Source organism: Coregonus lavaretus (assembly GCF_964263955.1).
Source record: "Coregonus lavaretus genome assembly, chromosome: 39".
Lineage (NCBI taxonomy): Eukaryota > Metazoa > Chordata > Actinopteri > Salmoniformes > Salmonidae > Coregonus > Coregonus lavaretus.
The window spans coordinates 15,048,910-15,120,998 of NC_140026.1; the positions used below are offsets into that span (position 1 = coordinate 15,048,910).

A 72,089-nucleotide genomic window follows, 5' to 3' on the forward strand; every position below is an offset into this window, starting at 1 on the left:
TTTCAAGTTGGATGCTGACGGGCAGATCAGAGGGATTCACGGTGAATGGCGAACAAAAAACTTTGAAGTCTTTCTCCAGTTCACCAAAAATCTGAAAGCGTTGCTCAAACTCCCTTAACAGTCCCGTTATTTTATCTTTGAACCGCTTCATGTCTGCCACATGTTGGGTCGCGCACACATTTTTCAGACAGGGGAAGTGAGCTGCATCACCACCGGCGAGTTGCGTCTCCCACAATGCCAGCTTCAACTTGAAAGAACGTATGCTGTCATAATACTGCGTGGCAACTTTGTTGCGCCCTTGCAGATGTTTGTTCAAGTTATTCAGGTGCTCTGTAACATCCACCATAAATGCAAGGTCCTGCATCCATTCTGCGGAATGAAATTCTAACACTGGTTTGCCATTTTCTTCCATGAACTGTTCAATTTCTTCTCGTAAATCAAAGAAACGCCTCAGCACAGCACCTCGGCTTAACCATCTTACCTCAGTGTGGTATGGCAGGCCATAGATGTGGTCTTTCTCTCTGAGAAGGCTGTCAAACTGACGGTGATTTAGGCTTCTGGATCGGATGAAATTAAACAGTTTGGATGACCACCTTCATGACGTTATCCATCTTTAATGACTTGCAACACAAAGCCTCCTGGTACAAAATACAGTGAAAAGTCCAAAAATCACGTCCTCCATTTGCAGATTGCACTTTCTCTCTGAACTTTGTCACAACGCCTGCTTTTTTCCCGATCATTGAGGGCGCACCATCTGTAGCCAGGCTGACAGCACGGGACCAGTCCACTCCGACCCTGTCCAGCGTGCCGACGAGTGCAGTGAAAATATCAGCTGCTGTCGTTGTATCTGTCATCGGCACCAACTCCACGAACTCCTCGGTGACGGTCAATGTGTCATCAACTCCGCGGATGAAACTGGCCAGTTGTGCAACATCTGTAATGTCCGTGCTTTCATCAATTGCAACCGAAAACGCAATAAATGACTTTACTTTTTGCTTGAACTGGCTGTCCAAATCCACTGAAAGATCGGAAATCCTGTCTGCAACTGTGTTTCTTGTCAGGCTGATATTTGCAAAAGCCTGGTGCTTTTCAGGGCACACAATCTCTGCTGCCTTCATCATGCATGTTTTTACAAATTCACCCTCACTAAATGGTTTTGAAGCCACGGAGATTTCATTAGCAATGAGGTAGCTAGCTTTCACTGCAGCGTCACTGATGTCTCGGCTGTGAGTAAACACAGACTGCTGTTTCTTCAGACCCACCAACAGTTCATTCACCTTCTCTCTTCTCCGCTGTCCTTGAAAGTTGTCATATTTGTCGGCATGAAGACTCACATAGTGGCGACGAAGGTTATATTCTTTCAGCACTGCAACATACAGCTTTCCCATTCAATTCCGTGAATAAATAGAAGGATGACAATTTTTCTTGGAACACTCTGCACTCTGCGTCCACTTTTCTCTTTTTTGACAGAGACATATTGGGGCAATGAGGGTGCCAAAGCACATAATGTTAAAAGTAGAAGCCGTAATAAATATCGCGGGCAAAACAAAGTAGCTCATCCGGACTGGCTGCACTTGCTTGACCTATTTGCTCTGCCCCGGTATAAACAGTTTGCTTGCTTAACACAATTGCTATTGCGCCATCCAGTGGACACAATTGGAACAGCAGTTTCTTTTATTGAAAAATTGCAGCTCATTTTTATACTTTACAAAATCATCTCGCGGGCCGGATTAAACCCGTTTGCGGGCCTGATCCGGCCCGCGGGCCGGACGTTTGACACCCCTGGTGTAAAGGTTGAGAGTTTCAGAGTTTCTCCATTTCAAACGTGTGGACTAACGTCTCACGTTTTCTGGTCTTTCTGGTCTAACCATGCTTGGTCTTCCTTTGGTAATGGAGTTGTAGTTTTAAACCGTTTTGTAACGTTTAGCTTAGGCTTCACGGCTGCTGGTCTTGTAGAGTGTCAACCATTTTAAGCCGTGGGCTTCCTGGTCTGGTAGAAATTCAACCATTTCAACGTTTAGCTCACACGTCACGTCTGCTGGTCTAATGTTAAAATATTTTTCAAGGCTTTTTATGCACTCGTGGTAAAAGGGGCGTTTCATCATGTTTGTGCTCATCTGGGCGTGGCCACTGACTGAGGACAAATCAATATGGAAAACAATTATCTCATCTAGAATGCTAAAATCACATTGTTATCGTCACAAACGTATTATAATACTTAATAATTTGTTTTATACAACAATTAGATGTAAACCTCATAACTGGGATGTGTACACCCCCAGAGATACAGTTATGGTGTTCCACCATCTTTAATGACATCACAACATAGTAACGAATTTGACATGATTGTTCTTTAAGTCCGTACCGACCATTTCCCACATTCTTTTATGTAGGAATATTGTTTCTTTATCCGATTTTGGCGGGAAGACTTACTTTGTTAACAAAAAGGTCATTTCTCCCAATACTTCATGGCAAGGAAGAGAAAGTCTGCACGGTATTTACAACCGGTCATAAAACTGGCCCCCAGGAAAGGGGGTGTTCAAACCTTTGCCTAGCCGGCATGTTTGATCCTCAACCCATGAGGGCAAGTCATGACAGTGCAGTCGCAAAAAACATCAAGCACTATGATGAAACTGGCTCTCATGAGGACCGCCACAGGAATGGAAGACCCAGAGTTACCTCTGCTGCAGAGGATAAGTTCATTAGAGTTACCAGCCTCAGAAATTACAGGCCAAATAAATGGCAATCAACATCAACTGTTCAGAGGAGACTGTGTGAATCAGTCCTTCATGGTCGAATTGCTGCAAAGAAACCACTACTAAACGACACCAATAAGAAGAAGAGAGTTGCTTGGGCCAAGAAACACGAGCAATGGACATTAGACCGGTGGAAATGTGTCCTTTGGTCTGCAGTCCAAATTGGAGATTTTTAGTTCCAACCGCTGTGTCTTTGTGAGACGACATGTGGGTGAACGGATGATCTCTGCATGTGTATTTCCCACTGTAAAGCATGGAGGAGGAGGTGTTATTGTGTGGGGGTGCTTTGCTGGTGTCAGGATGTCAGTGTGATGCGGTAGGACGAAGTCAGGCGCAGGACACAGAGCTAATCGAAAACGTACTTTACTCATAGGTAACGTAAAATAACATAACCTCCACGCAGGGAGGAAACAAACCCGCTCACCAGACGGCAACCAAACATGAACAAACACGCACAACATACAGTGGGAGCCAGAGGGTTAAATAGGGAAGTGATCAATACTAATGGGAACCCGGTGTGAACAATTAAGACAAGACAAGTAGAACACAGAAACATAGATCGGTGGCAGCTAGTACTCCGGTGACGACGAACGCCGAAGCCTGCCCGAACAAGGAGGAGAAGCAGCCTCGGCTGAATCCGTGACAGCTGGTGACACTGTCTGTGATTTATTTAGAATTCACGGCACACTTAACCAGCATGGCTACCACAGCATTCTGCAGCGATACACCATCCCATCTGGTTTGGGCTTAATGGGACTGTCATTTGTTTTTCAACAGGACAATGACCCAACACACCTCCAGGCTGTGTAAGGGCTATTTGACCAAGAAGAAGAGTGATGGAGTGCTGCATCAGATGACCTGGCCTCCACAATCCCCCGACCTCAACCAAATTCAGATGGTTTGGGATGAGTTGGACCGCAGAGTAAAGGAAAAGCAGCCAACAAGTGTTCAGCATGTGTGGGAACTCCTTCAAGACTGTTGGAAAAGCATTCCAGGTGAAGCTGGTTGAGAGAATGCCAAGAGTGTGCAAAGCTGTCATATTGGCAGAAGGTGGCTATTTGAAGAATCTAAAATATAAAATATATTTTTATTTGTTTAACACTTTTTTGGTTACTACGGGATTCCATGTGTTATTTCATAGTTTGATGTCGTCACTATTATTCTACAATGTAGAAAATAGTAAAAATAAAGAAAAACCCTTGAATGAGTAGGTGTTCTAAAACTTTTGACCGGTAGTGTAAATACAGTGGGGAAAACAAGTATTTAATACACTGTCGTTTTTTTGCAGGTTTTCCTACTTACAAAGCATGTATAGGTACACTTCAACTGTGAGAGACGGAATCTAAAACAAAAATCCAGAAAATCACATTGTATGATTTTTAAGTAATGAATTTGCATTTTATTGCATGACATACATATTTGATCACCTACCAACCAGTAAGAATTCCGGCTCTCACAGACCTGTTAGTTTTTCTTTAAGAAGCCCTCCTGTTCTCCACTCATTACCTGTATTAACTGCACCTGTTTGAACTCGTTACCTGTATAAAAGACACCTGTCCACACACTCAATCAAACAGACTCCAACCTCTCCACAATGGCCAAGACCAGAGAGCAGTGTAAGGACATCAGGGATAAAATTGTAGACCTGCACAAGGCTGGGATGGGCTACAGGACAATAGGCAAGCAGCTTGGTGAGAAGGCAACAACTGTTGGCGTAATTATTAGAAAATGGAAGAAGTTCAAGATGACGGTCAATCACCCTCGGTCTGGGGCTCCATGCAAGATCTCACCTCGTGGGGCTTCAATGATCATGAGGAAGGTGAGGGATCAGCCCAGAACTACACGGCAGGACCTGGTCAATGACCTGAAGAGAGATGGGACCACAGTCTCAAAGAAAACCATTAGTAACACACTACGCCGTCATGGATTAAAATCCTGCAGCGCACGCAAGGTCCCCCTGCTCAAGCCAGCGCATGACCAGGCCCGTCTGAAGTTTGCCAATGACCATCTGGATGATCCAGAGGAGAATGGGAGAAGGTCATGTGGTCTGACGAGACAAAAATAGAGCTTTTTGGTCTAAACTCCACTCGCCGTGTTTGGAGGAAAAAGAAGGATGAGTACAACCCCAAGAACACCATCCCAACCGTGAAGCATGGAGGTGGAAACATCATTCTTTGGGGATGCTTTTCTGCAAAGGGGACAGGACGACTGCACCGTATTGAGGGGAGGATGGATGGGGCCATGTATCGCGAGATCTTGGCCAACAACCTCCTTCCTTCAGTAAGAGCATTGAAGATGGGTCGTGGCTGGGTCTTCCAGCATGACAACGACCCAAAACACACAGCCAGGGCAACTAAGGAGTGGCTCCGTAAGAAGCATCTCAAAGTCCTGGAGTGGCCTAGCCAGTCTCCAGACCTGAACCCAATAGAAAATCTTTGGAGGGAGCTGAAAGTCCGTATTACCCAGTGACAGCCCCGAAACCTGAAGGATCTGGAGAAGGTCTGTATGGAGGAGTGGGCCAAAATCCCTGCTGCAGTGTGTGCAAACCTGGTCAAGACCTACAGGAAACGTATGAGCTCTGTAATTGCAAACAAAGGTTTCTGTACCAAATATTAAGTTGTGCTTTTTTGATGTATCAAACATTTAAAATGTCTGCTTCCAAAGAGTATGAGAGTTTCTCAGAAAGGCCATTTCATAATTATAATTCCCCATAATTTAAGAAGAACAAGGGAAGGAGACAGAAGGGTCTGTGAAAAATGTATCAAGACCAATACCAAGAAGCTAACGAACTGTGCTGTTATGACTTGTTATAAGGTGTTAGAAAATGTTTATAATTTGTTACAATGTTATAAAATGGTGTTAGGGTATAATGGTTAGGGTGTAGGGGTTAGGGTGTAGTGGTTTGGGCTAAGGAGTGTATAATTGTCTATGAGACCTGACTGTGTGTTGTATCTCTCCTGTCCAGCAGCCAACACATTTCCGTATGTGAAGAAGCGTGGGGAGGTGTTGGGGGAGAAGCAGGTAGAGCTGAAGCCTGTGGACGGGGCCATCGACGAGATGCAGGCGCGCACCGCCGAGCTGACCAAACTCTGCTCCTCCCAGGAGGTGGACATTATCCAGCTGCAGCTCAAATTGCAGGGCTGTGTCTCTGTACAGGTAGACTTTACTGTAGTTACCTCACTTTGTGCATGCAGCTAACACCACAGACTAACATCAGACCTTAACACAGTGGTATTCAAACTTTGCCAGCGGGGACCTCATTTCTTCCACCAGAATTTCTGGGGAAACATTTTTTTCACAATAATTTCTCTTGACTCCACTCAAAATCTAATGACACAACCTTAAAGGAGCTGTTTGTTTTTTACAACCAAATGTCAATTTTTTATGACGTTATAGAAGGGTCCAGATACCTTTTGTGTGATTTTTGTATAATTTTTTTACTTGCCTCAAACAGCAAATCACTTCCTCATCCTCGTTGTGTAGTATGGGGGCCCTGAAAAAAACATGAACAACGGCTCCAAAAACCCCCAAATAGGTCCTTTTAGAAATGGCAAAGCTCTCAGTATAGTGATGCAGATCTATAGATGTTGTACACATGAAATTTGGTCATTCCGAACTTTATCCACAATGTTATATTCCATTTTGTTGCGACTCAAGCGATACCTCTCCATCCATTCTACAGGTAACTGCCAAAATAATGGAAACACTTGAGTAAATGATGGATACAAAGTATATTGAAAGCATGGGGTGCTTTCACACAGGAAGTTCCAGACACTTGTAGAATCTATGCCAAGGCACATTGAAGCTGTTCTGGCAGCTCGTGGTGGCCCAATGCCCTCTTAAGACACTTTATGTTGGTGTTTCCTTTATTTTGGCAGTTACCTATAGCAGCAGGTGACACCGAGAATAGAACAGCTGGATAGGAGAAATGTCTCTAGTCACGCAAAAGTGAATATAACATTCCAGATAAAGCATACAGCATGCTAGTGTTTGTTTGTTACCCAACTACGCTAATCCAGGGCTGCCCAACCATGCTACTGGAGAGATACCATCCGGTAGGTTTTCACTCCAACCCTAATCTAACACACTTGATTCTAATAATTTGCTGGTTGGTTGATAAGATGAATCCGGTTAGTAACAACTGGGGTTGGATTGAAAACCTACAGGAGGGTAGCTCTCTCCAGGAACAGGGTTGGGCAGCCTTGTTATAGTCTCTGAACTAAGGCATCAGGGTTCGCCTGGCATCAAAGTGCCTACATGCAGGATGCAACATGCCTAGATTAACCATTATGGCTTAATCAATTATGTTATTTCTGTGCTGCGTGTTGATAAAGATTTCATTGGCTGTGGGTAGGCAGCATAAGAGTTCCCATGCCCTAACTGAGGGTGACGCTGAATGCCTAAGATATTACTTTTAAAGATTGTTACTCATGCCCTTGTCTTGTGTGCCGCAGGTCAATGCAGGTCCTATGGCATATGCCAGAGCCTTTCTGGACAACTCCAAAACCAGAAAGTCAGGTATGTGTAGATTCAGCTCTGGGCATAGTTACCCACCATACCAAATATCATCTACACCCGAAAGTTCAAACTCAAGTTGTGGAGCAAATAATGAAATATTTTTTTTGTGTGTCATCGCCTTGTTGGATAACCGTTAATTTAAAATTTGATGTCTTATGACACCTGCTGAGTACCATCCTTTGTACCCATGTAGCTTGGATGTGTGTGTGTGCTTTCGTGGGTGTCTGTGTGTCCTGTCTATGCAGGAGGTTTGTGGAGGCCTGCAGCATGGCACTGAACATAAATGAGCGTCTGATCAAGGAGGACCAGTTTGAGTACCATGAGGGCCTGAAGGGCAACTTCAAAGACATGGTTAAGGAGCTGTCAGACATCATCCATGAACAGGTGACATGGGAGAGGTGGGGGGGCTCCCCTTAATTAATCATAGCCGCTGTATACACAGTCAGCCTTACAAATGCACACAAGATGACAAGACAAAATTATTTGTTTTTGGCTCTAGCTCTCACACTTCTGACCACACTCTCTCTAGAGGACTCACGTCTGTGCTTCTCCTCCTACTCTCATCCTCCTCTCCCTCTCTTTCTTTCGACCAAACACCTCAGAAAAGCCATTGTTCAAACCAGATTCTCTGCAAGGCCTGGACTTGATCTTATGATATCATACTCAGTGTCCAGCTAATGAAATTCCAGCTTTCTGCAAGGCCTGGACTTGATCTTATGATATCATACTCAGTGTCCAGCTAATGAAATTCCAGCTTGGTCATGAGCGCTCTCTCTCTCTCTCTCTCTCTCTCTCTCTCTCTCTCTCTCTCTCTCTCTCTCTCTCTCTCTCTCTCTCTCTCTCTCTCTCTCTCTCTCTCTCTCTCTCTCTCTCTCTCTCTCTCTCTCTCTCTCTCTCTCTCTCTCTCTCTCTCTCTCTCTCTCTCTCTCTCTCTCTCTCTCTCTCTCTCTCTCTCTCTCAAAACACACACTCTATCATCATAGGTGCACTCTTAGAAACTAAAAGGGTTCTTCGGCTGTCCCCATAGGAGAACCCTTTGAATAACCCTTTTTGGTTCCAGGTAGAACCCTTTTGGTTCCAGGTAGAACTCTTTACAGTTCCATGTAGATAATGTATAACCCCTTTCCACAGAGGGTTCTATATTGGAACACAAAACGGTTCTACCTGGAACCAAAAAGGGTTCTCCTATGGGGACAGCCGAAGAGCCCTTTTGGAACCCTTTTTTCTATGAGTGTATGGTATGAACTTTGGTCAAGGTTTCAGACTGGCCTGTCTATGTGTTTATGGCTGCAAAGAGTGGGAACCAGTCATGCAGAAAGCTGCTCTAGTGTTCCTAGTTCATTCCATATCACATCTGTAAACATCCAACTGGGCACACTCCCTTCAGGGTTTATCTTATGTGACTGTTTGGCATGATAGGGACATGTACTAACAAGCCTACACTCATTCAATCTAAGGACTGGTATTCAGAAACAGGCCTAATGTAGGGGCAGAAGGGGTAGTTGACCTGAATCGAACACTTGTATGTTTTGTGTACTGTAGCAGTAAAAAGGGTAGTAGGTTTAATGTGGAGTGGTAGTTTACCTAACTTTGGGTTGGTTTGTGTAATCTTAAAAGCTGACAGAAGTTGCATTCTGACTGTAAAAATCCACCTCGTTGTGACAGGGTTGCTAGAGTGTTAGCCGGTGTTGCAACCAACTGGTTCTATGAAAGGCAGTTTCCACATTGAGGTTAATCTGCCCTGAATCAAGAAGCAACAGATCTTCACATATGCATGCACACACATACTCACACATACACACTCATGCACACACACAAATGTACACATGTATACACACTCATACATGCACACTAACCCACACACACACACACTACCCTGCCCTATTCTAAGCAACAGTATGTGTAATAATCACTCCTCCTTGTGCAAAACCTGTCAAACATTCCTAATATGTGCCACATCTACTGTTTTTACTACTCTGTTTTCCTATTCTGTTTTTATTACTCTGTTTTTACTCTGCAGTCCGTAATTCAAACAACAACAAAACGACCACCCCTTATTTAGCTATACAGCTGAGGGATGGGGCTGGGGAAAATGTAGGCTAATCCCTCTTAAATAGACAAGGACTGACAGTCTATGGCATCCACATGAAAGTTATAACCCTATTTTGAAGCTTTACATTGTTAAAATAACCTTATATTTTGGCTTATGATGGGGTACTAAGCTCAGGAGGCATTTGTAGATTATATTTGTGAACGATCATTGGCTGCCGTATATATCATTAATTAAAAAGTCCAACAATGGATGTACAAATCAGACTGTAACTTTAAGCAGAGTAAATAATGGTGCTCTTTGACCAAGGTCGATTGGTATGTACTGAATCTATTGTTCTCTCACAATAGCTTTATCTTTCTCCTGACTGTTGGCAGCACATTAAAATAGTTCTTCTGTTTTTACTTTTACTTTCCTTTTCTGTCTATAACACTAACTTTTCCCTTTCTACTGTCTATGCTGTCCCTTGCTGCGCCTTAGATTTAAGGAGTGCCAGGTAATTAGATGCCCTCTGTGGGGTAATGTTGCATATTCATTTCTACATGGTTGATGAAAAACCAACCGGTTTTCATTTCCTTGCCCTCCCATTAATGACCGTCAGTGGGTTAATACACTGTTTGTGGCAACAGTGTGTCTGTCTGGGTGCCCGCATCAGACCTGGGATCAAATACTGCTAGCACTCCAGGCAGGCTAAAACAGGTTTTTAGAATTTGCTGCAAATGTATTTAAAAAAACAACAGAAATACCTTATTTACATAAGTATTCAGACCCTTTGCTATGAGACTCGAAATTGAGCTCAGCTGCACCCTGTTTCCATTGATCATCCTTGAGATGTTTCTACAACTTGATTGGAGTCCACCTGTGGTAAATGTAATTGATTGGACATGATTTGGAAAGGCACACTCCTGTCTATATAAGGTCCCACAGTTGACAGTGCATGTCAGAGCAGAAACCAAGCCAAGAGGTCGAAGGAATTGTCCATAGAGCTCCGAGACAGGATTGTGTCGAAGCACAGATCTGGGGAGGGGTACCAAAACATTTCTGCAGCATTTAAGGTCCCCAAGAACACAGTGGCCTCCATCATACTTAAATGGAAGAAGTTTGGAACCACCAAGACTCTTTCTAGAGCTGGCTTCCCTGCCAAACTGAGCAATCAGGGGAGAAGGGCCTTGGACAGGGAGGTGACCAAGAACCTGATGGTCACTCTGACAGAGCTCTAGAGTTCCTCTGTGGAGATGAGAAAACCTTCCAGAAGGACAACCATCTCTGCAGCTCTCCACCAATTAGGCATTTATGGTAGAGTGGCCAGACAGAAGCCACTCCTCAGTAAAAGGCACATGACAGCCCACTTGGAGTTTGCCAAAAGGCACCTAAAGATTCTCAGACCATGAGAAACTAGATTTGCTGGTCTGATGAAACCAAGATTGAACTCTTTGGCCTGAATGCCAAGTGTCATGTCTGGAGGAAACCTGGCACCATCCCTACGGTGAAGCATAGTGGTGGCAGCATGATGTTTTTCAGCGGCAGGGACTGGGAGACTAGTCAAGGATCGAGGCAAAGATGAACGGAGCAAAGTATAAAGAAATCCTTGATGAAAACCTGCTCCAGAGCACTCAAGACTTCAGACTGGGGCAAAGGTTCACCTTTCAACAGGACAACGACCCCAAGCACACAGTCAAGACAACGCAGGAGTGGCTTCGGGACAAGTCTCTGAATGTCCTTGAGTGGCCCAGCCAGAGCCCGGACTTGAACCCGATTGAACATCTCTGGAGAGATCTAAAAATAGCTGTGCAGCAACGCTCCCCATCCAACCTGACAGAGTTTGAGAGGATCTGCAGAGAAGAATGGGAGAAACTCCCCAAATACAGGTGTGCCAAGCTTGTAGTGTCATACCCAAGAAGACGCGAGGCTGTAATCGCTGCCAAAGGTGCTTCAACAAAGAACTGAGGAAAGGGTCTGAATACTAACACTACCAGTTATTCTATGTTTTTACGTTGTAGAATAATAGTGAAGACATCAAAACTATGAAATAACACATATAGAATCATGTAGTAACAAACAAAGTGTTAAACAAATCAAAATATATTTTATATTTGAGATTCTTCAAATAGCCACCCTTTGTCTTGATGACAGCGTTGCACACATTCTCTCAACCAGCTTCATGAGGTGGTCACTTGCAATGCATTTCAATTAACAGGTGGTCCTTCTTAAAAGTTAATTTGTGGTATTTCTTTCCTTCTTAATTCATTTGAGCCAATCAGTTGTGTTGTGCCAAGGTAGGGGGGTATACAGAAGATAGCCCTATTTGGTAAAAGACAAAGTCCATATTATGGCAAGAACAGCTCAAATAAGCAAAGAGAAATGACAGTCCATCATTACTTTAAGACAGTCAATACGGAACATTTCAAGAACTTTGAAAGTTTCTTCAAGTGCAGTCTGAAAAACCAACAAGCGCTATGATGAAACTGGCTCTCATGAGGACCGCCACAGGAATGGAAGACCCAGAGTTACCTCTGCTGCAGAGGATAAGTTCATTAGAGTTATCAGCCTCAGAAATTGCAGCCCAAAAAAATGCTTCACAGAGTTCAAGTAACAGACACATCTCAACATCAACTGTTCAGAGGGAACTGTGAATCAAGCCTTCATGATCAAATTGCTGCAAAGAAACCACTACTAAAGGACACAAATAATAAGAAACCTGCTTGGGCCAAGAAACACTAGCAATGGACATTAGACCGGTGGAATTTTTATAAATTTTTATTTTTGGCTCCAACCGCCGTGTCTTTGTGAGACGCGGTGTGGGTGAACAGATGATCTCAGCATGTGTATTTCCCACCATAAAGCATGGAGGACGAGGTGTTATGGTGAAGGGGTGCTTTGCTGGTGACACTGTCTGTGATTTATTTAGAATTCAAGGCACACTTAACCAGCATGGCTACCACACCATTCTGCAGCGATACGCCATCCCATCTGGTTTGGGCTTAGTGGGACTATCATTCGTTTTTCAACAGTACAATGACACAACACACCTCCAGGCTGTGTAAGGGCTATTTTACCAAGAAGCAGAGTGATGGAGTTCTGCATCAGGTGGGAACACCTTCAAGACTGTTGGAAAGGCATTCCAGGCGAGGCTGGTTGAGAGAATGCCAAGAGTGTGCAAAGCTGTCATCAAGGCAAAGGGTGGCTACTTTGAAAAATCTCAAATATAAAATATATTTTGATTTGTTTAACACTTTTTGACACTACATGATTCCATATGTGTTATTTCATAGTGTTGATGTCTTCACTACTATTATACAATGTAGAAAATAGTTTAAAAATAATAAATAAAATAAAAACACTTGAATGAGTAGGTGTGTCCAAACTTTTGACTGGTACTGTGTGTGAAAAAAATTTCTGGGGGGGGGGTAAATTTGTGATTATGGGGTATTGTGTGTAGATTGATTAGGAAGAAAAACAATGTAATCTATTTTAGAATAAGGCTGTAACCTAACAAAATGTGGAAAAAGTCAAGGGGTCTGAATATTTTCCGAAGGCACTGTAAGTGTCTGTAGCTGGTTGAACAATGATGGTAATGATCACTAATGGTAATGATGTATGTTGTTGTCTACTCTGTCACCATAGATCTTCCAGGAGGATATGATGCAGTCACTGCTCCAGAACTCCTTACACGTATTCTGTGCCATCAGTGGGACGACTACAGTCCTGGGCTAAAGTCTACAGACCGCACACACACAGAGTATAGCTATTTTTCACACAAACAAACACATTCTCTGCCAGCTGAACCCAAACCGGACCTGTCGGCTTCCTCACTCACTTTGGTCAAAAAAGACTGTAAAATCACCATCTAAAAATGTGTTTAATTTAGGATTTTTTATTTTTTTAAAGAGACGTGATCGTGTCTCAATGTAATAAAGGTAGGAAATTATTGTTATTTTCAAATACAATCTCATTTTGGTCCTCGGCTGAATCTAGTATTTTGGCATGTTTATTCGTTTCTTTGAACTCTGGACTGTTGCAACTAAAAGCTCTATGCAGACTGACTTAATCACTTCAGTGTAAGGCAGTGTTAACACTGCAGGTTAGCGTTTTTCATCATGAATCTTGCCCTGGAGGCAGCTCTGCAGAGTGGTCACTAGCTGGAACAGACACAAAGTCATAAAATCTGATTTTAAACCTAACCATAACCACACTGCTAACCCTAAGCACATTTTTGTTTGCATACATTTTTACAATATAGCCAATATTTACTTTGCAGCTGGCCTATCTAAGGGGAAATCGCTCAGTTCTGCCTCCAGGACAAGACTCATGACAATAAACATCAACTTGCGTTAACACTTCACCACTGTAGACAGTAGCCTACCTACCTACTAAAGAGATAAGCCGCTTTACAGTATGTGGATCACCAAGGTGTGTTCGTTATGAAACAGGTTGAAATACTACTGCCTGAATTCATCCAATAAGAACACAGATTTTTGTGTTACGTTGCAAAATGTCTTTCTACGGTGTGCCCCACTGAACACGACCCTGGTAATGGCTGTCTTTTGTCCATGATGAATGCAAAGCTGTTGTTCCCTTGCACACTGCAACAAATGGCTTTGTTGCTTTAGAGAAGTGGAAACACAATATTACACTTAAGTGCTGGAGTCTATTCTGCAGTGCTCTATGGTGGCTAATGTTGCGTATGTTATAGGAACAAACAAACAGTAACCCATCTGTTGTTTGTACACTTAGAAAAAAGGGTTCCAAAAGGGTTCCCTTTTTGGTTCCAGGTACAACCCTTTTCGGTTCCATGTGGAAAAGGTTCTACATGGAACCCAAAAGGGTTGTATCTGGAACCAAATAGTGTTCTTTAAAGGGTTCTCCTATGGGGACAGCCGAATAACCCTTTTAGGTTCTAGATAGATTAGGTTCTAGATAAAGACTGGTTGACTGACATCACACAAATGATATGTGCGCAACGATGTGGCCGGAAGGCGTGCGTTGTTATGATTCTGAACGGTCAGATAGCTAGCAACAATGACAAGAAGCTGCCATGTGGGGAATCATAGGTGGCTTGTTTCAGCTCGTTGTATCTTGTTATTGATACCATGTATTTGAGAGACAACAAGTGCTCATTGTGCAAATGTATTTATGTTTTCAATAAACATTTAGAGACTAAATATAGTTTACATGTTGTCAACAGTCTAAGCCCACCCTGTCTGTTTTGCCCCATAGCTGCGCATGCTTCGGTTTGTTGCTAAACAACCGTGCCATCTATTAGAAAATGTACAGTAAGGAAAAGAGATTCAATTAAGTATACTCTATGATGTCAAATTGTCAGTCACTCTAATAACCCAATGCTCAGACAGTTTATTTAGTTGTTGAGCTGTGTTGTCTGTTCTGATATGGGGCCCCTGCTCTTTGACCGTAAGATTGATTAGCATGGTCCCAGATCTCTTAGTGCTTCTTCACAACTGATATGCTGCATTGACACAGGCAGCCCAATTCAGATCTTTTGACCAATTATGGGCAAAAGATCTTATCTGATTGGTCAAAAGACCAATTATTGTGGGACCAGGCTAGTGATTGTGATTTATGTCTCTATCACAGGAGTATTCAAATCCTACCCTACAAGTTCCGGAAACCTGCTGTTTTTCTGTTCTACCTGATAATTATTTGCACCCATCTGGTGTCCCAGATCTAAATCAGTCCCTGATTAAAGGGGATCAATTCAAAAAGGCAGTGGAACTGTATTTGAGGTCCAGGTTTGAATTTGAGGGCTCTATCTCTCCTCAGAAAAGTATCCTGTCCTATGTCAAGTAATAATTAAACTCCCAACACATGTTGATTGTACAGTATTTCACAAGTGCTACACTGAAATTAGCAGACCGATGATAATAATATGCAGATGTATATAATATATTGTTATGCTGTAAAAGAAGAAAGCTATCTATGTCTGTATGTAATATAATGTATGTATTTATATTTATACTGTTTTTGGAACAATGCATGGTTGCATCAGGTCTGGGAGAGAGGTGTTATTTCTCTGATTGTGTCTGACTTTTATTTGCCATTTTTAATTACACTGTATATGTGAGTACAGATGCTTGTTGAACATACTGTATGTTTGTAAAGCCATTTTTCAATAAAACATATATTTTTTAAGTTAGTTGTATTGACCTCATTATTTTGTATTTCTTTATTCATTTTTATGTATTAACGTTATTAATGGATGTATTATTAACTTTGTTATTATGGTGTTTAAATTATACACGGGACTCATAGCCTAAGCAGGGGTGGTGTATTATAGGGGATAGAGGGTGACTTTTTTTTATTTGATCCAATTAAGGAAACGAATGACTGACACACTGTCAAACTGATGACGACATATCCTACAGTCCTGTACTGTAGTAGCCTGACATTGAGCTATGGCTCTAGTCGATGCAAACTGCCCAACCTGCCAGTCCGCTGCGCGATAGACTCACACTCACACGAAATGGAATAATAACTAGGTAGCTGGAGTAAATCCTGTGTTTACTTTTGTTTATGTTTATGTGAACGTGAGGCACATGTATTGTTTTCTCAGTTAGGGAGACAACTGCTCGACAATTCTGGGAACCTTACCTTTGGAATTCCGTGCGCGTTTTGGGGAGGCGCGCTCCATCAGAATTACGTAAGGGACAACATGATTTTGAAACATATGGAATTTCTCTTGGTTCTACAATACTTTATTCATTTGGTCACTCCAGAGGTTGCAGTTGAGAAAGGTATGTATTCGTTTACTTTTCCCGACCTTTAATAGTCATAATATGTGACACCAGTTTAGTCATTTTCAGTAGGCAAATCTTGTTTGGAAAGCTAGGATTCCCTGTCCATTTCCCGAAACCGACGTCAGAGAAGTATTAGACATAGCCTAATATGATTAGGTATGTTATTTTTAGGGCTGTCAGAGTTAATCAGTTAAGTCCAGTTAACTTTTTGTAATATTAAATTGCACGAACAATTTTTATTATTGCATTGTCTGAAAGCGTTCAAAATACACAGAAAACATCCCAAATACATAATCTATAGCTACAGCTAAAAACAACGATGCAAAGTAAAAACAAGTTGACATTAAGGTTAAAGGAAGTGTGCTTTTTCAATTTACCAAATGTTGCTTACTTCAGACAAAATCAATACTTCAATATTCTTGTAATGTTTTTTGTATGAAAAATTAATTAATTAGAGCGAATTCAGAAGCAAATCCTGCGATTAACGAGATTAATCATTTGACAGCCCTAATTATTTTTGATGTAGCCTAATTATAAAGCATAATAATTGTGCATATTGTGTGCATAGCCACGGGAAGTATTTGTATTTATTATGGATCCCCACTCTTCCTGGGGTCCAGCAAAATTAAGGCAGTTATACATTTTAAAAACATTACAATACATTCATAACAGATTTCACAACATATTTAAGTGTGTGCCTCTACCCTACTACCACATATCTATAACACAAAATCCATTTGTACATGTGTGTATAGTGCGCATGTTATTGTGTGTTTGTATGCATGTGTCTATGTTTGTGTTGCTTCACTGTCCCCACTGTTCCATAAGGTGTATTTGTATCTGTGTTTTATATCTAATTTTACTGCTGGCATGAGTTACTTGATGTGGAATAGAGTTCCATGTAGTCATGGCTATATGTAGGACTGTGCGCCTCCCATAGTCTGTTCTTGACTTGGGGACTGTGAAGAGACCTTTGGTGGCATGTCTTGTGGGGTATGCATGGGTGTCCGAGTTGTGTGCCAGTAGTTCAAAAAAGACAGCTCGGTTCATTCAACATGTCAATACCTCTCACAAATACAAGTAGTGATGAAGTCAATCTCTCCTCCACTTTGAGCAAGGAGAGATTGACATGCATATTATTAATGTTAGCTCTCTGTGTACATCCAAGGTCCAGCCATGCTGCCCTGTTCTGAGCCAATTGTAATTTTCCTAAGTCCCTCTTTGTGGCACCTGACCACACGACTGAACAGTAGTCCAGGTGCGACAAAACTAGGGCCTGTAGGACCTGCCTGTCACGGTTTCGGCCGAGGCTGCTCCTCCTCCTTGCTCGGGCAGGCTTCGGCGGTCGTCGTCCCCGGAGTACTAGCTGCCACCGTTGTATGTTTCGATGTTCGTTTGGTTTTGTCTAGTTGTTGTACACCTGTTCCCTGTTAGTGTGATTATGTACCCTTTATATGTTCCATTAGTTCTATATCGTGGAGCTCCGCCCCATAGGGGAGCTCTGCTCCTAGTGGTTTACCCTCTGCCCTAAGGCAGCAGCAGCCTGAGACAAAATTATGCACACACCTACAGCCAATAGGAGTACAGGTGTCCCTATAAGAGGGGATGCCTCCCCTCAATCAGCCTCCCTTTTTCTTCAGCGACTGGATGACTAGACTGAAGAGCCAAGAAGAGACGAAGCACAAGACTCAGGACGAAAAACGCTGTTGATATTCCAGTCATCAGCGTCGTCTAAATGAGCACACCGGGAGATTTTCCACACCCAAAAGCTCTTTTCAGAGCTCAGTGCAGATGCACTTCCATGGCGGCCGGTGACCACCACGACCTATGTTTCGTGTGTTTGGGATCCCAGCATGCCAAGGAAGGCGTCTGCAGTCCCCCGAATTGCGCCTCCTGCGCCCTCCTTTCTTTAAAGGAGAGGAAGCAGCGTTGGGCGTTTTTCAGGGAGGACATCCCCCTTGAGGATGTGCTGTCGATACTAGCCTCTGCTTCAGAGGCGTCGTCCGACGGCGCAGACTCGGGGGAAGATAAGGACTTTGAGGAGGGGTCTGGCATTTCAATGGAACAGTCGGACCCCGTCCCTCATACTTTCAAGCCCCCCTTTCCTTTGGAGAGCGAGAGGGCTTGTAGTCCCTATAGCGAAGGGGATACGAGCTCTGAGAGATCAGAAGCTCTCTCTTTCGCTGCAGCCTCTCTGAGATCGGATTTTCCGGGTCTCATTGAGAGAGCTGCTCAACGGCTGGTAATAACGCTGCCCCCTCTTCCCTCCGCACCGGAGGTTGATATGATGGAGGGCGGTCCTTATTCCAGGCCAAGGAAGGCGGCAGAGCCAGTGGCTCCTGCCATGCCTTCTTTGGCTAGGTACGTTGAGGGCTCGTGGGAGGCACCTTTAGCGGCGCGTTTGCCTGTAAAAGCGTATCTCCCATTCACGAGAGTGGAAGGAAGGTTTCAGGGTCAGGGAATCCCCAGGTTAGAGAGCGCCATGGCGGCGTATCTCGTACCGGGTTCGAGCCCTTGGCCCTCTTCCAAGAAGGCCACGTTGCCATCCCAGAAGGACCAACTCACAGCGTCGCTGTTAGAAAAGTCCTTTGGGTTGGGAGCCCAAGCTGTAGCAGCAGCTAACAACATTGCCCTCTTGGCGGCCTCTCTGTCCCGTTTAACCACGGGCAAGACAGAGCTGGCACCGGAGGAGGTGGAGGAGGCGTCCAGAATTTCTGGCGCCATACTCCACCTGACACAGGCGTCCGCAGTCTGCGCGGGGAGGTCCATGGCCACTTCGGTGGTCGGGGAACGACACCTCTGGTTGTCCTTGACATCCATGAAAGAGGCAGACAGGACGTCTCTCTTGAACGCACCCCTCTCTGACGACGGCCTCTTTGGGGTCGCAGTCAAAGAGGCGACGGAGCGTTTTTCTAAGCTAGAGGAGGAGAAGAAGCAGCTGGCCAAGCACCTGCCGTTGGCAGGACGACTCGGCCCCCCTCCATCCCAAAGGCCATCTACCTCCGCCCCTCTAAGTAGACCGGGGTCTACGGCGAGGCGGCGTAATCGGCGTCATCCGGCGGCCACGAGCAGCAAGGGAACGGGCCCGGCCCTCCCAGCAGCTACGGTAGCCCCACTACAGCCGGCGAGGGAGGTGACGAGGACGCCGACCTGGCCCTCCAAGGGAGGCAAGAGGAGGCGTACGTGACGGGACGCGGGGGAGAGGATGGAGGACGCATCGATGGTGTCGAACGTGCCCACTGTTCCCCCCCACCCTTCGGTTGAAGGGATGGGTGTTGATGTAAATGCCTTTGTTGATGTATTTAATAAAGAGTTGGCTCCACCTGACTTTGTCAAAAAAGAGCCTCTTTTCCATAATACGTCCGAGAGCGTTCAAATCTCACCCTCTCTTCCTTACCACTCTAAGAGCCGCTCAGCCCACCGAGGGTGCGTTGCTGAACAGGCACTAAGAGTAGGTATCCAGAAGACCTCAATCAGGTCGTCACATCACACTTCACGTATAAGAAGTGCTTTACATAGAAGGCAGCAGTCCCGGTCAGATTCTGACATGAGGACGCAGCCGCTATTTGGGGATGGCGCACTAGCACAGACTAAGGTCTCCACTAGTACGAGCCAGACCCATGCTGCGTTCACGGAGGGCCCGATTACCGCGGTCACCAAGGTGCCCAGAGTATCGACGCCCCCAGGCATTGTAACACAGCAGCTATCTAGGGACGGCGCATTATCGCAGACCAAGGTCTCGGTTAATGCGATTCAGACCCATGCTACGTTCACGGAGGGCAGGATTACTAGGGTTATGGGTATAACCAAAGTATCAGCTCCCTTGACAGAACGAGCCAGTACTCACCAAACTGAGCGTGAATCAACCCACCAGGGGTGCAGAGTTGAACACACACAGAAGGTGAAAGTTAAGAAGGTATCAAGGCGCCGCCTTGTTTTACCTCATTGAGACCTCATACTACAGACTTCTAGGAGTACTGTAGTGAAGGGCTCTGATAGCGAATTGCAGTCACCTAAGATGACGCAATCGCTTGCTGGGGATGGTGCCCTGCCGCAGGCTGTGGCCTCGGTCAGCGCAATTCAGACCCGCGATGCGTTCAAGGAGGGCAGGAATACGACGGTTACGGGTTTAACCGACGTCCCTGCTCCTCTTTCTTTCTCAGAACGCATTGATAGTTCCTCTTCCTTTCACGGGAGGCCCACCTTGGGCTGTTCCACCACTTCAATGTTGGGGAACAGTGGCGGTAAGGGCCATAGAGGAATACAGGTCCTTCCTACTGGATGCACCACAGCTTCGTGCCCAGCCACTTTCTCTGCATTGCTGGCAGTGGCGAAGAAGCTGCACCCTCTCACGCTGGCTAGAACAGACGTTGCAGAAGGGTTATGCTCTCCAATTCCACCGGACCCCACCCCCGTTCAGGGGAGTGGTGGAGACGGTGATGAAAACGCCAGACAAAGTGGCCGCTCTGATGACAGAGATTACGGAACTTTTGGCGAAGGAGACAGTAGTTCCCCCGGGAGCAAAGGAACAAAGGGCTATATTCGCCTTATTTCCTAGTGCCCAAAAAGACGGGGGGAGTGAGGCCGATTTTGGATTTACGCATTCTCAAAGAGAGCATAACCAAACGGCCCTTCCGAATGCTAACGACAAAACGTCTGCTGGAATGTGTCCAGAGAGGGGACTTCTGTACGAGCATAGACCTAAAGGACGCGTACTTTCATGTGCCGGTTCAGCCGCGTCACAGGAAGTTTCTGCGGTTCGCCTTTCAAGGGGTGGCGTACGAATACACGAGGATGCCATTTGGGTACGCCCTGGCACCTCGCACATTTTCCAAGTGTGTGGAGGCGGCATTGGAACCGTTGCGTCGTCAGGGAATACGGCTACTAGCCTACCTGGACGACCTACTGGTTCTCGCCCCGTCAGCAGAGCTGGCGATCACTCACACAACACAGACAGTGATGCATCTCACAAGTCTGGGGTTTGCTGTGAATTCGAAAAAGAGCGCGCCCTGGCCCACTCATCAGATTGTCTACCTGGGGATACAGCTAGACACTGTGAGGATGAGGGCTCGAATTTCGGACCCCCGAAGGGTAGCCTTGTTGCTAGCCCTGAGGAAGTGTCGTCCGAATCACACGGTGACGGCGCTGTCGATCATGTCACTTTTGGGTCTCATGTCGTCAGCCCACTCTGTGGTTCCGCTGGGACTCCTGCATATGCGCAGGATGCAGCGATGGTTCGCCCAACTAAGACTAGACCCATTGCGTCAACGTCATCGGTTGGTGGTGGTTCCACTCTCGCTCAGTGCAGATCTGAACTATTGGAGAAACCCGCGCGTTCTCACGCACGGAGTCCCGATAGGAAAGGTGTCCTCTCACATCCCAGTATTCACGGATGCGTCCCTGACAGGATGGGGAGGGACATGTCAGACTCAAGCGATAGGAGGTGTGTGGCCTCAATCAGGTCGTCATATCAACCTCTTGGAGTTGGAAACGGTTCGACTGGTTCTGACCCACTTCGCGTCTACCCTTCGGGGTCGCGATGTGCTGGTCTGGTCAGACAACCGGACCACAGTAGCTCACATAAATCGCCAGGGAGGAGTCAGGTCTCCTGCTCTCCATCGGGCGGCAGAGGAATTGTGGCTGTGGGCTCACGAGCACCTTCGCTCATTGAGAGCAGCACACATTCCGGGCTACTTGAACGTAGGAGCAGACCTCATGTCAAGAGGGGGTCCTCGAGACGACGAGTGGTGTCTGCATCCGGACATTGTTCTCCAGATTTGGGAACAATTCGGGAGAGCCCAGGTGGACCTATTCGCGTCACGTGTGAACGCGCAATGTCCTCTGTGGTTTTCTCTGAGGGAACAGGACGAACCGCCACTGGGAAGGGACGCCTTTTCGCACCAACCGTGGCCGAGAGTTCTCCTGTATGCATTCCCTCCGCTGTCCTGCATTCTCCCACTGCTAGCCAGGGTGAGGTCAGGGGGGCTGTCAGTGATACTGATAGCGCCCGATCGCCCGGGGGCTCCGTGGTTTGCGGAGATGAGTCAGATGTTGATTGCGCCACCTTGGCCAATTCCACATCGACGGGACGCGTTGTCTCAGGCGGGAGGCACGATAGGGAAATTGCCCATAATCGGCCAACCACTGAAGGCCTGGCTGCTGAGAGGGACAGGCTAGAGCGCCGTGGGTTATCTGATGCAGTGATCAGGACCATACAGGGTTCACGTGCCAGTTCCACTTCTAAGATGTATGCCAGTAGATGGAACGTGTTTTCACGATGGTGTGTCACACAAGGTGTAGACCCCATGAGCTGTCAGGTGGAGAGTATTCTCTCTTTTCTACAGCTCATGTTTGATAAGCAAAAATCGCCTGCCACTATTAGGGTGTTTGCAGCAGCGATTTCAGCTTGTCATGAGGGGTTTGGCAGAGACAATGTCTTTAGCCACCCTCTAGTGAAACGCTTCCTATTAGGAACGCGGTGACTTAGGCCAACACCTAGAGTCACGCTTCCTCAGTGGGATTTGGCTTTGGTACTCGAAGCGCTATGTAAGTCGCCGTTCGAGCCATTGAATCAAATACCCCTCAAGATGCTGTCTATTAAGACAGCACTGTTGCTCGCTTTGACTACAGCTAAGCGGGTTAGTGATTTGTGTGCTCTTTCGACGAGACCTGACTGCCTGGCCATCAATGGTGACCTGAGCAGAGCAGTGTTACGTCCTAACCCGGCATTTGTGCCGAAGGTTATTAAGAGTTCATATAGGTCACAGACCGTGGAGCTGTGGGCTTTTTCTCCTCCTCCTCATAGAGAGAGGAGTGAGGAAAAGCTCCATCGCCTGTGCCCGGTACGCGCTTTGGCGTGTTACGTCGAGCTTATGAGGCAGCGGGGCGGCAATTGCCTCAGGGTATCAGGGCTCACTCCACTCGTGGAGTAGCGGCTTCTACTGCCCTTTTCAGAGGAACAGGGGTAGAGGATATCTGTAGAGCAGCATCCTGGTCGACGCAGTCTCCATTTATCCGTTTCTATCTCTTAGATATGTCTTCTAACTCTCTGGCTCGATCTGTACTCAGCGTGGCTGAAGGGAGATCTTGAGCAAGATAGAGAGGAGAAGCAGGACTGTGGACATAGGTTTCCATCAGGTCCGCTTTGGTTAGGAAGACGTGTTTTTGATAGATGTGTTTTCTAACTCTTTGGCTCGGTCTGTACTCAGCATAGCTGAAGGGAGATCTTGAGCTAGGAAGAGAGGGAAAAGCAGGGCTATGGACAGGGTTTCCATCAGGTCCGCTTTGGATAAGAAAACATATTTTGTGGCATGAATCCTGACTGACAGGGTCAGTACAGTAGAGGCATGCGTTGATTAACAGAATGTGAGGTCATCTATCTGCTTGTTCAGTTAGTATGACTCATGTTTTTGTTCCTGCCCACTAATCTCTGGGATTCCATTGAGTGAGTGAGGCGGTCTACCGCGTTTACAATGTAGAGTGACACTTGGTGTCATTCCATTAGTGGTCGGTAGTGTTTTCACAGGATATTGAGGCACATCTATCTGCTAGTACAGATTAGTATGGTTTCTATTCTGGTGATCTGCCCACTAGTCATTGGCATTGCCATTGGACTAGGTGGGGCGGGTCTTTAACCGATGACGCGGTATATTGTGACGCCCGTAGGGGTTTTTAGTTGCAGTACTGCGGGACTCGTTTGCAGCCATTGCTAGGCCTGACTTTCTCGTTTCGATGGGAAGTGTTAGGCTCGGCAGGGAGTACATTTTGGAGCGCTACGCTCCGCCTTAAACCACTAGGAGCAGAGCTCCCCTATGGGGCGGAGCTCCACGATATAGAACGATTAGTTACCGGAGTGTAACTCCAGTTCTATGAGTGGAGCGGAGCCCCATAGGACTTAAGGCCCTGCCGACCCTCTCTAGTCTCGCTGAAGAAAAATATCTCGGGAGGCTGATTGAGGGGAGGCAGCCCCTCTTATAGGGACACCTGTACTCCTATTGGCTGTAGGTGTGTGCATAATTTTGTCTCAGGCTGCTGCTGCCTTAGGGCAGAGGGTAAACCACTAGGAGCAGAGCTCCCCTATGGGGCTCCGCTCCACTCATAGAACTGGAGTTACACTCCGGTAACTAATCGTTTGTCATGTGTTGTGTGTAATTGTTTTCACCTGTCGTTTGGTGCAGTGCTGTTTGCCAGTCGCTCATTTTGTACCGTCGCACTGTTGTTTTGTGCGCAGTCGGTTTTGGAGTGTTTTACGCACTGTGGCGTATTGTTCGCCTCCGGGTTGGTTAGACCCGTTTTGTTATTTTGGTTTATGCAAGTAAAGTCTGGTTTGACTTAGCTCCTGTGTCCTGCATTTGATTCACACCACATCCGCATCAGAGTTCGCCACACTGCCTTGTTGATAATGCTGTTAAGAATGCAGAGCAGCGCTTTATTATAGACAGACTTCTCCCCATCCTAGCTACTGTTGTATCAATATGTTTTGACAATGACAGTTTACAATCCAGGGTTACCACAACCAATTTAGTCTCCTCAACTTGCTCAATTATTACAAGATTTCGTTTTAGTAAATGATTTGTCCCAAATACAATGCTTTTAGTTTTTGAAATATTTAGGACTAACTTATTCCTTGCCACCCATTCTAAAACTAACTGCAGCTCTTTGTTAAGTGTTGCTGTCATTTCAGTCGCTGTAGTAGCTGACGTGTATAGTGTTGAGTAATCCACATACATAGACACACTGGCTTTATTCAAAGCCATAACACATACAGTACCAGTCAAGAGTTTGGACCCACCTACTCATTCAAGGGTTTTTCTTTATTTTTGCTATTTTCTACATTGTAGAATAGTGAAGACATCAAAACAATGACATAACACATATGGAATCATGTAGTAACCAAAACGGTGTTAAACAAATCAAAATATATTTTCTATTTGAGATTCTTCAAATAGCCACCCTTTGCCTTGATGACAGCTTTGTGCACTCTTGGCATTCTCTTAACCAGCTTCACCTGGAATGCTTTTCAAACAGTCTTGAAGGAGTTCCCACATATGCTGAGCACTTGTTAGCTGCTTTTCCTTCACTCTGCCGTCCGACTAATCCCAAACCATCTCAATTGGGTTGAGGTAGGGGGATTATGGAGGCCAGGTCATCTGATGCAGCACTCCATCACTCTCCTTCTTGGTAAAATAGCCCTTCCACAGCCTGGAGGTGTGTTGGGTAATTGTCCTGTTGAAAAACAAATGATAGTCCCACTAAGCCCAAACCAGATGGGATGGCGTATTGCTGCAGAATGCTGTGGTAGCCATGCTGGTTAAGTGTGCCTTGAATTCTAAATAAATCACAGTGTCACCAGCAAAGCACCCCCACACCAAAACACCACCTCCTCCATGCTTTACGGTGGGAACTACACATGCAGAGATCATCCGTTCACCCACACCGCGTCTCACAAAGACACGGCGGTTGGAACCAAAAATCTCCAATTTGGACTCCAGACCAAAGGTCCAATTTCCACCGGTCTAATGACCATTGCTTGTGTTTCTTGGGCCAAGCAACTCTCTTCTTCTTATTGGTGTCGTTTAGTAGTGGTTTCTTTGCAGCAATTCGACCATGAAGGACTGATTCACACAGTCTCCTCTGAACCGTTGATGTTGAGATGTTAAAGTACTGATGGAGTGTCGTTTCTCTTTGCTTATTTTAGCTGTTCTTGCCATAATAAGGAGTTGGTCTTTTACCAAACAAGGGTATCTTCTGTATACCACCCCTACCTTGTCACAACACAACTGATTGGCTCAAACGCATTAAGAAGGAAAGAAATTCCACAAATTAACTTTTAAGAAGGCACACCTATAATATAATAATAATTGAAATGCATTCCAGGTGACTATCTCATGAAGCTGGTTGAGAGATTGCCAAGAGTGTGCAAGCTGTCATCAAGGCAAAGGGTGGCTATTTGAAGAATCTCAAATACAAAATATATTTTGATTTGTTTAACACTTTTTTGGTTACTACATGATTCCAAATGTGTTATTTTATAGTTTTGATGTCTTCACTATTATTCTACAATGTAAAAAATAGTAAAAATACAGAAACACCCTTGAATGAGTAGGTGTGTCCAAACTTTTGACTGGTAGTGTACGTTTTTCCAGCAACAGACTATGATCGATAATGTCAAAAGCCACACTGAAGTCTCACAAAACAGCCCCAACAATATTTTTATCATCAATTTCTCTCAGCCAATCATCAGTCAGTTGTGTAAGTGCTGTGCTTGTTGAATGTCCTTCCCTATAAGCGTGCTGAAAGTCTGTTGTCAATTTGTTTACTGTAAAATTGCATTTTATCTGGTCAAACACAATTTTTTCCAAAGGTTTACTGGCTGATTGGTTGGCTATTTTAGCCAGTTGTCACGCCCTGACTCAGGGGACTCTTATATGTTGAGTCAGGGTGTGAATGTTCTGTGTTGTATTTTTTATGTTTGTGATCTGGTATGTATGGTTCTATGTTGGCCGGTGTGGTTCCCAATCAGAGGCAGCTGTCGCTCGTTGTCTCTGATTGGGGACCATACTTAGGCAGCCTATTGGCACTGTCTAGTTGTGGGATCTTGTTCCTGGTAAGGTTAGTTGTGTGTCTACCTTAGGACTTCACGTTTCGTTTCCTTTGTTGTTTTGTCGTGTGTTTATAGTTCAATAAACATGTACGCATATCACGCTGCGCCTTGGTCTGACCCGTCATTCAACGAACGTGACACCAGTTAAGGGGGCTTTACTATTCTTAGGTAGGGGAATAACTTTTGCTTCCCTCCAGGCCTGAGGGCACACACTTTCTAGTAGGCTTAAATTATAGATATGGCAAATAGGAGTGGCAATATCGTCTGCTATTATCCTCAGTAATTTTCCATCCAAGTTCTCAGACCCCGGTGGCTTGTCATTGTTGATCGACAATAATAATTGTTTCACCTCTTCCAAAATTACAATGCTTGTCTTTCATAATTTGCTCAGACATACTTGGATGTGTAGTGTCAGCGTTTGTTGCTGGTATGCCTAAGCTTTCTAATCTTGCCAATGAAACAATCATTAAAGTAGTTGGCAATATCAGTGGGTTTTGTGATGAATCTGATTCAATGAATGATGGCGCGGAGTTTGCCTTTTTGCCCAAAATTTCATTTAAGGTGCTCCAAAGCTTTTTACTATCATTCTTTGTCATTTATGTTTGTTTCATAGTGTAGTTTCTTCTTCTTTTTATTCAGTTTAGTTACATGATTTCTCAATTTGCAGTACGTTTGCCAATCGGTTGTACAGCCAGACCTATTTGCAATTCCATTTGCCTCATCCCTCTCAACCATACAATTTTCAATTCCTCATCAATCCACTGGGATTTAACAGTTTTAAAAGTAATTTTCTTAATGGGTGCATGCTTATTAGTAACTGTGATATGCAATTTCATAAATGTGTCAAGTGCAGTGTCTGATTGCTCGTCATTACACACCACAGACCAACAAATATTCTTCACATCAACAACATTGGAATCACTACAGAACTTATTGTATGACTTATTATACACAATATTAAGCCCAGCCTTTGGAACTTGGGTTTTCCTAGATATGGCTACTATATTGTGATCACTACATCCGATGGATTTGGATACTGCTTTCAAACAATTTCTGCAGCATTAGTAAAGATATGATCAATACATGTTGATGATTTAATTCCTATACTGTTTGTGACTACCCTGGTAGGTTGATTGATAACCTGAACCAGGTTGCAGGCACTAGTTACAGTTTGAAGCTTTCTCTTGAGTGGGCAGCCTGATGAAAGCCAGTCAATATTTAAATCACCCAGCAAGTATACCTCTCTATTGATATCACATACATTATCAAGCATTTCACACATGTTATCCAGATACTGACTGTTAGCACTTGGTGGTCTATAGCAGCTTCCCACCAGAATGGGCTTTATGTGAGGCAGGTGAACCTGTACCATATTATTAAGTAGGGGTGCTGAGGGTGCTGCGGCACCCCCTGATAAATAGGTGCAATATGCAGAAATCACTCCACCATTTCCTGGTTGCTAAAATTCTAATAGTTTACCTAATTTCAGTTTATATATCAAAACAAGCAATTACAGTGTAGAGAATCATTGTACCATCTAAACCGCTGCGATATATATTTTCCATAACCAAAGATATTATATTTTCAGCTGTTTGAAGCTGGTGGGCAAAACCGAAAGTAAAAGATGCAAAAACGAAACTTAAGAACGGGAAGCATAGAAATAGAGCACATAGAACAGATCTACCGCTGCTTAGATTTGCTTTCAAAATTAGTGCACTAGATCTTTATTACTCCTGTATGAGCGGAGAAAAATACTTGTGCAAACAAATACAGTGCAAACAAACCCATAAACTGCAGAGACAGAACCATAAGCAAACCTGTCAGCATCTCTATTGCTAAACCCACAGGTAAGTAACAATCACTGTGGGGTGAATCCTAACTTCACATTTTCACTTAGTCTCCCATTGAAATCAATTCATGTCTATGTGCAAATCTGACCAAAGTGGAAGTTAGGATTTGCCCCTTTATGAATTGGGATTAGTGAACTCCTCTGAACTTCATCCAATGTGTCCTTATCGACAGCAGTCTACTGTAATACAAACAATGTGCTGCTATTAATCTTGTTTTACGAGTTTGAAATTGACATTTGAGGATGAAAATGTGTATTATTTTTTGAAGAAATTATCAGGACAACATTTAGAATCACATCAGTCTTTGTCAGATCCTATTTTTGTAGTCTAGACTCAATGTTTTGTCTCTCTCTCTCTCTCTCTCTCTCTCTCTCTCTCTCTCTCTCTCTCTCTCTCTCTCTCTCTCTCTCTCTCTCTCTCTCTCTCTCTCTCTCTCTCTCTCTCTCTCTCTCTCTCTCTCTCTCTCTCTCTCTCTCTCTCTCTCTCTCTCTCTCTCTCTCTCTCTCTCTCTCTCACACACACACACAGAGTTGGTGAAGAACTTCCAGTGTTGCCTCTACTCCTCAAAGGCCATGAACTGCAACTGGCTTCCAGCCAATCAGGCCCCAGATGACCTCCAGCTCTACTACTGGTGAGAACTATCCTACTTCCTGTAAAAATGCCCTAATCCCTCCCTACCCAAAGCAACGGACTGACAGTAAAGGTGTGTGGATAAAATCACTGGGGAAGCCAGAAAATATTACAACCTATGTGTTGTGATAGTTGCGTTGTTTGTACTATAACTTGTTAGTTCATATGCGTTGCGACTTTGGTTTTAGAAGTGGGGGGGGGGGACATACAGTATATATATATTTTTTATCAGGTCGGATAAACAGTCCAAACAGCCCACCCGACCGATCGGAGATGTCCGCCTGGTCCTAAAGCACACTGTTGCACACCTCGTTTTGTATCACATTCCAATGATAAAACCGGGGGGGGGGACAAAAATGCAATTTCAGAATGTGGGGTGTCCCCGTCCCCAGTGAAAGTCGCACCCCTAAGGCCAAAACAATAAGAAAGGGAAAGGGGTATGTACAACTGAATCAGAGAGGTGCGGGGGACTGCCTTAATCGACATCCACGTCATCCGCGCCCGGGGAACAGTGGGTTAACTGCCTTGCTCAGGGAAGACACAGTGGCAGAATAAATTCAACCACACCTTTGTTTCATCACAAAACCAGAGAGCAACCTCTGTCCGGTGAAGTCCACAAAGCACATTGCATGTAACAAACAGTTACATGACCTACAGCATGGTCAAGCAAGTTAATGTTTCCGACATTTTCGGACCACTAAACAACTATTGATTTAGAACCACGGAGAGTTACTGCAAGTCACAAAGAAAACAGGAGCTGCCTCCACTATTCCAGCACCATGTCAACTTCAACATTTCAGCATCATCAAATCACCTATGCTTAGTCTAATATAGTGACAACTAAAATATACCAAAAACTATTTAGTCCAATCAACATAAGCTAAATATCATGTGGCTGTCCATAGTTCTGATTTCTGTGTACGTGTGTGCATGCGTGGTGTGTGTGCACGTTCATGCAAGTAGAAAAAACATGTTGTGGTCCTCTGTAGCTCAATTGGTAGAGTATGGCGCTTGTAACGCCAGGGTAGTGGGTTCGATCCCCGGGACCACCCATACGTAAAAATGTATGCACGCATGACTGTAAGTCGCTTTGGATAAAAGCGTCTGCTAAATGGCATATTATTATTATTATGTTGACTCACCCTACTTGTAGAGAAACGCCAAGGCCATCCTCCTCTCCTTCATGCTGACGTAACAGTCTATCACTCTGTCAGTGGTGGTCAGTGCCGTTTTAGATGAGGGAGGACGATTATTTTTTTCATGAGCATGGCCTTATTTCTATTACAGCATATTGGTTGTCATTCATATTCCATTCACCCAGTTAAATGTAACAGCGATAGGTTTAGGCTACTATATTATACTCAAATTTTCCCTATACCCATCATGAGGTTGCTACTTTTATTTATTTATTTATTTCACCTTTATTTAACCAGGTAAGCCAGTTGAGAACAAGTTCTCTTTTACAACTGCGACCTGGCTAAAACCTAGCCTATGAATGAAAGTTTACAACGTAGGTGCACACAGGTCGAGAGGCAAATTTGATGTGGCAGACAGTGACACATGGACAGACAGTGACATTCAATACCGCCTTGCACACTCATCCCTGATCACGCGTAAACACAGTTCACAGTTTCATAGCAGCCACGTTGTATTCCTTCTCGCATCTACGTTATGCTTGTGGACTTCAATGCACAACACATCAACTGTATGTGACCAGGCGAAAAAGCCTTTAGAAGCCAAACCGCTACACACATTCTATATCGTTGTCACCATATTAGCTAAACTTAGTAACGTCATAGTCAGCATAGCTAATAGAACTAACGCGTTAGTAAATCCGCTACAATCACGCAGTAAAGTTACAGTGTACAATCAGTAAGCAGTTACACCGGTGGGCCCCGGTGCCAATAAATTAGTAAAACCAAAAGTTTACCTTGACTTGGAAGAGTTCCAGTGTTGTGTTGGGTGGTCATAGCCAGCTAGCTAACATAGCATCCCTCTGTTTGAGCATGGTGTTTCAGTAGGCTAAACTAGCTAGCTGCATTTGCTAGCTAAGTAAGTGAAAGAAAATGACAAAATCTCTCTCCCACTATTTCTCTTTTGCTTCTCCTTCATTTAGGAAGATATTAATTTGTTCAAAGTCTATGGAAGGGGGTGAGAACCATGAGCCTCCTAGGTTTTGTATTGAAGTCAATGTACTCAGAGGAGGACGGAAGCTAGCTGTCCTTCGGCTACACCATGGTGCTACCCTACAGAGTGCTGTTGAGGCTACTGTAGACCTTCTTTGCAAAATACTGTGTTTTCATCAATTATTTGGTGACGTGATTATATTTAGTATAGTTTTATCTAAAAATGATAACTTTTTAAATGTTTAAAAAAATATGAAATTCACTTAGGAGGATGGTCCTCCCCTTCCTCCTCTGAGGAGCCTCCACTGCACTCTGTCATACAGTACAATCTTTAATTTTTTGTTGTCCTAGGCTACCTGGCTAAAATGCTTGCCCGCTAGCCTAACTTCCTTTCATGGGCAACGCTAGCTAGTTAACATTAGCCTTCTACATCTAAATACATATTGAACTTCCATCGTCTCAGGCCAGGAGCACAATGTATGAATTTATGGTTGGATCAGAATCACCTTTATAATCATTGGCTAGTACAGAGAATTAAGTAAAACAACAAGTCCAAATCCCTATCTCCAACCATGGCTAATTTAGGAAAGGGACAATTTTAACTAGCTAGCTAGCCACCAGAGGACAACAACACAATTAGATGCAACAATTTAAGTTGTTTCTGTCAATGACGTATGCTCTCAATGCGATTTGATAGGAGTGATGCCAAATCCAAACTGGCTTCCCTTGACACTTTTTTTTTGGTGTGCCAGGACCATTCACAGTTGAGCTCACACAGTTTGGCTATTATTTAATATATTTTTTTATCAAGGGAGACCAAATTCTCACTGGCTTCCCTTGCATTCAATGCTACGAGCAGCAACAATGTCATTATCTTTTGGACCAGACAGCATCAGATAGATGGCCTACACATACAGAGACAGAGGGGCGTTGCTTTGCTCGCTTTCTCCAGTGAGATACACTATATATACAAAAGTATGTGGAGACCCCTTCAAATTAGTGGATTCGGCTATTTCAGCCACACCCGTTGCTGACAGGTGTATAAAATCGAGCAGACAGACATGCAATCTCCATAGACAAACTTTGGAAGTAGAATCAACTGTAAGTGCTGTTATTGTGAAGTGGAAACGTCTAGGAGCAACAACGTTTCAGCTGCGAAGTGGTAGGCCACACAAGCTCACAGAACGGGACCGCCGAGTGCAGAAGCGTGTAGCGCGTAAAAATAATCTGTCCTCAGTTGCAACACTCACTACCGAGTTCCAAACTGCCTCTGGAAGCAACGTCAGCACAATAACTGTTCGTCGGGAGCTTCATAAAATGGGTTTCCGTGGCCGAGCAGCCGCACACAAGCCTAAGATCACCATGCGCAATGCCAAACATCGGCTGGAGTGGTGTAAAGCTCGCCGCCATTGGGCTCTGGAGCAGTGGAAACGCGTTCTCTGGCGTGATGAATCACGCTTCACCATTTGGCAGTCCGACGGAATAATCTGGGTTTGGCGGATGCCAGGAGAACGCTACCTGCCCGATTGCATAGTGCCAACTGTAACAATTGGTGGAGGAGGAATAATGTTCTGGGGCTGTTTTTCATGGTTCGGGCTAGGTCCCTTAGTTCTGGTGAAGTGAAATCTTAACGCTACAGCATACAATGACATTCTAGACAATTCTGTGCTTCCAACTTTGTGGCAACAGTTTGGGGAAGGCCCTTTCCTGTTTCAGCATGACAATGCCCCCGTGCACATATCGAGGTCCATACAAAATGGTTTGTCGAGATCGGTGTGGAAGAACTTGACTGGCCTGCACAGAGCCCTGACCTTAACCCCATCGAACAACTTATGGATGAATTGGAACGCCGACTGCGAGCCAGGTCTAATTGCCCAACATCAGTGCCCTACCTCACTAATGCTCTTGTGGCTGAATGGAAGCAAGTCCCCGCATCAATGTTCCAACATCTAGTGGAAAGCCTTCCCAGAAGAGTGGAGGCTGTTATAGCATCAAAGCGGGGACCAACTCCATATTAATGCCCATGATTTTGAAATGAGATGTTCGAGCAGGTGCCCACATACTTTTGGTCATGTAGTGTACATTCAGCCTCTTGTGAATTGAAGTAAAATTATGAAACACAAAGAGACGAAAGATAAATTATTGTATATATTTTATTTTTTTCTTGGTACATTTTTTGGGGAAGCCTGGCTTCCCTTGGTATCCATGAATACATGCCACTGCAGACTCAACTGGTAAAATAACTCCTGGCACACTGTGAATATTTGCAAGTGAAACATGAATTGCCAATGGTGACATATGCCTAGAGACCTTCGCCAAGGCTTCTTCTGCCAATTCACTTCATATTTTGCTTCTCCTACACATCCTACCTATCATCTTAGACGTCATTAAGCTTCAGGAGTGCAAAGGTTAATCTATCAATTCAACTGACAAGCAATGGAAAGGAGCCCAACCTATATGTAAGTGTCAGTTTAGTAGTGTCAGTTGAGCAGTGTCAGTTGAGCAGTGTCAGTTGAGCAGTGTCAGTTGGGCTGTGTCAGTTGGGCTGTGTCAGTTGGGCTGTGTCAGTTGAGCAGTGTCAGTTGAGCCGTGTCAGTTGAGCTGTGTCAGTTGAGCAGTGTCAGTTGGGCTGTGTCAGTTGAGCTGTGTCAGTTGAGCAGTGTCAGTTGGGCTGTGTCAGTTGAGATGTGTCAGTTGAGCTGTGTCAGTTGAGCAGTGTCAGTTGGGCTGTGTCAGTTGAGATGTGTCAGTTGAGCTGTGTCAGTTGAGCTGTGTCAGTTGGACTGTGTCAGTTGAGCTGTGTCAGTTGAGCAGTGTCAGTCGAGCTGTGTCAGTTGAGCTGTGTCAGTTGAGCTGTGTCAGTTGAGCAGTGTCAGTTGGGCTGTGTCAGTTGAGCTGTGTCAGTTGAGCGGAGCAGTGACAGATTGTCAACCCTCTCATCCCTAATGCTTCAGGTTCTCTGGTGAATCCCACAAAGCAGCATGCAGTGATTACCAGTACAGAGCTAGTGAGAAGACAGGATGTCGCCTGAGAGGAGACTTCCTTGAACATAACGTCAACTTCCACGTCAATGGGACTTTCAATGGTTTGTCTGTACAGAATATCTTCTGGGTATTTCCTATAAATTGTGGTAAGAATAACTACATTTTTTAACAGTTAAAAATACATGTTTGCGATATATCCTAATGGAATGACCCGAAAACCATTCCAAAAATTACATATTCTTTGAATTCTAAAACTATTTATCAAAGTATACCAACTAATCAGTAATTTCATGATACTACCAAACACTCAAGTATTCAATAATTGTATATTACCAATACTCTCATTTATCTAATGTTATATTGTATGTCCGATTCTCTTCAGTCAAGCCCCCGGCCCCTAGGGTTAAGATCACAGAGGAAGGGAAGGATCTCATTCTGAGCTGGGACCCTCCGGACTTAGCCGCTCACCACTGCTGGGTTTACATCTTAAACTACAGCAAGTGTCAAGAGTCTCTGGTAAGCCATGGATGTGTGGATATTTTTTATTTATATAACCTTTTATTTATCCAAGCAAGCTAGTTCTGAACAGATTCTTATTTACAAAGACAACCTGGCAAGTGCAGATGTTTTCTGTTGTTGCACTTCCCAGAAGAGTTTTCAATAGTTTCATATTTAATTTAAGCGTTGGTTATTTATGGTTCACTCGGCCATTGTTTTACAGGTTAGTCTCACTGAGATAAAATCTAGTTTGCAACAGAGACCTGATGTTCAAAACCTGTGTATGTAATAATGCTGAATGATTCATAAACAAATAAACAGATAACGAGGCCTAAGTTTATCTGGCTACAGACAGTTTATAGGTCAGATGAAGGGTTGGGTGTTCAGGTATTACACCGATGGAAATACAGCTTTAGTTACTGGAACATGTTTACACTGCTTTTACAGACCTAAAGGGCCTGGTGTGTGTGTGTGTGTGTGTGTGTGTGTGTGTGTGTGTGTGTGTGTGTGTGTGTGTGTGTGTGTGTGTGTGTTAGTGAAATGGTACCATTATGTGTGTTTCCTCCAGAGTAAAGAGATACAATACCAATATGAAAATGTAGTTGTGGACATGCCGTACGACCTGAGATGCCAATACAGAGTCCAGGTTAAAGCAGTCTATAAGGAGTCATGTGGGGCAGGAGAAAGCGACTGGAGCGATGTGGAACTTTATGGTACTTTCTCCACTTTCTTTCTCCACACTCTCTCTCTGTCAGGACACAGACAGTGATATAATTATATTAACATTGAAATAGTTTTAACTTTCCCTGTTTCAAATAAAATGGAGGACGAAGAGAAAAAAAGTGTATATTATACCATTAGTCTATAGTCTTTAAAATAGTATATGTCATTATAATAGAATTGTATACTATTGACTAAATGTAATAGACTTCTAATCTAATAGACAAGATTAGAATTAGACCCAGTCACTGATGTTTTGCTTGTGTTCCTTTCAGGTGTGGAGGATCGTCATGTTGATTGGTCGATGACTGTAGTTGCCATCCTCATTCCTGCTGCAGTTGGCCTATTCATCATCCTGTTTCTTTGTTGTTTCATGAAGTAAGTCAACCTACATCATGGGTCTACATTCTGTGTGTGTGTGTGTGTGTGTGTCTTGGAATCTTGGTGTTTAGATTGTCTTAAGAGAAAGATATCTAGGAAATGTGTTTTCACTCAAGTAATTGACATTTTGGTGAATAGGGTTTGAAATTTGCCCTCATTTTCTTTGGTTCTATTCCAGGCACAGAAATAAGCTTTTCCCCGAGATTCCACAACCCTCATTGATTTTCAAGGACATGGTGAACAGCAATAAGGAACAGAAGGTGAGAACAGCAACATCCTCTTGTCTTATTAGCAGTGGTCTAGCAGTAAGGGGCTGGCTGATGTTGTAGGACTTCACTTACTAGAAATGATAACATCAGCGTATAGAGTACATACTGATATCGAACTTCCTCTTTTCAATTAATCCACGTTGCCCCATGACCCTCACACACACACACACACACACACACACACACACACACACACACACACACACACACACTCACCCTCATTCCCTGCCTTCCAGAGCTCCATAGGGAATCTCTATGTCCCGGTAGAGGAGGAGGTGGAATGTAAGATCAGCCTGACCCCTGAGAAACTACACACTGACCCAGTAGTGATTACTACAGTACAGACAGATACAGCTGCAGCCGGTATGACCTGGGAGCTAAGTGACTTCAGTGTCATTGACCGACACTCAGAGCAAGCCATTTTAAGGTGTACCCCAACTGCATTGCTGAAGATTGCCAGGACTTGGAGCTCCGCAGTCGATGTACCACCTTAACAACTTGGATACAGACGGAGAGTGTGTGGAGTATGGACCGTGGAGAATGGAGACACCTTTTTCCTAGACTGTTTTGAGGTGTCGACGCAATGACTCCTGTATTGTTCTGAGTAACATGTGTGGAAGTGGGGGGGATGTGTGTGTCTGTTTGCTTGGGCAGATACTAACAACTGTTCTCATGAACCTCTTGCATCCCACGGCTTGGGGTCGTAGGTCAAATGTCAGACGTTATCAGAAAGCCAGTGCAGGAAACGAGGAGGAGCTGGACTCATAACCCTCACTCCTCAACCAAATGGAACATTGGTAGGCAGTGCCCAAAGATATGCCCAGGCAGCATCACAGGCTTTATCTGACTGATCAACCCTGTTCATCATGTAGTGATTTAGGGGACACATACAAAGACTAGAACCAGTTATCCGCTGTGGAATGAGTCAACTATATGTGCCATAAAAGTCCAGACATCTTAGCCCCTGCTTTAAAGGAATACTACACTCAAAAACGATGTTTGAGTATTTTTTTCCATTAGTTCACCATTATAAAATCCCCCAAAAATGTGCATATCAGCAATGAAATTTTCAAGAAAGCACTTTCAGTAGAGCAAAAACGTTCCTTGATGCATCAAATGATGCAAAACGCAACAACAGTAAAATAAGTATTCAGTATTCCTTTAATGAATTTAAATACAGGGAGGCTACATTCTAAACTGAAGAGCATAATTAGGTGATTATTGGAGTCAGGTGTGTTAGCTGGGGCTGGGGCAAAACTGTGACACCAATCAGGCCCCCGAGGATTGGAGGTGCCCACCCCTGTGCTAGACAATACATATCAAAGGCAAGAGGCTATATGATGCCAATGTGAGCTAGCTTGTTGTCAACCTACTGCAGTTTATCTAACTCATCTCTGGCATTGCTATTAAAGGGATAGCTTCCGTGTACATAATAGCTATGTGCAGAATAGGTGGTACAGATGTGTATATTGTAATATGTACAGTATAATGTAGTGGGGGCTGCTGACGAGAGGACGGCTCTTAACAATGGCTGGAACGGCGCAAATGGAATGCCATCAAACACATGGAAACCATGTTTGATGTATTTGATACTATTCCACAATTCCGCTCCAGCCATTACCACAAGCCCGTCCTCCCCAATTAAGGTGCCACCAACCTCCTGTGGTATAATGTATATTTTGAGTTTTGCATGTCAAGGAATACTTTTATTTTACATAAAAAATTGTACGTGTGCTATATGTTTCTAGGTGGAACCTTGTTATTATTCTACATGCCTGATTCATTTCTATCTCCACACACACTCACTCATCAGGTATCATTAACATCCAATCTAAATACATGCAGAGACTCTTCCTTGGCAGAAACGTTACGCTGCGGACCCTAACACCCAGCAATGAAAAACTTACTTTGATGAGGCCCTGAACAGGTTTTGAGGCCCTGAACAGTTTTTGCATATTTTGTATACTGAATGTTATCAGATCTTCAACCAAAACCTAATATATAATTTTGGGGGGTTATTTGTAAACTCAGGTTCCCTTTATCTATAAAGGGAACCTGAGTTTACAAATAACCCCCCAAAATAATTGTATTTAGTTAACAAAGTTATGCAACACCCAAATACACTACCACCACCATGCTTGACCGTTGGTATAAGGTTCTTACTGTGGAATGCAGTGTTTGGTTTTAGCCAGGCATAATGGGTCCCATGTTGTCCAAAAAGTTATACTTTTGACTCATCTGTCCATAGAACAGTCTTGGTGATCATCCAGGTGTTTCCAGGTGCTTTTTGGCAAACTTGAGTCAACTTTTTGGACGAGATGGGTCCCATTATGCCTGGTGAAAACCAAGCACTGCATTCCACAGTAAGAACCTCATACCAAAGGTCAAGCATGGTGGTGGTGTGATTCTTTGGGGATGCTTTGCTGCCTCAGGACCTGGACGACATGCCTTAATAGAAGGAACCATGAATTCTGCTCTGTATCAGAGAATTCTACAGGAGAATGACATTCCATCCATCTGTGAGCTGAAGCTGAAGCGCAGCTGGGTCATGCAGCAAGACAATGATCCAAAACACACAACCAAGTCTACATGAAAATGGTTAAAAACACATTTGAAGTTTTGTAATGGCCTAGTCAAGGTCTAGACCTAATCCCAATTGAGATGTTGTAGCAGGAATTGAAACGAGCAGTTCATGCTTGAAAACCCACACATTTCGCTTAGTTAAACCATTTCTTCATGGAAGAGTGGGCCAAAATTCCTCCACAGCGACGTGAGAGACTGCTACTACTGGAAGCATTACTGGAAGCATTACTGGAAGCATTTGTTTGCAGTCATTGCAGCTAAAGGTGGAACAACAAGTTATTGCACGTAAGGGGGCAATTACTTCTTCACACAGGGGCGTTGGGTGTTGCATAACTTTCTTTATTAAATAAGTATGTAATTGTTGTGTTATTTGTTCACTCAGGTTCCCTTGATCTAATATTAGGTTTTGGTTGAAGATCTGAAAAGTAGAGAAAATTAGAAAGGGGCCAACAACAACAATTTACAACACTATACCATTTAGACATCTAGTCTCATCAATCTAGTCTGTCAATCAATCAATCAAATGTATTTTATAAAGCCCTTCATACATAAACAGTTGTCAAAAGTACTTATAGATATCCAGCCTAAAACCTCATAGAGCAAGCAATGCAGAGCCAGAAGCACCGTGGTTGATATGGTGCCAGATGGGGGGTAAGAAGAAAGGGAATTTGCTATGACGTCCTTATATGTGTACTGTACAAATATTGTTACCGATCTAATAAAGTAGCCTATTTAATGAACACATCTTCATTGGGGGACAATGAGTCATGCATCATTAATTTATCCATCTATCCTTAATTTATACAGATGATCCCATTGTAAGGTCAAATCTATTTCATGTGAGAGACCTGTTCATATCTGATGATGACATCCCATTACACTTGAAAGGAATATCATCCCATTATCCCAACAGAAATGTGAGCTAAAAGACACACAGACTAACTTTGTTCTGTCTGCCCATCCAGTAGGCCATCTTCTTTAAAGGGCAATTCTGCCACTTTCTAACCACATATTCATTATCTCCAGTACCATACCAGTGTCTATATATGTGGAAATGGTGGGTTTCTATGATCTGTGGTTAAAAGATAAGAAGAAAGGTCCTAAAAATATATATATTTTTTAGATATTGGTTTTGTATTGATATATTGGTCTACACACTCTATATACCAACAATTATTAAGATCTGAACATGTTTAAGATCTGAGAAAGAGGAAAAATGCTTTAATATGACTCACTCTCCAGTCTCCATTGACTGGCATTGGATTTGCATATAATCTAGGGGTGTGTATGTGACAGAGAGTGGTTTTCTTTAGATATTGTTTTCATATTATATATATATACAGTACCAGTCAAAGGTTTGGACACACCTACTCATTCAAAAAAGTTTTTTTTTTTTTTTACTATTTTCTACAATGTAGAATAATAGTGAAGACATCAAAACTATGAAATAACACATATGGAATCGTGTAGTAACCAAAAAAGTGTTAAACAAATCAAAATATATTTTCTATTTGAGATTCTTCAAAGTAGCCACCGTTTGCCTTGATGACAGCTTTGCACACTCTTGGCATTCTCACAACGAGCTTCACCTGGGCTGCTTTTCCAACAGTCTTGAAGGAGTTCCCACATATACATTCCTGTCTTGCAGGAAATCACGCACAGAACGAGCAGTATGGCTGGTGGCATTGTCATGCTGGAGGGTCATGTCAGGATGAGCCTGCAGGAAGGGTAACACATGAGGGAGGAGGATGTCTTCCCTGTAACGCACAGCGTTGAGATTGCCTGCAATGACAACAAGCTCAGTCCGATGATGCTGTGACACACCGCCCCAGACCATGACGGACCATCCACCTCCAAATCGATCCCGCTCCCGAGTACAGGCCTCGGTGTAACGCTCGTTCCTTCGACAATAAACGAGAATCCGACCATCACCCCTGGTGAGACAAAACCGTGACTTGTCAGTGAAGAGCACTTTTTGCCAGTCCTGTCTGGTCCAGCGACGGTGGGTTTGTGCCCATAGGCGACGTTGTTGCCGGTGATGTCTGTTGAGGACCTGCCTTACAACAGGCCTACAAGCCCTCAGCCTATTGCGGACAGTCTGAGCACTGATGGAGGGATTGTGCGTTCCTGGTGTAACTCGGGCAGTTGTTGTTGCCATCCTGTACGTGTCCCGCAGGTGTGATGTTCGGATGTACCGATCTTGTGCAGGTGTTGTTACACGTGGTCTGCCACTGCAAGGACAATCAGCTGTCCGTCCTGTTTCCCTGTAGCGCTGTCTTAGGCGTCTCACAGTACAGACATTACAATTTATTGCCCTGGCCACATCTGCAGTCCTCATGGCTCCTTGCAGCATGCCTAAGGCACGTTCACGCAGATGAGCAGGGACCTTGGGCATCTTTCTTTTGGTGTTTTTCAGAGTCAGTAGAAAGGCCTCTTTAGTGTCCTAAGTTTTCATAATTGTGACTTTAATTGCCTACCGTCTGTAAGCTGTTAGTGTCTTAACGACCGTTCCACAGGTGCATGTTCATTAATTGTTTATGGTTCATTGAACAAGCATGGGAAACTGTGTTTAAACCCTTTACAATGAAGATTTTGATTTTTACAAATTATCTTTTAAAGACAGGGTCCTGAAAAAGGGACATTTCTTTTTCTGCTGAGTTTTTGCGGCAGGTAGCCTAGTGGTTAAGAGCGTTGGGCCAGTAACCGAAAGGATGCTGGTTCGAATCCCCAAGCTAACTAGGTGAAAAAAATCTGTTGATGTGCCCTTGAGCAAGGCACTTAACCCTAATTGCTATTTTAAGTCGCTCTGGATAAGAGCATCTGCTAAATGCAGAAAATGTAAAATGTAATATATATATATATATATATTGGTCCGGACAATCTATATACCAAAAATTATTAAGATCATTTGAAAATGTATTCACAGGACTCGATTCATGAAACGTGTCCAAAGACTGAATATAGTACAATTTCAAAAACTCTCATTATAGACGCTTTGGCTGATTTAAAAAATGTCTTCAGATTTGTCCATCTGTAAGGTCAGAGAACAAGTGTAATAAAGGAAATTATAAATGTCCGTTATGGACATGAACGGGATATGTAGACTGCTATTGTGCTGGATATAATAAAAATCAGGTTGGAAAGTGGTGGAATTGCACTTTAACTGCTGTCTGTGTGTCATTGTGGTGTAAAGACAACTATGCTGATAATGCCGTGATGATAAGAAGATCCGCTGACACTGTACTTTGATTATAAAGGATTATTATAACAAAGAGTTTCAGCGTCAGATTTACAGATACCTGCAGATATCTGAAGAACAGCCGGACCCAATCTGATTTGCTATTCCTCCCTCCTTTGTTCAAGACATGGTATTTATATCCTATGTGACATAGTAAGGCGTGATTTTAATACACCAATCCCTGGCTTTTCACATATCCTCTTTTCCAGGAATTTAGTAATGCTTTCCAGATGTTTCAGCAAGCAGAGCCAAGTTTCCTCTAACACACTTTTGCAAACGTCAGCACAATCATAGACCCTCAGACACTACATCATCATCAGTTTTAATTGCCTGAAGAACTTCATCACATCCTCCAGTCATAAAAACCTTGTATCATATTCGCACCCCATTTGTTCGCCATTGGCAAGAACTCAGGCCTGTCAGTGCAAGAACAGAAAGATGGTGCGGCAGGTAGCCTAGCAGTTAAGTGCATTGGGCCAGAAACCGAAAGGTTGCTGGTTTGAATCCCTGAGCTGACTAGGTGAACATTCTGTCGATGTGCCCTTGAGAAAGGCACTTAACCCTAAATGCCTCTGGATAAGAGCGTCTGCTAAATTACTTAAATGTAGATACAGAAGATCATCCATCACTCACCTATTGAAAGCCAACTCGTCACAACAACAGTTCCCTAAATGTAGGCCTATGTTGCATTTTTGTTTTCTATTAGTATCTTATTTTTTTATTCATCATGCAATTCAGAGTTCAATTGAATGAATTCAACTTCAACTTTAATTTTAACCAGATTTTAACCTGCAACATCTGGAAGTGGAAGGAAATAGGGATCCACTCTTGAATTAAAGAGATTATTAGTTAACGTGTTATCTCCTATTGTGTATCCTACTTTAATGTTGAATCTTAGAAATAGAAATAGAGTAGGCCTACATACAGACATAGTACATACACATTATGAAAAAGTATTTCAGATTTATTTTGGTAAAATAATGTACTTCCACTCCATGTGAGGATATTGAACAATGGATCCATAACATCTGACTTATTTAGAGGTGAAAACCCAGTTAGGCCTAGTTTCGGCTACGCTGTAAATATAAACGGATTTGTTTATACAGCCACTGCTCAAACTCCTCCCACTTTATCTTAAGAGTAATAGTCTTCTTTCTTAGCACGACAAACAGCTATTTTGCATGTTTCGTTTCGGTTTTGTTGGATCTCTGGTTTTCTCCATCCGTTTTAATTAAACAGTGCAACATCTGTTGAGAATCTTTTGGATACAAATTCCGTCGAAGCGGGACAGACGGGTCTTGACAGAGATCACTCGCATAGGTTGATACAATGTACAAATGCTGGGGAGTTTTCATCTTGTACTATTTTGTTTCATTCGTGGCTACACAGCCTGAAACAGGTAATAGAAAAACATGTTCTTACTGTTTTTTCATACCATGGGCGTAGGCTATCTGGTCGTATCGTTCGATATGTTTAGTTTATGTTTTTATTAAACTTGGTTTGGCAGCTGGCACTCAGGACGTTTCCCGTTAATTACGTCAGAGTGACAAGTTGCGCAAACATTTTCACCACTAAATGTGTCTTCTTGCAAGTGTATACTAAGAATATATAGAGTGAACAGATTACTGTGTAATAAATGAGGCAGAAACACGTATTATGTCTTTAATTAAAATGGGAATGCTATACCTAGGGTGACCACTTTTAAAATACCAAAATGCAGGACAACAGGATGATTTAGCGGGACATTCGCGGGACAGTGTAGCCTACATGTTTTTATTATTATTCAGCTAACCATCCTAAAATCCCATAAGAAATGATGTGGTGTTTTTGTTGTAACAGTAACGTTATACTATGCTATTATATGCCTATTTGTTTCTGTTATGTATGATACTAATTAACCATTATGTGATAATCCAAGACATTGATTGGGCTCCGGAGTGGCGCAGCGGTCTAAGGCACTGCATCTCAGTGCTTGAGGCTGACTTGCCTAGTTAAATAAAGGTTTAAAAAAAATAACTTTGATCTAACTTTACTAAATGAGCAGAGTGACGCTCTGGTGCCCTCTGGCAGCACTACACCCCTTGCAGTCTGCTACACTAAACTAGCTAATTTAAATTCACCAGCCGCACCTAGCCTATTCATTTTCCTCGCGCAAAATGTGTTCTATATCGTGCCGTGGGGGGTCTATTAGTCAATCACAGCTGGTGCGCAATGTCTATTATTAAAGTAGTCTCAAGGTATTAATCGCCTGAGGTAGAGTACCTCATGATAAGCTGTAGACCACACTATCTACCAAGAAAGTTTATCTATATTTTTCATAGCAGTCTATTTACCACCACAAACCAACGTTGGCACTAAGACCGCACTCAACAAGCTGTATAAGGCCATAAGCAAACAAGAAAATGCTCATCCAGAAGCGGCGCTCCTAGTGGCCGGGGGCTTTAATGCAGGCAAACTTAAATCCATTTTACCTAATTTCTACCAGCATGTCACAGATACACGTACAAAGCTCTCCCTCGCCCTCCATTTGGCAAATCTGACCATAATTTTATCCTCCTGATTCCTGCTTACAAGCAAAAACTAAAGTAGGAAGTACCAGTGACTCGCTCAATACGGAAGTGGTCAGATGACTCGGATGCTACGCTACAGGACTGTTTTGCTAGTACAGACTGGAATATATTCTGGGATTCATCCAATGGCATTGAGGAGTATACCACCTCAGTCACCGGCTTCATCAATAAGTGCATCAACGACGTCGTCCCCACAGTAACCATACGTACATATCCCAACCAGAAGCCATGGATTACAGGCAACATCCGCACCTATCTAAAGGCTAGAGCTGCCGCTTTCAAGGAGTGGGACACTAATCCGGACGCTTATAAGAAATCCCGCTATGCCCTTAGACAAACCTTAAAACAGGCAAAGTGTCAATACAGGACTAATATTGAATCCTACTACACCGGCTCTGATGCTCGTCGGATGTGGCAGGGCTTGCAAGCTATTACGGACTACAAAGGGAAACCCAGTCGCGAGCTGCCCAGTGACGCGTGCCTACCAGACGGGCTAAATACCTTTTATGCTCGCTTTGAGGCAAGCAACAATGAAGCATGCATGAGAGCACCAGCTGTTCCAAACGACTGTGTGATCACGCTTTCTGTAGCCGATGTGAGCAAGACCTTTAAACAGGTCAACAATCAGAAGGCAGCGGGGCCAGACGGATTACCAGGATGTGTACTCAGAGCATGTGCGGACCAACTGGAAAGTGTATTCACTGACATTTTCAATCTCTCCCTGACCAAGTCTGTGATACCTACATGTTTCAAGCAGACCACCATAGTCCCTGTGCACAAGAAAGCGAAGGTAACCTGCCTAAATGACTATCGCCCCCTAGTACTCACGTCGGTAGCCATAAAGTGCTTTGAAAGGCTGGTCATGGCTCACATCAACACCATCATCCCGGAAACCCTAGACCCACTCCAATTCGCATACCGCCCCAACAGATCCACAGATGACGCAATCTCAATCACACTCCACACTGCCCTTTCCCACCTGGACAAAAATAACATCTATGTGAGAATGGTGTTCATTGACTACAGCTCAGTGTTCAATACCATAGTGCCCACAAAGCTCATCACTAAGCTAAGGACCCTGGGACTAAACACCTCCCTCTGCAACTGGATCCTGGACTTCCTGACGGGCCGCCCCCAGGTGGTAAGGGTAGGCAACAACACATCCGCCACGCTGATCCTCAACACAGGGGCCCCTCAGGGGTGGGTACTTAGTCCACATCACCAACAAACTATTATGGTCCAAACACACCAAGAAAGTTGTGAAGAGGGCACGACAACGCCTTTTCCCCCTCAGGAGACTGAAAAGATTTGGCATGAGTACCCAGATCCTCAAAAAGTTATACAGTTGCACCATCGAGAGCATTCTGACCGGTTGCATCACCGCCTGGTATGGCAACTGCTCGGCATCCGACCGTAAGGCGCTACAGAGGGTAGTGCGTGCGGCCCAGTACATCACTGGGGCCAAGCTTCGTGCCATCCAGGACCTATATACTAGGCAGTGTCAGAGGAAGGCCCAAAGACTCCAGCCACCCAAGTCATAGACTGTTCTTTCTGCTACCGCACGGCAAGCGGTACCGGAGCGCCAAGTCTAGGTCCAAAAGGCTCTTTAACAGCTTCTACCCCCAAGCCATAAGACTGCTGAACTATTAATCAAATGGCCACCTGGACTATTTTCATTGACCCCCCCCCCCCCTTTGTTTTTACACTGCTGCTACTCGCTGTTTATGATCTGTACATAGTCACTTTACCCCTACCTATGTACAAATTACCTCGACTAACCTGTACCCCCGCACATTGACTCGGTACCAGTACCCCCTGTATATAGCCTCATTATTGTTATTTTATTGTGTTCCTTTTTGTTTCTTTTTTTTTGTACTTTAGTTTATTTAGTAAATATTTTCTTAACTCAATTTTCTTAAAACTGCATTGTTGGTTAAGGGCTTGTAAGTAAGCATTTCACGGTAAGGTGTTGTATTCGGCGCATGTGACAAATAAAAATTGATTTGATTTACAACCCCTTTATATCCACGTATGTATCCTCCTTGACCCCTTGACCATAATAATGGGTGTTATTGTTTTTCCTTTAGACCTCCCATCACCAAGAAATGTGACTTTCTCTTGGACGAATGAGTTCTGCTGGGAGCTTTCATGGAGTCTACAGGAGAATGTTGATAGTCAGACGTGTAAATGCCATATCACTATATCACGGATAGGCCAGGTGAGGAAAATGTTACAGGTCGTCCTAGCTACCATCGGTCAACCAAATAGAGTTGTCTGTTGAACATAATTGGCTGTCTGCCCACTGCTTTCCAATGGCTTGTAGGCCTACAGATGTGCAGTTATTTAAACACTTCCTCCTACTGCTGGCAGTACTTGTATTCTGGCACCAAAACATATTTATTTTAAGTTTCAAAGCTAATGTTGTACTTTCCTTTGGATTTTTTTTTTTTAGATTAGATTTATTGTCCTCTGAAGAGGAAATTATTTTTCACACACTCATACATTTACATAAAACACCAAACCAACAACCCATCATCACCCAGACTAAGGCTGCGTCCCAAATGGCACCATGTTCTCTATATAGTGCACTACTTTTTACCAGAGCCCTATGGGCACATTAAACAGTGGTAAATAGTCCCTTATTCCTGCTAAATTCCTAAATTCATTCCCTCTGTAATATCTTTCATTCTTGAATTTTCCCCTTCTCTTCGCAGAAGAACGTAATCAAGAAGAGGAAGGGAACACAGTTACAGGAGTGTTTTCCTCTGATGGAAGGCGTGAGCTTCTTCTTACAAACTCAGTGTGAGAACAGGACACGGATGAGTCAAACTATAGTTCACACCATCCCTGCCCCCACAGGTTGGTTATCAACAACAGAATGTTCTCCGAAACAACGCTGTCACTCTCTATGGGCCGGTTTTCCAAATCAGATAAAACCTAGTATTGGAAACAAATACATGTTTAAAGAGGATCTCCATAAACATACTTTTTAGGCCAGTACTAGACAATCTGTGTCCAGGGAACTGGTCCTATACAGTATACTACAGAGTTAATGTAATTGACTTGGGTGTAAATCAATCTCTCTGTTCTCTTCACACCACTCTATCTGTGTGTCTCTAACTCTCTATCTGTGTGTCTCTAACTCTCTCTCTGGACATCATGAAAATGATCGGAGAGGTTGAGAGTAGAAGAAGTTCAGGAGCAATAAAAAATTAAATAAATAAAAATATATATAATAGAATTATTGTAAAATTAACTCTGTCCATAAGGTGTAGATAGTAAGTATAGACCGGAAGTAGAGGCCTGGGCATTGTTGTTCACTAATTTACTCCAAGTAGGGAAAGGATGGTGGGGTTGAAAAGTAATAAAGGGGAGTATATATATATATAAAAAAAATATATATAAAAAAAACATGGGGGATTGGAAGTGATGCAGACAATTACATTGATAGAAGATACAATCTATCTGCAATATTAAGCTGATCCATTCCCCCCCAAAGAAAATAAATAATACCTCTCTCTCTCTCTCTCTCTCTCTCTCTCTCTCTCTCTCTCTCTCTCTCTCTCTCTCTCTCTCTCTCTCTCTCTCTCTCTCTCTCTCTCTCTCTCTCTCTCTCTCTCATAACAGAGTTGGTAAAGAACTTCAAATGTTATCTCTACTCCTCTAAGGCCATGAACTGCAGCTGGCTCCTAGCCAATCAGGCCCCAGAAGACCTCCAGCTTTACTATGGGTGAGAACAATTCTACTTCCTGCTTCTCCACCACTCACGGTCCAATACAAGGCTAACTGTGGAAGAGTGTTTATATTCAACAAAATATAGATGAAGAGTTACAAAGATAGTCTTTGTTTGTTTGGGTAGTTTTTCAGTTGTTATATCTATGACCCAGGGTTTTTCCTGATTAGGTCATGTTGTAACTATGACAACAACTATACAATCTCAGTCCTCTCATTTCTGATGTTTCAGGTCCAATAATGTGAGTAAGGTATCAGAATGCAGTGAGTACCTGTACAACACTGGTCAGAGGACAGGATGTCATCTGAGAGGAGACTTCCACAAACTGATCTACTTCCAGGTCAATGGGACTCTCAATGGTTCATCGGTACGGAATACCTTCGAGGTGAATCCTCATGTCCATGGTAGGACTAGAACTCATCTATTTTCACTCTTCAGGCTAAATCTGAGGCCAAAATCTAAATAATAAATAGTCTGAGTCATCATAGTTTCCTTATTATTTAATTAATATCATCGTAATCACGTTGCATCAATGTCCTGTGGCGGTTTGGCTTAATTTACATCTAATTTTCATCAATTTATACAGTTTTTCTCTCAAAGGTTGCTTAATTAACTATTTATCTGTCCATTCTTCCTGCAGTGAAGCCCCTACCTCTTGAATGGAAGATCACAGAGGAAGGGAGCAATCTCAATATTAGCTGGATTTCACCAGACATAAAAAATCCACGCTGTTGGGACTACGTCATCAACTATACCAGATGTAAAAAGCCTATGGTAAGGAAAGGGAAGTGTGGGCAGTACTGGGATTTGAATATATCGCCTTAAAGTTATGAAAATGAACTGCCATTGTTTCGTTTTAGCACTTGTCTGCAAAAATGTTATTTTGTCTTTTACAGCCAGCCACTGTATAAAGTACACTTGCTTTTATTTATCAACTTTGTTGTCTTGAATTACAGTATGTAGGTCTAGTAGAGTAATAGCACTCAAATGTCTGTTGCTGTAATGTCGTTCCAGAGTAATCACTTAGAAGACAAGACTTGGATAATGGTGAACTACGACCCTTACTGTCAGTACCGTGTCCGCATTAAACCCATCTTTTCGAAACGGTGTGGTATGGGAGAGGGTGACTGGACTAAGGAGAAACTATATGGTATGGTTTCCCCCTTCTTTCTCCCCAAGTTTCTTGGGTCATCCTCTTTCATAATTATAAGCTAAATAAAATGGAGCTGGTATATATACTGAGTGTACAAAACATTAAGGACCTTCCTAATATTCAGTTGAACCCCCCATTTTGCACTCAGAACAGCCTCAATTCGTCAGGGCATTCACACTACAAGGTGTCAAAAGCGTTCCACAGGGATGCTGGCCCATGTTTACTCCAATGCTTCCAACAGTTGTGTCAAGTAGGCTGGATGTCCTTTGGGCGGTGGACCATTCTTGATACACTGGGAAATGTTGAGCGTGAAAATCCCAGCAGCATTGCAGTTCTTGACACAAACCGGTGTACCTGGCACCTACTACTGTACCCCGTTCAAAGGAATTTCAATCTTTAATCTTTTGTCTTGCCCATTCACCCTCTGAATGGCACACATACACAATCCATGTCTCAATTGTCTCAAGGATTAAAAATCCTTATTTAGGCTGTCTCCTCCCCTTCATCTACACTGATTGAAGTGGATTTAACATGTTATTAGCTGGTGACTAAAATGTAAATGTTATATGTAAAGCCTCTATCCTGACATTGTTGTTGTTGTTGTTTGTGTGTTTAGGTAAAGAAGGGAATCGTGATTGGCACCTGCATGTTGCAGCCATCTTCATTCCATTCATGGCGGTTATAGTTGCCATCGTGGTTTGTGTTTGTATAAGAAAGTGAGTACACATCAATCTATACACTTCTAAATTCACTCCACAAAATATGGGATACTGCAATATCTGAATGGTGATGAATATATTATAGGTCCTTTTTTAGATATTGTTCCAAATGACTGTGTATTTTGCCTATAGACACAAGGACAAGATTCTCCCCAAAGTTCCCAAGCCAACCAACCTCATCAGGGATATGTTCAACAACAACAATGAGATGAGGGCTATGGCGAACCTCTACATCCCAGCACAAGAGGAAGTAGACTGTAAGATCACCCTAGTACAAGACCCTCTTCCTCAGGAGCCAGAGTCATGAGAAACAACATGAATCTGCAGTGAAACTGTGGACAAGCTGATAGGGTCCCAGCAGACTGGGAGGACCGCAGTGTTTTAACCTTGTGTGGTGGTGGCTTTTTTTGACTCAACATGGGACACTTTGAGGAGGTGGTTTCCTGTTACAAGGGTTTAACACTGGTAACCTGGATCCCGGGACTGCCCCAGGATCATTCTTCACATTTCCGAAAAAAATAAAAATGACAAGACCCAGGAAATTACAACATTTTCCCCCAATGTCGTACTAATGCAATTCCACAAAATACACAACATGCACAGCAGCAGATTGGCAAAAAAATTAAATAGCACATTATCCAAACAAGTAAGCCTTTACCTTAGCCTATTTACTTCACACAAAGTCTCCATAAATTCAAAGCACACACATACTTGACACTGCCTGACTGCACACCAGACTCGAATGCAGTTTAGAGTTATCATCAGAACTGAAAATTCGATCCCGGTCCGACCCAAGCCCGGTGAGCTGAAGCCGGAGCGCAGGCCTGGTCCAACATCACAGAAATGAAATTAGCCCGAACCCTAAAAAAAACAGAAAAAGCACAGAGAGAGGATAACTCGCCTTAGTTATGATCAAGTGAATGATGAACATATTGGAATAAAGTTGGCTAATGCAATTGAAGGCATTTATTAAATTCTTGCTTATGCTGAAACTCCCAAAGTCAAATCCAACCGTTATATTAATTTTAAGCAATAGTCATGTGTGGTCACATAGATTATAATTTCAGCACCGTTCTGATTGGGACAGCGGCATCGCGCTGCTTTGAGACAAGCGTGGGGGGCTCGTCTAGATAAATCAATCAATGTCAGATTTTTGTTTTCACTGAATCTCCGTTTGGATATTTGGTAACAATTAGGCTGGGGAAATGTTAGCTAAATTGTAAATTGCTCATATAACCTGTTAGCTGATCAAGTGTATTATTTATCTATTGACTCACTAGCCTTATATAAAGGCTATTTTCCTATCGACCCAATCCCACTGAAACCCCAAATCCTGACTCCTGTTTCGCATGAAAATTCCTAACTTTATTGTAATCTATAGGTTGGATTACCAGAGCACGTCTCGCCTATGCATGTCAAAATACCGCTATAACATGTCTCCCTCTTCTCTGCACTGTCTCATATTGATGCCCTTATGAGAGCTTTGGTAGAGAATGTGTGATCAACAAACAATATATATATTTTTTTGAAACAGTTGGTCACCGATAAGATACTGTAGTGGAAATTTGAGTGTCCTCTGTGTCTCTGCAAATGCGTGACTACATGTAGCGTGTTGTTTCCTGATTATTGTGTTAGGATGTTCTGTGACTGCTCTCAGGAAGAGGGCTGATAGAAGAAGAACAGAAAGAAGGGAACACATTGTTACTTTGGCCCAACATCTAGATACTATTTGTGCAAGGTCCTGATCAGCCTACTGCACTCAGAGCAGAGACTAGTTTGTGTATGAGTATAAAGAGTGCTGAAGTGAGAGCACCCCTTCAGAACTTCTGACAGACTTGCACTTTGAGTATTACGTTTGTTGTAACCTCTCCGGCCAATATCAATAAAGATCTGTTCATTTAACTTTGACTTGGAGTCCTTAGTGGTAATTTCCACGAAAATACCTTAATATTTAAACAATTTCCTCTCTTCATCTCCCTGTTTTTCATGAGCTGATCTGCTGTATGTATAATTATCAACTCGATTTTGCCAAATATCAATAAATCATTCAAATGTATTTATAAAGCTATTTTTACATCAGCAGATGTCACAAAGTGCTTATACAGAAACCCAGCCTAAAACCCCAAACAGCAAGCAATGCAGATGTAGAAGTACGGTGGCTAGGAAAAAGTCCCTAGAAAGGCAGGAACCTAGGAAGAAACCTAGAGAGGAATGAGGCTCTGAGGGGTGGCCAGCACCTCAGGAGTAAATGTCATTAGGCTTTTCATAGCTGAGCATTCAGAGGTCGAGAGAGCGAGAAAGAGAGAGAGAGAGAGAGAGACATCAGGCCAGGTAGTCCTGAGGCATGGTCCTAGGGATCAGGTCCTCCGGGAGGGAGAGAATTAGAGGGAGCATACTTAAGCTCACATAGGACACCAGATAAGACAGGAGAATTACACCAGATATAACAGACTGACCCTAATCCCCTGGCACATAGACTATTGCAGCATAGATTCTGGAGGCTGAGACAGGGGGGGGTCGGGGGACACTGTGGCCCCGTCCGACGATACCCCTGTATAGGTCCAACCAGGCAGGATATACTGTAACCCCACCCACTTTGCCAAAGCATAGCCGCCACACCACTAAAGGGATATCAACAGACCACCAACGTACTACTCTGAAACAAGGCTAAGTACACCCCACAAAGATCTCCTCCACTGCACGAGCCCAAGGGGGTGCAAGACCGGACAGGAAGATCACATCAGTGACTGAACCCACTCAAGTCGAGTATAGCGCAAAAAAGCCTGGCACGATGTGATGCACCCCTCCTAGGGACGGCATGGAAGAGCACTAGTATGCCAGTGAAATTAGAAATTCTAGGGACAATAAGGAGGCCTGCGTTTTGTGGCCGTAGCGTACGTGTAGGTATGTACAGCAGGAACAAATCAGAGAGATAGGTATTAGCAAGTCCATGTAATGCTTTGTAGGTTAGCAGTAAAACCTTGAAATCAGCCCTAGCCTTAACAGGAAGCCAGTGTAGAGAGGCTAGCGCTGGAAGAATATGATCACATTTTTGGTTTCTAGTCAAGATTCTAGCAGCTGCATTTAGCACTAACTGACGTTTATTTAGTGCTTTATCCGGGTAGCCGGAGAGTAGTGCATTGCAGTAGTCTAATTTGCAAGTTGCAGATTTGGACAAAAAGTTTCAGATTACGAAGATAGAAAAAAGCTGCCCTTGAAATATTCTTGATATGTTCGTCAAAAGAGCGATCAGGGTCCAGAGAAACGCTGAGGTCCTTCACAGTTTTATTTGAGACGACTGTACAACCATCAAGATTAATTGTCAGATCAAACAGCAGATATCTTTGTTTCTTGGGACCTATAACTAGCATCTCTGTTTTGTCCCAGTTTAAAAGTATAACATTTGCCACCATCCACTTCCTTCTGTCTAAAACACAGGCTTCCAGGGTAGGCAATTTTGGGGCTTCACCATGTTTCATTGAAAAGTACAGCTGTGTGTCATCCACATAACAGTGAAATTTGGCATTGTGTTTCCGAATGACATCACTAAGAGGTAGAATTTACAGTGAAAACAATAGGGGTCCTAAAACGGCACATTGAGGAACACAGAAACTTACAATTGATTTCTCAGAGGACAAACCATCCACAGAGACGAACTGATATCTTTGCGACAGATAAGATCTAAACCAGGCAACAACTTGTCCGTGTCAACCAATTAGGGTTTCCAATCTCTCCAAAAGAATGTGGTGATTGACGGTGTCAAAAGCGGCACTAAGATCTAGGAGCACGAGGACAGATGCAGAGCCTTGGTCTGACGCCATTAAAAGGTCATTTTTCCACCTTCACGAGTGTAGTCTTAGTAAGATGATGGGGGTATAAAACCAGACTGAAGCATTTCGTATACATTATTTGTCTTCAGGAAGGCAGTGAGTTGCTGCGCAACAGCTTTTTCAAAAAAATTTGAGAGGAATGGGAGATTCGATATACACTACTGGTAAAACGTTTTAGAACACCTACTCATTCAAGGGTTTTTCTGATTTTTACTACTTTCTACATTGTAGAATAATAGTGAAGACATCAAAACTATGAAATAACACATATTTAATCATGTAGTAACCAAAAAAGTGTTAAACAAATCAAAATATATATTTTTTCAAATAGCCACCCTTTGCCTTGATGACAGCTTTGCACACTCTTGGCATTCTCTCAACCGGCTTCATGAGGTAGTCACCTGGAATACATTCAAATTAACAGGTGTGACTTGTTAAAAGTTAAGTTGTGGAATTTCTTTCCTTCTTAATGCGTTTGAGCCAATCAGTTGTGTTGTGACAACGTGGGGGGGGCCAAGTCCATATTATGGCAAGAACAGCTCAAATAAGCAAAGAGAAACAACAGTCCATCATTACTTTAAGACATGAAGGTCAGTCAGTACAGAACATTTCAAAACTTTGAAAGTTTCTTCAAGTGCAGTCGCAAAAACCATCAGGCGCTATGATGAAACTGTCTCTCATGAGGACCGCCACAGAAATGGTAGACCCAGAGTTACCTCTGCTGCAGAGGATAAATTCATTAGAGTTACTAGCTTCAGAAATTGCAGCCAAAATAAATGCTTCACAGAGTTCAAGTAACAGACACATCTCAACATCAACTGTTCAGAGGAGACTGTGTGAATCAGGCCTTCATGGTCGAATTGCTGCAAAGAAACCACTACTAAAGGACACCAATAAGAAGAAGAGACCTGCATGGCTACCACAGCATTCTGCAGTGATACGCCATCCCATCTGGTTTGGGCTTAGCAAGACTATCATTTGTTTTTCAACAGGACAATGACCCAACACACCTACAGGCTATGTAAGGGCTATTTGACCAAGAAGGAGAGTGATGGAGTGCTGCATCAGATGACCTGGCCTCCATAATCCCCCTACCTCAATCGCCCGACCTCAACCCAATTGAGATAGTTTGGGATGAGTCGGACCGCAGAATGAAGGGAAAGCAGCCAACAAGTGCTCAGCATATGTGGGAACTCCTTCAAGACTGTTGGAAAAGCATTCCAGGTGAAGCTGGTTGAGAGAATACCAAAAGTGTGCAAAGCTTTCATCAAGGCAAAGGATGACTATTTGAAGAATCTCAAATATAAAATATATTTTGATTTGTTTAACACATTTTTGGTTACTACATGATTCCGTATGTGTTATTTCATAGTTATGATGTTGTCACTATTATTTTACAATGTAGAAAATAGTAAAAATAAAGAAAAACCCTTGAATGAGTAGGTGTTCTAAAACATTTGACCGGTACTGTAGGCCGATAGTTTTTTAATATTTTCCAGGTCTAGGTTAGGCTTTTTCAAGAGAGGCTTTATTACTGCCACTTTTAGTGAGTTTTGTATCCAAAGATCAAACATCCAGAGGATAGGGAGCTGCTTATTATGTTCAACATAGGAGGGCCAAGCACAGGATGTAGCTCTTTCAGTAGTTTAGTTGGAATAGGGTCCAGTATGCAGCTGGAAGGTTTAGAGGCCATGACTATTTTCGTGAATGTGTTGAGAAATCCAGGATAAAAAAACTTGAGTGTCTCCATTGATCCTATGTCCTAGCAGTTCTGTGCAAACTCAGGACAACTGAGCTTTGGAGAAATACACAGATTCAAAGAGGAGTCCGTAATTTGCTTTCTAATGATCATGATCTTTCCGTCGAAGAAGTTCATGATTTGATCACTGCGTAAGTGAAGGCCATCCTCTTTAGGGGAATGCTGCTTTTTAGTTAGCTTTGCGACACTATCATAAATAAATGTATTATTCTCCTTTATTAGGTTAGAAAATTAGGCTGATCGAGCAGCAGTGAGGGTTCTTCGATATTGCACGGTACTGTCTTTCCAAGCTAGTCGGAAGACTTCCAGTTTTCTGGAAGCTTGCTTCAGGGCTCGGGTATTTCCTGTATACCAGCAAGCTAATTTCTTGTGACGACAGTTTTTTGTTTTTAGGGGTACGACTGCATCTAGGGTATTGTGCAAGGTTAAATGTAGAGCCTCAGTTAGGTGGTTAACTGATTTTTATACTCCGTCCTTGGGTAGGTGGAGGGAGTCTGGAAGGGCATCAAGGAATCTTTAGGTTGTTCGTGAATTTCTAGCTCGGCTTTTGATAATGCTTGGTTGGGGTCTGAGCAGATTATTTGTTGCGATTGCAAACGTAATAAGATGGTTGTCCGATAGTCCAGCATTATGAGGAAAAACATTTAGATCCTAAATATTGATTCCACGGGACAAAACTAGATCCAGGGTGTGACTGTTGCAATGCGTAGATCCAGAGACATGTTGGACAAAACCCACTGAGTCGATTATGGCTCCGAAAGCCTTTTGGGGTGGGTCTGTGGACTTTTCCATGTGAATATTGAAGTCAGCAAAAATCTTGCTGGGGCAAACAAACACAACACAACACTAAACAATACATTAATTGCACTATAACGGTGACAAACGGTGGCCACAAACTGTTAGGGCCTACATAAAGCTGTCCCATCAGCAGAGTCCCAACACCTTACCACTGCTACACCTGGCACTTGTCTGGCAGCAAAACAGTTCATTCAGCCTCATTTACTGCCTTTAAAAAATATATAGCTGAAATGGCTGACTTGCTTAAACAAATGTGGTTTCTACTGACAATTGAGATGTACAAACTATGGCATAAGGGGACGACAAGTGGATAAGAGGCAATCCATAATTTCGATTAAGACATTAATGAGCGAGGTAGGACGGTTGTACTCAATGAAACTATTTGTTTAGCACGTTTGAAATGTACAGCGACAGAATTCAGAACATGGGCCGTTCTTACAGTGTTCTCCCTGTACACCAAGTCAGAACCGTAGGATAAATAAAGGGGGCATATAAGCAGACAAAGCTCTTACAATATTTGATGATTACATTTCTCTAAAACAGGTTATAGGCTACATGTGCACCACCAATTCAGAACAGTAGGCGAAATTAAGAGGGGAAAATAGACCAAATTATTAGGGTGAGGCACATGGGCTACTAACAGCTTGCTACACAACATACACTTAGTATTACTTTCTTTCTTACTTTCTTAGCTTCAGTATACATATCTCCCTGGCATATTACATCATTTATGCAGCAGCATACAATACATTTTTGGGCTCACCTTGTTGTGCTGTGCTCACTTAAACAGGACGGTGTCACGGCGGACCTTCGCGGGCAATTTATGTCATCAAACTTTGTCATCAAAGTCTGGCATTCTCTGGATTTATGGTGCTTTCAAGACAACTGGGACCTCGGAAAAAACAAGGTCGGATCATGATGACGTCAGTGATCTTCAGGTCGGAGCTCTAGAAAGAGGCCAGAGTTCCGGATTTACAATTCCGAGTTGGATGACTGTTCAAAATGTATTTTCCCAGTCGGAGCTCGTTTTTTTCGAGTTCCCAGTTGTCTTGAACTCACTGAAGTCAGATTTCGCAGTTCCAAGTTAACAGTTGTTGTGAGCGCAGCACAAATCATGCTTCATTGACAGCTTGGCCAACGTTGAATGGAAAAGAGACCCTTAATCCCAGACTTGGGAACACACAACCATCCACTGAATAGCAGGCTAGTGATTGCTTTGCAATGCTTGCAGTTAGCCACTGATTCCTTCCAAACCACTCATTGTTGAGTTTGCGATTTCCAACTTGTTGTGTTATGTTTATGTCCAATGGCCGATGAGCACCGATACGTTTTATCTATAATTTTTTTTCATTATTTATCTTCATACGACAAGGATTAAAAAGGATTTGCCAGTAGATTGTCGACTTGATTCATGATGATGACTGCTAGCTAAGATTTTGAAAGTATGATATTGACATGATCAGTCCAATCAAAGCTACTGTAGATATAACATGATTTGACGTAATTTTATCTGTGGCCAATGACCTTGAGCCTTCTTGGATGGGCCCTTCTAATGTAACTCTATGGCAGCACCCAAGGGGCTTGAATTTTCGAGCTCTACCCTTAGACTTGGTGGTGACATAGTGTCCCCATGTGTGACAGAACACTGAGCCAATCCCGGCGCAACTAGAGAACATTACCAACACCTACGCTCGGTAAAGTGTTTTTTAAAATTATTTTTAGCTACAAATGTGAGGCTCTGCCCCACCTGCCCTGAATGACGGGTCGCCACTGCTGGTGGCACAGATGCTGTGTCATCCTTTCCTACACTTACATTTCCCTTGCCTAACGATTGCGTCTGAAGCGTTGCTTGCAACTCGGCTATCCTCTCCATGAAGCGATAGTTTATGGAGCCAGATACCTGCCAAAAGGTTGATCGTACGTATCGTAAAAAAATCGTAAGAAAAGCCATGCGTGAAACATGAAAGTAAACGTGAAATTTCATCTGTGAACATACACGACCGGTCAAAAGTTTTAGAACACCTACTCAGGCCTCAGGGGCCTCGGTCTGGCTCGGATGCCAAGGTGCCAGGGCTGGCTGATACCTCAACACGCACTGGAAAGGAGTGAGGTTAGTGGAGGAGTGGCGGAGGGAATTCTGCGCATACTCAGCCCAAGGTAAAAAATCAGCCCACTCCCCCAGCCGGTCCTGACAGTAACACCTCAGGAACCTGCCCACTTCCTGATTGACCCTCTCCACCTGCCCATTAGCTTGAGGACGGTACCCGGAGGTGAGACTGACCGTGACCCCCAGGTGTTCCATGAACGCTTTCCATAGGCGTGAGGTGAACTGAGGACCACGGTCTGACACAATGTCCTCCGGGATCCCGTAGTGCCGGAAGACGTGTGTAAAAAGATACGGCCTATCCCAGGATGACCCGACACAGGCGCCGTGTGCGCCCAGGAAAGGAGGTAGTCCCGCACACCTGTGGGCACGTAGGCACGGTTCTCCAGGCACTGTGCAGGTGCGGGTTCCGTACGCAGGGCCTGCCGTATGTCGGCCTCCACGTCCCACACCACTGGCGTGATGATATGGAATGGAGGGACGATGGGGGTCTCCTCTCCCTGCCTCTCCTCTGCGTCATAGAGGCAAGACAGGGCATCCGCCTTCACGTTCTTCGAGTGTGGCCTATAAGAAAGTGTGAATTGGATCCTGGCGAAGAATAGAGCCCACCTGGCCTGTCTCTGGTTTAGCCTCTTCGCTGCCCTGATGTACTCCAGGTTGCGGTGGTCCATCCACACCAGGAAAGGGTGTTTGAACACCTCCAGCCAGTGCCTCCACGCCTTCAGAGCCTTCTTGACCGCCAAGAGTTCCTCTGGGCGGGGCTCAGCTGCTTGGAGTAGAAAGCGCAGGGCCGCAGTTTCGGAGGGGTTCCGGTGCGCTGGGACAGCACTGCCCCGACTCCTACTTCGGAGGCATCCACCTCGACGATGAAGGGGAGTGAGGCGTCTGGATGTGCCAGCACGGGAGCAGTGGTGAAGCGTGCCTTCAGCGTCTTGAACGCCCTCTCCGCCTCTGTAGTCCAATGAAGCCGCTGGGCACCTCCTCTCAGCAGGGAGGTAAGAGGCATGACCACCATGCTGAAGCCCCGGATGAACTTCCGGAAATAGTTGGTGAACCCCATCTCCAGATCATGGTATTCCTCCGGTAAATCCACTTGTGTGGCGTGGTCCGGACTTTCTACCGTAGTGGTTTTGACAGACACCACAAGACACCTCCCCTGACACTCCTGTGACCAATCCAGATTCCTCCTACGCTCTGCCTCGGGCAAATGTGCAGAGCCCACCTCCATTGGCTCTGGCCACAGAGCAGTTGCAGCCATGGGCTCCAGATTCCGTGCAGGTCTTTGCCGGGACCGCAGGAGGTTGTCCAACCGGATCGCCATGCTGATGAATTGGTCGAGTGACAGGTTGTCATCACGGTAGCCTAACTCCAGCTGTACCTCCTCCTGCAGTCCGTTGCGGAAAACGGTGACCAGAGCCATCTCGTTCCATCCGGTGGAGGCCGCGATGGTCCAGAACTCCAGGGCAAACTCCAAGGCGGTCCTAGAACCCTGGCATAGTCGGAGTAGACGCTCACCCTTCTCTCAGCCCTCCACAGGATGATCAAACACAGAGCGGAAGAGGAGGATGAAGCGCTCGTAGGACTCGAACCTCGGGTCTGCCCGTTTCCCAGACCGCAGCACCCCAGTCCAGGGCCCTTCCGGTCAGTGCCGAGATGACTGTAGCAACCCTGTCTCTCCCGGAGATAGCCTCGGCGTAGCGAGCGAGGTACAGGTCACATTGCAGACGGAAATCCCTTGCATCTCGCTGGCACGCCGTCAAAGTGCTCCGGGAGGGACAGGGGTATTCCACGGACCGGCTCAGATGGGACGGAGGCAGGTAGTGGTCGTGTTGGGGCTGGTGCCGGAACCGGTACGGGAGACTGGAGGGACTGCACTTTCCCCTCCAACAACAGGATGGTTGCAAAGCTGTCATCAAGGCAAAGGGTGGCTATTTGAAGAATCTCAAATATAAAATATATTTTGATTTGTTTAACATTTTTTTGGTTACTACATGATTCCATATGTAATATTTCATAGTTTTGATGTCTTCACTATTATTCTACAATGTAAATATAAATAAAATAAAAATAAAAATAATAAAAATAATCTTGTGTTGCAATTCTGACTTACAATAATACCTTACAGAGTTTTGGCAGTTTCATCTCACCAACAAAAAAAACGTTCAACAAAAAAATATCTGTAACCGAGTAAAGGAAGACATAAAGTAAGAATTGAATGTGTAAATGTTCATTCATAGTCGTAACATAGGGTTTGTACATTTAGTGATCTATTTTAATGTTCACGTTTCATGTTTCACGCATGGCTTTTCTTAGGATCCTAACAATTTACGTATGGATTTTCTTACGATCATAACGATACATACGTTCAACCTTTTGGCAGGTATCTACCTCCATAATAGTCATCCTGCATATTATGAGTACAGCGACTGCAATTTAATGGCATCGCATAATGTTACTACTTAGCTTTTTCGGCTGGTGGAACTCCTGTAGAACCTTGTCCAGATAAAGCGTCCAGGGTGAAAAAGTTGAATGAAAAAGTTGAGCTTTTGTGTCACTCGTTGGAGGTTATCTATCAAGCTTAGCAACTTTGGTCATCTGACTTTTGTTTGACTGCCGTTACAAAAGTTTGTATGATTCGACAACGTTATAGCCTACTCAGGGTGCACTCGGTGCGTCCTGAGCACGCTTCTGTGTTGAGATAGCCTAGGCCTACTGCTGAAATGTGCTGAGTTAATTGGGGAACATGATAACGCTCTGAATTTACTAACGGCCTGGTTCGCAATTCACAACAATGTCATTGGCGATCAAAGTTACTCTATCATTACTAAATATTAGTTTCACTTCCTGTGAAATCTTTACATAGTACCGCAGCCAAGCCGGCAATATGGCGCAGCAACAATCTTTTTTTGGGAGAACCCTGGCATAGTGACCATATCTTGGTTTAAATGCTTTAAATGGGCATTTCCGATTTTTGCGGTATTTCCAGGGACTCTCAGATTAAATATGAATTATTCCCAGTATTGAAACTTGGTAGATTTTCAGGAAAATATGAATCCCTACTCTGCATTGGAGTTACTACAGTAAAGCGTTGGACACTGACTTGTGAACCAAAACAGAGCCTTGGCATTTTTGAGTCTGTCCTGATTAAAACTGAGGAACCAGAAGAGTACGAGAAGGTCATTCCCAGTCCTCGAGTTTAGGACATGCAGGTCAAAGATCAAATATGAGCCTATGTGAGAGGCAGCCTGGGAACCAGTCTGTTTAGCTAACATTCCACTGCTTGTACTCTGTGTCATTGCTAAACTTCTTTGACATATGACATGGAGTACAAGGAGTGGAAAGATAGCTAAACAGACTCATACCCAGGCTGTGTGCAACACTTGTGTGAGAGGCAGGACAGAGGAAGAGTGTATATAACATGGTTTCCGCTCCCAATCTGAATAAGAGGAGTGCACAACCCATTTTTTTTGAATATCTAAACCTACAAATAGGACAAGGGGATGGCCTTAAAAGTGTTCTGCTGTAGCCTACTGCCTATCCAGGTAATATAGAGGTACATTGAGGGGGAAAAGTATTTGATCCCCTGCTGATTTTGTACGTTTGCCCACTGACAAAGACATGCTCAGTCTATTTATTTGAACAGGTTTATTTGAACAGTGAGAGACAGAATAACAACAACAAAATCCAGAAAAACTAATGTCAAAAATGTTATAAATTGATTTGCATTTTAATGAGGGAAATAAGTATTTGACCCCTCTGCAAAACATGACTTAGTACTTGGTGGCAAAACCCTTGTTGGTGTCAAAGTTGCGTCAATTCAAATCTGGTATTAGGAACAAAAGAGGTCAACACGACTTCTAAGATATACTAGTTATTTTAATTAATGCAAAAACCTTCAATGGTAAATATGATGTTTCGTATATACGGGCTCTCTGAAATACCTCGCAGGGCACCCCAGAGAACTAATCCATTGTTCTAGGATCTTGCTCAAATACTCTGACAGAGAGAGTTTCCCACCTCTCTGCTGGCCAATTAGAGTAAAGACTTGAGCGTGGTTTAGACTTACTCAGCCTATCCGTTGATGCACCCCTGTTGCCAGCCTCTTCTGTTACCAGGCATACGTTTATCATAACAACCTGTCATAGTGAGAAGAGCCAGCTCCCTTAGACACCATTCCTACGTCCAAGGAAGGTTCACAGATCACAAAGAACCAGTATAGTCTAGCATTTGGAGACATAAATTATTATCTCATTTTACCCCCTAAAACAGCTCTTCTCATCAATCACAGCTTGCCAGGTGTCACAACCTACATTAGCACAGTCCAGAATGAATTCTTTCTAAGTTAGTCATCCCATCAATTTAGGAGAATAATAAATCCCCAATATTGGCAATCACAGAGGTCAGACGTTTCTTGTAGTTGGCCAAAATCAGCAGGGGATCAAATAAATGTTTGCCCTCACTGTATATTCATGCTGAGCATAACATAGTCACAAGGGTAGCCCATCAGAAGGGAATTCCCTAACATGTATTTCCTGGTTTCTTCCTAAAGGTTACTTCCCTGTTACTAGATGCTGACAGGAATGGAATTCTGAAGAATTTACATGTATTATTAGACTCTGGATTTGGAACTGTGCCTAAATTTGAAGTAGCTACATGGATAGTATAAAATACTTTGTATAGGCTATGGTATTCCTATCATCACAAGTTACAAGCAGTCTGGCAAGCAGTCAGAGAAACTGAAATGGGATTAAATGAAAATACCACTCAAAAACTATCATTTGGTATTTGTTTCATTAGTCCAAAACGCATCCTATGGTGACACTTTCTGTATTTTGAAAGTTCTATAGCTTTTCTTTAAAACTTGATTGCTGACATGCAAAACATTTTGGTACTGTATCAAGAGTGGCCTACTGAAAAATAAAATATAGAGTGGAACTTTCCTTTAACAATTTAAGATGGCTCATGTCACTTCATTTTCTTTAGATTATTAATGTAGCCTATAGGGGACAATCAGGGACAAGGAACAATAATCAACATTTAAGAATAACAAAGAGATAATACTGAAGTCTATTTAAGAACTTATGCTGGCTTCACCTGCTCGTGGGAAATGGGAAATTGAGAACACTGAGATAGAGCACTGCATTACTGCAGGACTTCCGCGTCGGCCGCAGGACCCGAAAGAGAATTATGCTGCGCGGTCGGAATGGTTCATGCTGCAGGCGGGCATCGGGCGGTCAGAAATACAAATTCGGGATGAAAATATTATTTTAGTCTCGCAAACTATTTCATAATTGTCGTATCGCCGTTTTAAATGCGCTGTGAATTGTTCAAAAAATTGTTTATCTTATCTATCACATGAATTGCTCTCTGTCATTCTGGTTGGTTGTGACCCTCCTCTCCGCGCCTCTAGCTGGGGTTCAACTGGATCGCGCGCGCCTGCTTCAAACAGTAGTGCTGGCGAAAACTATTATCCGATGTGATTGAGATTATGAGGCCACTTGTGATGAATTATTAAAGGATTTTAAAAAGCAATTGTCAGCTTACAGTTCTCACTGGAAAGTATGTTGTTAATCATTTTGTAAAGGTAATGAAATAATGGCTATTGTGATTGGTCACTAGTCAGCCTATCAATAGCCTGTGTTGCCTTTCCTTTCTTTTACTGACAGTTCGAGTTGAGATCATTGAAAAGTTTACAAGGTGAACTCTTTCCTAATAAAAAAATGTATGCAGGGACTTTTTGTCTGGGCTGCTTCAAATGAATTTGTTTACACTGGAGTTTGTTTTAATAAAATTACTTTATTCCAACCAGCAAATGTCTTATGAAGAAATTATGTATTCAAATCAAATCAAATGACATTTGTGAAATGCTTACTTACAAGCCCTTAAACAACAATGCAGTTTTAAGAAAGAATACCAAAACAAATCACACAAAAAATACAATATAAAATAAAACGAAATAAAAGTAACAAATAATTAAAGAGCAGCAGTAAAAATAACAATAGCAAGACTATATACAGGGGGTACAGGTACCGAGTCAATGTGCGGGGGGACCGGTTAGTCGAGGTAATTGAGGTAATATGTACATGTAGGTAGAGTTATTAAAGTGACTATGCATAGATAAACAGAGAGTAGCCATATGATTAGATGTTCAGGAGTGTTATAGCTTGGGGGTAGAAGCTGTTTAGAAGCCTCTTGGACCTAGACTTGGCACCCTGGTACCGCTTGCCGTGTGGTAGCAGATAGAACAGTCTATGACTAGGGTGGCTGGAATCTTTGACAATTTTTAGGGCCTTCCTCTGACAATGCCTGGTATAGAGGTCCTGGTTATCAGGAAGCTTGGCCCCAGTGATGTACTGGGCCGTATGCACTACCTTCTGTAGTGCTTTGCGGTCGGAGTCCGAGCAGTTGCCATACCAGGCAGTGATGCAACCAGTCAGGATGCTCTCGATGGTGCAGCTGTAGAACCTTTTGAGGATCTGAGGACCCATGCCAAATCCTTTCAGTCTCTTTAGGGGGAATAGGTTTTGTCGTGCCCTCTTCACGACTGTCTTGGTGTGCTTGGACCATGTTAGTTTGTTGGTGATGTGGACACTAAGGAACTTTAAGCTCTCAACCTGCTCCACTACAGCCCCGTCAATGAGAATGGGGGCGTGCTCGGTCCTCTTCTTTTTCCTGTAGTCCACAAGCATCTCCTTTGTCTTGATCACGTTGAGGGAGAGGTTGTTGTCCTGGCACCACACGGCCAGGTCTGTGACCTCCTCCATGTAGGCTGTCTCGTCGTTGTCGGTGATCAGGCTTACCACTGTTGTGTCATCGGCAAACTTAATGATGGTGTTGGAGTCATGCCTGGCCATGCAGTCATGAGTGAACAGGGAGTACAGGAGGGGACTGAGCACGCACCCCTGAGGGGCCCCCGTGTTGAGGATCAGCGTGGCGGATGTGTTGTTACCTACCCTTACCACCTGGGGGCGACCCGTCAGGAAGTCCAGGATCCAGTTGCAGAGGGAGGTGTTTAGTTCCAGAGTCCATAGCTTAGTGATGAGCTTTGAGGGCACTATGGTGTTGAACGCTGAGCTGTAGTCAATGAATAGCATTCTCACATAGGTGTTCCTTTTGTCCACGTGTGAAAGGGCAGTGTGGAGCGCAATAGAGATTGCATCATCTGTGGATCTGTTGGGGCGATTTACAAATTGGAGTGGGTCTAGAGTTTCTGGGATAATGGCGTTGATGTGAGCCATGACCAGCCTTTCAAAGCACTTCATGGCTATAGACGTGAGTGCTACGGGTCGGTAGTCATTTAGGCAGGTTACCTTAGTGTTCTTTGGCACAGGGACTATGGTGGTCTGCTTGAAACATGTAGGTATTACAGACTCAGACAGGAAGAGGTCGAAAATGTCAGTGAAGACACTTGCCAGTTGGTCAGCGCAATGCTCGGAGTACACGTCCTGATAATCCGTCTGGCCCTGCGGCCTTGTGAATGTTGACCTGTTTAAAGGTCTTACTCACATCAGCTACGGAGAGCGTGATCACACAGTCGTCCGGAACAGCTGATGCTCTCATGCATGTTTCAGTGTTACTTGCCTCGAAGCGAGCATAGAAGTAATTTAGCTCGTCTGGTAGGCTTGTGTCACTGGGCAGCTCGCGGCTGTGCTTCCCTTTGTAGTCTGTAATAGTTTGCAAGCCCTGCCACATCCGACGGGTGTTGGAGCCGGTGTAGTACGATTCAATATTAGTCCTGTATTGACGCTTTGCCTGTTTGATGGTTCGTCGGAGGGCATAGCATGGATTTATTTTATGCTTCTGGGTTAGAGTGCCGCTCCTTGAAAGCGGCAGCTCTACCTTTGAGCTCGGTGCGGATGTTGCCTGTAATCCATGGCTTCTGGTTGGGGTATGTACGTACAGTCACTGTACGTTGCACATTATAATGCATAAGATGGTGGTTTTGAAGATGTGCAATTTGAACATTGTGAGACTGCGGGCAGGAGCTGGATGAGATCTGGCGGGAGCAGGTGTGATGTCGGCAAAATAAAAGCCTGGCGGGCGCAATATGAAATCTTGTGGGAGCGGGCGGGCACCATACGGAAAAACCTGTCCCACACAGACCTCTACACTGAGGTATAGACTGGGAAGTGGGCATAGACATGATTGTGTTCAAGTGCTTTTGAAGTCTGAACAATTTTTCAACCAATAGGGTTTTAGTTAGCTTAATATGCTAGCTAATGTTGCTAATAATAAAGTTAGCGACCCACTGGGCACACACTGGTTTAATCAACATTGTTTCCATGTCATTTCAAATACATTTCATTGAACCAATGTGTTATAGAGGTTGAATTGATGTCTGTGCCAAGTGGGTAGTTTGCTTAACATTGACAATATGGTCAAACCACCTACATTAGCCATATTGATAGTTGTAGTCGTCAAGAACATATTTGTTGTCATCTTTTGGTTGAAAAGGTCAGTGGTGAAATGTCACATCTTGGCAACTCAGGCAACACCGAGAAGTTTCTGACTTGGAGGGTTGTTCAAGTGAAACTTCCCAGTCAGAACTAGGAATTTCAGATAACTGATAGCACATGAACATGGCATTAGTTCCTATTTCACAAATTTTTGGAACAAGATTTGAAGTTATAAACTGGGTGGTTCGATCCCTGAATCCTGATTGGCTGACAGACGTGGTATATCAGACCATATACCATGGGTATGACAAAACATTTATTTTTACTGCTCTAATTATGTTGGTAACCAGTTTATGATAGCAATAAGGCACCTCCGGGGTTTGTGGTAGGCTATATGGCCAAGATACCACGGCTAAGGTCTGTATCTAGGCACTCTGTGTTGCATCTTGCATAAGACCAGCCCTTAGCCATGGTTTATTGGCCATATACCACACCCCATCGTGCCTTTGCTTAATTAATATACATTGCTATCTGCTGTCTGATAGAACAATCATACCTGACACAATGTTGGCAATCATCATAATATATCCTGTAGGCTATGGAACCTTATAAAAAAGAGGCAGTTTAGTTGATTGATCATGTTTTATTCTGTGCAGATTCACCACAATAAGAAAAAATCCCTCAGTTAGTAGGTTATTTTAACAGGACACAGGATATGACCCAGATGCAGACACAGGAGATGGAAGGTTCAATATACAGAGTAGTTATATTAAAACCACAGGAGGCAGGAAAAGGGCAGGTCGAGGACAGGCAGAGGTTCTTAAACCAGGTCCGAGTCATATAGGTAAAGGACGGCAGGCAGGCTCGGGGTCAGGGCAGGCAGACTAGGTCGGAACTGGGAGAACTAGAAAACAGGGACTAGAGAGAACAGGAGTACGGGGGAAAAAACACGCTGGTATGCTTGACGAGACAAGACGAACTGGCCACATACGAACAGAAAACACAGGTATAAATCAAATGGGGATAAAGGGGAAAATGGGCGACCCCTAGAGGGGGGGTGGAGACAAGCACAAGACAGATGAAACAGATCAGGGTGTGACATTCTATTTATCTTCATAAAAGGGGGAAAATATAATGATACAAACTGTATCTAATATTCAACAGAGTATATTGGCAATTGCTTTTCAATGTTCTTATTGCACAACGCATTTTATTAAAGCCTAAATAGAATGCATTTTCTGCATGTCACTATTGCACAGCATCGCCATTTTGGCTCTGTAGAGCGGCTGGAGCTTGTGAAGTCCAATGAAGAGAGAGTTTACAGCGCCCTCTACCGGCTTCTCTCATAGAGCCCAAATGTCGACGGAGGGTGGTGCTGATGCTGCAAGGATACAGAAAGCGTAGACATAGAGGGATGTGAGTATCTAAACCGTACCAGAATTAGAACTATTGGCGCAGTCTCTGTGGCGCAATGGAATAGCGCGCTGGACTTCTAATCCAGAGGCTCCGGGTTCGAGTCCCGGCAGAGATGTGCCGCTCTGGTTGCCATACTGCAGATCTGCGGAATTTTTATTAGATAAAATGTAAACTGTCCCATAATAAACTGCAGCCACCATTTCATTCCATGCATCCTTCTAAGTATTCTAAATATAATGCTGCACTTCACTACATCTATACACACCATAACAACAAAAAAAGTATATATATACTAACCATAATAATAATTTATAATCTGGCGTTTAATTAATATCAAATAAAGACTTATTTACATATTATTTTGCTTGATTTTATTTGTTCTTTACGTGATTGAATGGTATGTTCGAACACTTATTTAGCATTACAATATCAAGGGAAATTCTTGCTAGGCCAATATTATAATATGTATTTTTTCAAACCTAGGCTACTATAGACAGATTTATTTCACTGCACAAACAATCCATCCCTAGCCTATATATTTTTTCTCAAGTAGATAATCTCTGAGGAATTGTAGAAAATGAATCACTTATTTAGGAAAAATACATCAATGCCAGTCTACTGAATAAGCTATGCATGCAATAACGGACCAAACAAGAGAGCACTTTAATTATGGCAATGCCTGGAATCCTAATTATAGCGGCTATATGTTTCAGTGAACAAATTATGGTAGCTAAATGAGTTGTTTATGAGGTGCATCCGTGTGAAGGTATTTTAATAGTTGTTCCTGTTGTTTGGGGAGTAGTTCAGGAGTCAGTGCACTTGAGGGCGCTCCAACACTGGGCTATGCTTTAAAGCCAAGAGATGGGTGAGAACATGAGAGCAGTAGACTAATAGACCACTATACAGACTCAAAGGTGACAGTGAACACATTTGTATAGCCTCTGTATCTGGCTATAATAGGCTAGAATACACTTCATCATTAAATTGAGGGAAAGGGAGCAACATATGCTGTCACTTTTGGGGCAGTACTTGGTTGTGTCGTGCAGAATGATTGCAGAATGATTTGCTTTGCAGAATGATTCAACTAGCCTAGTCCATGAGCATGACACGTCATTAGATCTATAACCTATTGCTCCATCTCGCTTACAAAGAAAAATACAGAGATGATGATAATGGAAAAAGTCCAACAAACATGGACAAAGTATTTTAGTTTTTTTCTGGTGACAAAGAAATGAGCATATAATAGCGGTAACATCTACCGCGAGATTCAGACTAGAAAGAAGAGGGGTGTGTGCTGTAGTGCTGACGTGAGAGCGAGAGAGAGAGCGAGACAGAGCGGGAGAGATAGAGCGAGAGATAGGAGAGAGAGAGAGAGTGCGCGAGAGAGAGTGAGCGAGAGAGGAATGCGCCGCTAATGAGAAAACGGACCATCGCGGAGCACGAAAGAGCGGACAGCGAAAAGGGGAGAGGAGGAAAAACGTAGAAATGATCTAAACCGCAACAAAAAAAAATAGCAGAAAGGGGAGGTGGAGAACGACGAAAATCGTCACATATATTCGTTGGAAGGATGACATTTACCCTATACTGGTGAATAGAATCCAACTAGGATTTTTAATGCTGTCCTCAAGGAGAATTGAGCTAACGGACTTACTGGTCTTCTGAACCATGCACAGGCTTTTGCTCCTGAGTTTGGCGCTGAGTTTTCACCGTGGTAAGATAAGGATTTTCCCTGTTACCTTCCCTAATCAACGACACACTGTTTCATGTTGTCGTTCAATACCGATGCATTCGAACTTGATGAGGGGAAAGTTACGCTAGATTCGTTTCAGTTGTGTGTGTGTGTGCGTGTGTGCGTGTGTGATATATATATATATATATATATATATATATATATAGAGAGAGAGAGAGAGAGAGAGAGAGAGAGAGAGAGAGAGAGAGAGAGAGAGAGAGGTAGATGCTAAATCTTTCTGAGTGTATGGCGATGAGTTCGTCATTACATGCGCCGCAGTGTGTGGTAGGCTATTTCATAGGGTGTGTGTGTCTAACATGATCATGGCCTGATTGGTGCAAGAACCTAGTATCCACAATTTGACCTTAGTCCTGTGCATTCGGTAGTTTATAGCCTTTTATTCAAATAGGATGTTAGGCAGAAAGGACGTGATTTGAATTACAGTGCACGTCTAAAATGATTACATTTACGTCATTTAGCAGATTAGCAATTAGGGTTAAGTGCCTTGCTCAAGGGCACATCGACAGATGTTTTACCTAGGGGATTAAAACCAGCGACCTTTCGGTTACTGGCACAACGCTCTTAACCACTAAACTACCTGCCGCACCAAAGGTGCTCGATATTGGAAGGTGGAAACGGTTTGCGTCAATCATTCAAACGTTGCTTGTAATATTTTATTGGTGCCTGTGATATGTATAGCCTAATAACACACACACCCGCGTACGCACGCACGCATGCATGCATGCACACACACACACACACACACACACACACACACACACACACACACCACGGCCACTGGAGACGAGGTATGGCCAACATAATACCCCTAACGTCGTCTAGATATCATATCTGAGTAATGACAGGTAGGCGATAATAGCTATTGTTATAACGTAGTTGCTAGGAGACAATTGCTCAAGGGGAAAGTGATTTCTCAGTCTACCTGTTAGATTACATCTTCCTCGTGCTCGCGCGCACGGCACAAGGCAACCCTCCCTTTTCATTGTCTACCATGTGTGTGTGTGACAGCAAGAGAGTGCGTGTGCTGTGGATGTGCAGGCGCGTGCAGGTACTGACCACCCGACCACTTTATCATACTGTAGGTAGGGGGCGTGTTTGAAAGGTCTATAGGATGATGTCATCCATGTGTCTCTTTTTAGATTGCTATAGGTTAAGGCTACTCCTTTGTCCTTCTCTCAACATCCATACACAATATTAGTCTACTAGTTATTAACTACATACTCAATGTTAGTATTGTATTACTTTTTCACTGCCTAATCCTGTTAAACAACTCACAGATTACCTATGTTGTGGCTGCTATAAACAGTAATCCTTATGAGTATGAAAAAAAAAAAAATGTATGCACTCACTACCTGTAAGTCGCTCTGGATAAGAGCATCTGCTAAATGACTAAAATGTAAAAATGTAGTCATTACACACAACAACACATATTATAATACATCACATTCACACATGGAACGAAGCTGATGCGCATGCACACTAACACACGCACACACACGCATGACCATGCACATACACACTAACACACACGCATGCACGCACACACACACACACACACGCACACTAACACACGCACACACACGCATGACCATGCACATACACACTAACACACACGCATGTACGCACACACACACACACACACAGGTCTGGCTCGTGTTTGTTTGATGGGGGTTGAGGCAGGCTAGTCAAGTTCTTCCACACCGATCAAGTTCTTCCACACCGATCTCAACAAACATTTTCTGTATGGACCTCGCTTTGTGCACGGGGGCATTGTCATGCTGAAACAGGAAAGGACCTTCCCCAAACTCTTGCCACAAAGTTGGAAGCACCGAATCGAATGTCATTGTATGCTGTAGCATTAATATTTTCCTTCACTGGAACTAAGGAGCCTAGCCCAAACCAT

At 43.6% G+C, this 72,089-nt stretch overlaps 3 protein-coding genes across 3 annotated transcripts in view; all 3 read left to right on the top strand.

The window, feature by feature from the left end:
* Window positions 1–15,710: 15,710 nt before the first annotated feature.
* On the top strand, window positions 15,711–37,878 carry LOC311112599 (interleukin-13 receptor subunit alpha-1-like). The gene is made up of 8 exons (XM_084155745.1): window positions 15,711–16,073; window positions 29,058–29,160; window positions 34,240–34,415; window positions 34,652–34,785; window positions 35,336–35,480; window positions 35,763–35,865; window positions 36,047–36,128; window positions 36,374–37,878. The coding sequence occupies exons 1-8, from the start codon at window positions 15,992–15,994 to the stop codon at window positions 36,629–36,631; spliced, it is 1,083 nt and encodes a 360-aa protein (XP_084011871.1). The 5' UTR covers window positions 15,711–15,991; the 3' UTR covers window positions 36,632–37,878.
* Window positions 37,879–43,069: 5,191 nt separating this feature from the next.
* LOC311112600 (interleukin-13 receptor subunit alpha-1-like) lies at window positions 43,070–52,041 on the top strand. Its single transcript, XM_084155746.1, has 9 exons — window positions 43,070–43,357; window positions 46,616–46,746; window positions 47,243–47,387; window positions 48,156–48,258; window positions 48,493–48,665; window positions 48,902–49,035; window positions 49,276–49,411; window positions 50,031–50,130; window positions 50,266–52,041. The coding sequence occupies exons 1-9, from the start codon at window positions 43,288–43,290 to the stop codon at window positions 50,438–50,440; spliced, it is 1,167 nt and encodes a 388-aa protein (XP_084011872.1). The 5' UTR covers window positions 43,070–43,287; the 3' UTR covers window positions 50,441–52,041.
* Window positions 52,042–69,904: 17,863 nt separating this feature from the next.
* Window positions 69,905–72,089, top strand: part of kirrel1a (kirre like nephrin family adhesion molecule 1a) — a 25,266-nt gene continuing 23,081 nt past the window's right edge. The window contains exon 1 of the mRNA XM_084155867.1: window positions 69,905–70,147. Coding sequence (XP_084011993.1) covers window positions 70,102–70,147 — 46 coding nt within the window. The 5' untranslated portion in view covers window positions 69,905–70,101. The remainder of the gene's footprint in view (window positions 70,148–72,089) is intronic.

Coding starts and splice junctions, on each gene's coding strand:
- LOC311112600 (XM_084155746.1), top strand. CDS start 43,288: ATGTACAAATGCTGGGGAGTTTTCATCTTGTACTATTTTGTTTCATTC. Junction 47,388..48,155: donor CACCATCCCTGCCCCCACAG/GTTGGTTATCAA, acceptor CTCTCATAACAG/AGTTGGTAAAGAACTTCAAA. Junction 48,259..48,492: donor GACCTCCAGCTTTACTATGG/GTGAGAACAATT, acceptor CTGATGTTTCAG/GTCCAATAATGTGAGTAAGG.
- LOC311112599 (XM_084155745.1), top strand. CDS start 15,992: ATGATTTTGAAACATATGGAATTTCTCTTGGTTCTACAATACTTTATT. Junction 16,074..29,057: donor AGAGGTTGCAGTTGAGAAAG/GTATGTATTCGT, acceptor ACACACACACAG/AGTTGGTGAAGAACTTCCAG. Junction 34,416..34,651: donor GGTATTTCCTATAAATTGTG/GTAAGAATAACT, acceptor GATTCTCTTCAG/TCAAGCCCCCGGCCCCTAGG.